The sequence below is a fragment of the Cetorhinus maximus genome, chromosome 13, assembly GCF_964194155.1.
Source record: "Cetorhinus maximus chromosome 13, sCetMax3.hap1.1, whole genome shotgun sequence".
Taxonomy (NCBI): domain Eukaryota; kingdom Metazoa; phylum Chordata; class Chondrichthyes; order Lamniformes; family Cetorhinidae; genus Cetorhinus; species Cetorhinus maximus.
This window is the reverse complement of record NC_135891.1, coordinates 91,264,715-91,336,803: the sequence shown is the minus strand read 5'-3', so window position 1 is coordinate 91,336,803 and position 72,089 is coordinate 91,264,715.

Genomic DNA, 72,089 nt, shown 5'->3' with positions numbered 1-72,089 from the left:
AATATTTGTCTGACTTTACCTGGTGCCTATAAGAGCATAAGATGTAAATACTGAAAAGTTTAATGGTGTTGTATCTGCCTCAAGAGGTCCTAATATAAACTTTGCATTGCTTTTATCATTCTTAATTCTTGAAATCCTTAGTTAACCATGGAATGGGCATCCTTCTATTTCTTGCCGTCTCAATGGAATATATCTTTGTTGAGAGTTATGAAATAGCTCCTTAAATGTCTGTTTATCTACTATCTTGCCTTTTTAAACTATTTTCCCTGTCCAAGGTAGCCAACCCTGTCTTCAAAGTAATTTATAATTGCCTTTATTTAAATTTAAGACACTGATTTCAGACCCAGGTTTCTCACCTTCAAACTGAATTTGAACTTATATCGTGCTATGATCACTCTTACCGAGATGGTCCTTTACTATGATGTGATGAATCACACATTACCAGGTCTGAGATAGCCTGTTGCCTGGTTGGTTTCAGAATGTATTGTTCCAAGAAACTGTCCAGAATACATTCAATGAGCTCATCTTCAATACTACCTTTACCAGTTTGATTTGTCTAACCTATATAAAGATTAAAAGTGCCCATGTATTATTGCATTATCTATCTTACAAACCCCTACTATTTCTTGATTTATACTCTGTCTTTCAGTGGAGCTACTGTTAGGGGACTGATAAACTTCTCCCACCAATGACTTCTTTCCTTTGCGGTTTCTTATTTCCATCCAAACTGATTCTACATTTTGATCTTCTGAGTCAAGATCATTTCTCACTATTTTAATGATCTCATCCTTTATTAACAGAGCTACCACTTTCTTTGCTTTTCTTCCCATCTTTCTGAAATATCAAATAGCCTTGAAAATTCAATTCCTCACCTTGGTCACTTTGCAACCACGTTTCTGTAATGGCTATCATATCAGACCCATTTATTTCTATTTGTGCTATCAATTCATCCATCTTGTTATGAATACTATGTGCATTCAGATCAAGAGTCTTTAATTCTGTCTTTTTACCTTTTTTTCCTACTCTGACTGTATTTGCTAGTGCACTTTTATGTTTGTGCACTCTGTCCTTCCTGTCACACTCTGGTTATCATTACCCATAACACTACCCTGTCCTATTGCCTTGACTTTCTCGTTAACTTTCTAAATCCATTCTTATGTGAACCCTCTCCTCCCCCAACAATTCAGCTTAAAGCTCCCTCTATAGCCCTAATTATGTGATTCATCAGGACACTGGTCCCAGCAAAATTCAAGTGAAGCCCACCCCAATGGAACAGTTCCCTCTTTCCCCAGTACTGGCTCCAGTGCTCCTTGAATCTAAACTGATTTCTCCTACACCAATCTTTGAGACACACATTCAACTCTCTGATCTTATTTACCTTATGCCAATTTGCTTGTGGCTCAGGTACCAATGCAGTGTTTATAACCTTTGTGGCTGTGCTTTTTAATTCACCCATAGCTGCTTATCCTCCTGAATAGAACCTCTTTCTTACTACTACCTATGTTGTTGATAGCCATGTGGACTATGATAACGGGATCCTTCCCCTTCCACTCCAAGTTCCTGTCCAGCTCTGATGTCCTTAACCCTGGCACCAGACAGGCTACACAGCCTTCAGATAAAAGCAAAATACTACGGATGCTGGAAATCTGAAAGAAAAACAGAAAATGCCTGAAAAACTCAGCAGGCCTGACAGCATCTGTGCAGAGTAAAACAGAGTTGACGTTTTGAATCCATATGACCCTTCTTCAGAGACCCTTCTTCCGAAGAAGGGTCATAAGGACTCGAAACATCAACTCTGTTTTTCTCTCCACAGATGCTGTCAGACCTGCTGAGTTATTCCAGCATTTTCTGTTCAACACAACCTTCAGGACTTGTGCTCCCAGCTGCAGAGAGCAATGAACAAGATGTTTTTTTTGAAACAACGATCCAGTAGTTTCATGTTCATCATTACTGATACCAACTTTTTGTTCCAGATTTATTTAATGCTAACTGGAGCACCATCAACACAACCATGAAGCTGCGACTCTACAACTCCACAGTGGTACCAACTGCAATCTATGCCAGCGAGACATGGAAGAAAACAGCAAAGATGTCACATAAATTGAAAGTCTTTCACCAGTGCTCCTGGGTATCACATGGAGAGACAGCATCACCAATAAAGAAGTGCTACAGAGGACTGGTCAGTGATGCCTATAGGATATCATGACAGAGAAGACGACTGAGGCTGGCAGGACACTTATAGAGTGGCAGTGGAATAGACACCATTAGATGGAAGAAGAAGATGGGGCCAGCCAAAGAAGACCTGACAAATGTTACAAGCACAGCTGATGTTAATGCTGAGTAAGCCAGGTCTCAGACTGAAATCCGTCCCAGCTGATCGTAATTTTTTTTCCTATATTGTAGCAACAAGGAGGAAAGCTACTAAACACAAAAGTTCATGCCCCTAGTGATAACTTTTAAAATTTGAAGAATTAAAATGTTTATTAAAAGAAAAGGAAAATGAATAAAACTTAAACACACACGATAAAAGATACAGTTAGAAAAAAATCTTACAAAATAACCCCCAAAATGCTTTATCAAAGGTACACAATAAAATGACCATTTTGACAACAGCCCTTATAGATTCTTAACCATAAAATCCTTTTTGCCTGCTCGCCAATTGTAAGGTTAAGACTTCCTTACTAATAGATTCCAGCATTTTCCCGCTGACGAATGTCAAGATTACTGGCCTGTAGTTCCCTGTTTTCGCTCTCTATCCCCTGCCTTTTCCTGAATAGTGATGTTACATTTGCTAACTTCCAATCTGCTGGGATCATTCTGAAATCTAGGGAATTTTGGAAAATCATAATCCAGTGCATCCACTATCACTGCAGCTACCTCTTTTAGAACTCTAAGATGTAGGTCATCAGGGGGGGATTTGACAGCTTTTAGTCCCTTGCGCTTCTTGAATACTGTTTCTCTGCTGATACTAATTACTTTAATTTCCTCGCTCATAGTAGTCCCTTGGTTACACTTGGATGAGCTTTTCATGGACAGCCTGGCCAGGTAGAGGCTATTTAGGTTCTGTTCATTTCTGCTTCCTCCTCTTCCTCCTCCTGAGCTTCTGTTGCTCCTCTTTTGATGTTCATTGTATGGATGATGGTAATGCCATTGAATGTTATGGGGAGATGGTGATTGCCTGGCACAAGTGTGGTGTGAATGTTACTCTTCCCTGTGCCTTTGCGCATCATAGAGCTCCGATGCAGTGCTATCCCACTAACTGCAGCATGGCTAGTCAAAGGCTGCTGACTTTCAGTGGAGAAGACAGCAGATGGTCTTGGAGGATGGCCTTGCAGTCCCACTAGAAGGATGGCTTCTAACTGCACCATCTCAGCATGGCAGCAGAGGTTTGGGCTGAATGGCTGAGAGACAACAACAAGGCAAAGTGGCAAGGGTGGGAGGGTGAATACCATCATCCTGGGAGGGCAGAAGTTATGTGCTCCATATTGTCACTGCCACTCCACCAGCAAGGCACCTCAACAATCCTAGTCATCTGTCAGAAGATAGATTGCTGGACTGCTGTGAAACTCGGCAAGCTGATTGAAAACTGACAACATGAAAAAAGAAACTGCCATTTGTCTTACCAACCTAACTCATTATTTATATCAAGGGAGTATTTCTAGGGTTCTTTTTCTCAGCTAAAGTCCAAATTGTAGTTTTAGATAAGCAAAATGCTCAAAAAGAACCTTCGATACCAGGAGATATTCCACCTCTACTTAAATCCTCCAGTTGATCTAAATTAATTACTTTTTTTGCTTTTTTTTAAACAAAATACAGGAGAAATATACTTAACATGTGGTGGGATTGAAATTATTATTCTGTGTATAGAACATATTTTTATTTTTCTTGGACCGTGGCTTTAAGATTGGACTGTGGCTTCAAAAACTACCATGGCTGCAGTTTAAAAGAGATGTTCACTGCAGCAGGAATAAAAAAATCTACAATGTTGCTGTCTCCTGGAACAGTGTGTGCTAAGTTGGACAGAATGGTGCTGGAAAGGAGACCTGATTTAAGAGGGAACTGCCTAGCAATGGCATTTTGATTGGCTCCTGCCCAAGTGGCCAGGTTCTGTGTGAGGATAGTGCAGTAGATCAGCTCCTAGCCTGAAAAGAGGAAAGACCTGAAACCTCATAGACTCGTATACATTTACAGCACAGAAAGAGGCCATTTGGCCATCGTGTCCGTGCCAGACAGCAAAGATCTGATTACATTAATCCCATTTTCCAGCACTTGGCCCACAGCCCTGGAGGCTATGGCAACGCAAGTGACTATCTAAATACTTCTTAAATGTTACGAGAGTTTCTGACTCAACCACCCTTTCAGCCAGTGAGTTCCAGACTCCCACCACCTTCTCCTCAACTCCCCTCTTAGCCTTCTGCCCCTTACCTTAAATCTATGCTCCCTGGTTATTGATCCCTCTACTAATGGAAAAAGTGCCTTCCTATCCACCTTATCTATGCCCCTTATAATCTTATACACCTCTATCAAGTCCCCTCTCAACCTTCACTGCTCCAAGGAAAACAACCCCAGCCTATCCAATCTATCCTCATAGCTCAGACCCTCCAGCCCAGGCAGCATCCTGGTAAATCTCCTCTGTTCCCTCTCCAGCGCAATCACATCATTCCTATAATGTGGTGACCAGAACTGCACACAGTACTCCAGTTGTGGCCTAATCAGCATTTTATACAATTCCAGCATAACCTTCCTGCTCTTGTAATCTACGCCTCAGTTAAAGGTAAGTATCCCATATGCCTTCTTAACCACCTTATCTCCCTGTCCTACTACCTTCTGGGATCTGTGGATATGTACATCAAGGTCCCTCTGATCTTCAGTGCTTTCCAGGGTCCTACCATTCATTGTGTAATCCCTTGCTTTGTTAGTCCTACCCAAGTGCATTACCTCATACTTTTCCAGACTGAATTCCATTTGCCACTGCTCTGCCCACCTGACCAGTCCATTAATATCCTCCTGCAGTTTACGGCTATCCTTCTCACAAATTTACCACCCTCCCAATTTTCTTGTCATCCGTGAACTTCCTGATCATGCCCCCTACATTCAAGTCCTAATCATTTATGTACACCACAAACAGCAAGGGCCCCTGCACTGAGCCCTGTGCAACCCCACTGGAAACAGACTTCCACTCACAGAAACGTCCCTCTACCATCACCCTCTCGTTCTTGCCCCTCAGCCAATTTTGGATCCAACGTGTCACTTTGCCTTGGATCCCAAGGGCTCTTATTTTCTTGACCAGTCTGCCATGAGGGACCTTATCAAAAGCCTTGCTAAAGTCCATGTAAACCACATAAAATGCATTACTCTCATCAACACTCCTAGTTATCTCCTCAAAAAAATTCGATCAAATTTGTCAAACATGATCTTCCCTTAACAAATCAATGCTCACTACCCCTGATTAATCCGTGTCTCTCCAAGTGCAGATATATTCTGTCCCTCAGAATTATTTCTAATAACAAAAACAGAATTACCTGGAAAAACTCAGCAGGTCTCTACATTGGAGAGACCAAACGCAAACTGGGCGACCGCTTTGCAGAACACCTGCGGTCTGTCCGCAAGAAAGACCCAAACCTCCCTGTTGCTTGCCATTTTAACACTCCACCCTGCTCTCTTGCCCACATGTCTGTCCTTGGCTTGCTGCATTGTTCCAGTGAAGCCCAACGCAAACTGGAGGAACAGCACCTCATCTTCCGACTAGGCACTTTACAGCCTTCTGGGCTGAATATTGAATTCAACAACTTTAGATCTTAAACTCCCCCTCCCCCCATCCCCACCCCGTTTCCTCCCCCTCCCTTTTGTTTTTTTCAATAATTTATATAGATTTTTCTTTTCCCACCTATTTCCATTATTTTTAAATCTACAACTAATACCTTGTCAGTCTTTCCACCCCACCCCCACTAGAGCTGTACCTTGAGTGTCCTGCCATCCATTCTTAATTAGCACTTTTCTTAGATAATATCACCACCTTCAACACCTCGTTGATCCTTTTGTCTGTGACATCTTTTGATTATCTGCTCCTATCACTGCTTGCTTGTCCCTACAATCACCCCACCCTCAACTTCTCTCCCCCCGCCCCCCACCTTAAACCAGCTTATATTTCACCCCTCTCCTAACTATACTTCAGTTCTGTTGAAGGGTCATGTGGACTCGAAACGTCGACTCTTTTCTTCTCCACCGATGCTGCCAGACCTGCTGAGTTTTTCCAGGTAATTCTGTTTTTGTTTTGGATTTCCAGCATCCGCAGTAGTTTTTTGTTTTTATTTCTAATAACTTCCCCACCCCCAAGGTTAGACTGACTGGCCTGTAATTTCCTTCCTCCCTTTTTTAATAATGGAACAACTTTAGCATTCCTCCAGTCCTCTGGCACCTCACCTGTGGCCAGAGAGGATTTGAAGATTACTGCCAGGGCCCCTGATATCTCTTCCCTTGCCTCCCTCAACAGCCTGGGATACATCTCATCCGGGCCTGCAGATTTATCCACTTTTAAGGCCGCTAAACCCGCGAGTACCTCCTCTCTCTCTATATTAATTTCCTCTAATATTTCACAGTCCTCCACCCTGATGTCTATACCTGTGTCATCCTTTTCCATTCTGAAGACTGAGGCAAAGTATGCATTAAGGACTGTACCCACGTCTTCTGGGTCCACACACAGATTACCTCTATGGTCCCTAATTGGCCCTACTCTTTCCCTAGTTATTCTCTTGCTCTTTGTATATTTAAAAAAATGCTTTGGGTTTTTCTTTATTCTACCCACCAATGCTTTCTCATGCACTCTCTTAGTTTTCCTAATTTCCTTTTAAGATTTCTCCGCTGCACTTTTTACACTCCTCTAGGGATTCCGCCATACTGAACCCACGGTATTTGCCATAAGCTTCTCTTTTTTCCTTAATCCTAACCTTTATGTCCCTTGACATCCAGGGTTCTCTGGACTTGGTCCCCCACTTTGGCTTTATGGGAACATATTTGCCCTGCACTCTCCTCCTTGAATGCTCTTACACAGTTTTATCTGCAAGTAGCTGCTCCCAGTCCACTTGAATTGGAAAGAGAAAAAAAAAAGCAAAACTCAAACTTGAAAAAGAAAAAGAAATTTAAAACCTTGAACTTGAAAAAGGGAAAGAAAGAGAAATGTGAAGACTTGAGCTTGAACTCCAGAGAAAGAAAGTTAGAAAGTAAGAAATGAAAGTTTCAAAGAGATAAGGAAATCAGACAGTATGAACCAGCTAAAGAAAAGTTTAAGTTACATGGAAAGAGGAGAGCAGTTCAGGAAGCTCTGGAAATGACAAAGCAAGGGGATTCTGCCAAATGTATTCCCTCAGAACCTACTAGAGTGGTGGATGTGGCTCAGAATAATCAAGTGGAGGTTATAGAGGTTTAATCTCTAAGGGAGAAGTATTCCCTTACTCCTCCAGCAAAGCAAGTAAAGCAATTAATATTTTGAGATACTGGGCAGTTCAGTCATTGATGGTGACTGATTAAACAATTTGTCTTCCAGAGGGTTTGATGAAATGTAAGGTATTAATTGGGGGTATTCATGTGATTTATGAACCTATTCCCTTGTACTGTTTAATGTTAATTTATGAAATGACTTAGTAAACAGAATTGTTACTATGAGAATTGTTCCTAGTTTACCTATTGAAAGGAGAAAATTTTATACTGGATAATGATTTGGCAAGTATGAAAGTATTACCATCTCCAAGAGTTTCAAGGGCCAACTGAGGTGAGAGAAACAGATTTTGGAGGAGGAACATTCTGGATTGTTTCCAGATTGCATGGTGACTAGAGTCCAAGCTAATGTGGCTAGACATGATGAAGTGGAATCAATTGAGAGAGACGATAATTCAGGTGTCCAGTTGGATAGGACTTTTTTGGGGGATTTGATTGAGGTTAATGACCCTGAAAATAATGAGACTGAACTATTCAGCTGAACTTCCTTGATTGGAGCCCAGCAGGCAGACCCTGGTTTGTGGGGATTGTCTCAGACGACGCAATCTGAGGAAGAATCAGAAAGGGTCCCTGAATGTTATTGTCTGAAAAATGACATGTTAATGAGGATGTACAGACTTCCTCAGTGGATGAGGACTGGACACTAGTCCACCAAAATGGCAGGTCATTTAGGAATAAGAAAGACTCAGTTAAGCACTTTTATTGGCCAGGGTTGCATGAAGATGTGGTTAAATTCTACAAGACATGTCAGATATGCCAACTTGTTGGGAAGCCCCATCCATCAATTAAACCAGCTTCATTGAACTCATTACCTGCTTTCGATGAACCATTTAGTAGTATTATAGTGGACTGTATAGGACCACTCCCCAAAATCAAAACAGGGAATCAATATATTTTAACCATTATGGATTTGTCAACCCAATTCCCAGAGATAATGCCTTTAAGAAAAATACTGCAAAGGTGGCAATCAAAGGATTAATTCAGTTTTTTGCCAAGTATGGGTTACCCAGAGAAGTTCAGGCTGATCAGGGATAAAATTTGATGTCATGAGTATTCCAGGATGCAATATGTAGCTTAGGACTAAAGCAGACTAAATGATCTGCATACCACCCACATCTCAGGGGGCATTGGAAAGATGTCATCAAAACTTTAAAGCAATGATTAGAGCTTTTTTGTCTTGAATGTCCCAAGGACTGGGAGAAGGGAATTTCATTTTTATTATTTGCCATGAGAGTTGTGCCTAATGAGTCAACTGGTTTCAGTCCCTTTGAGTTAATCCATGGACATGAAGTAAGGGTTCAACTTAAAGTCATTACAGAGAAAATTATGACGCAAGAAGAAGAAATTATTCTCTTAGAATACGTGTCCCAGTTTCGAGAAAGAATGCCAAAGACTTGGGCAGTAACCTGGGAACATCTTAAGGTTTCCCAACAAATAATGAAAAACTGAGCCGATAAGACAGCTGAAACTCGAACTTTTAAACCTGGGGATAAAATACTAGTTCTGTTACCTTTGCTGGGTAAACCACTGAAGGTTAGGTTTAGTGGACATTATTATGTTAAAAAGAGACTGAGTGTAATTAGTAATAATTAGTATCCCAGACAAAAGGAAACATCAACGGGTGTGTCATATAACTATGCTAAAACAATATTGTGACAGGGAGACTGGTCAACCAGTGAATGTATTCCAAGTAGTAAAGAAGGAAAGTGGTGATATATGAATGCATTTGAGGGTTCAAACAATGAGTCAGAGATTGAAAGTTATCAGAGTGAACCCCAGTAATGAAATTAGCCAATACGGAGGCATTAAAAATGTTGCATAGACTATTACACCATTTTCCAGAGAAATTTCAAGCTAATAAAGCCAAACTACTTAAAACGTATAAGTCATTGTGTATTGATAGACCAAGGTGAACGTCTTTAACTATGCATGACGCTGATGTGGGAAATGCTACATCGATCAAGCAAAGCTCTTACTAACTCAATCCCGGAAAATTGGCTCAAGTAAGAGAGGAAATTAAATATGCGCTGGACAATGATACCATTGAACCAAGGCAAAGTAGCTGGAGTTCTCCAGTTGTATTGGTGCCAAAACCAGATTGATCAGTTAGGTTTTGCATTGATTACAGGAAAACTAATGCTGTAACAAAAACTGACTTTTATCCAATTCCCTGACTTGAGGAATGCATTGATAGAGTTGGGAACTCAGGCTTTGTTAGCAAGTTTGATTTACTTAAAAGTTAAGGCAAGTTCCAGTAACAGATCAAGCCAAAGGAATCTCTGCTTTCATAACTCCAGGAGGCTTGTACCAATGTAAGGTTATGCCATTTGGAATGAAGAATGCACCAGTCACCTTTCAATGATTGACAAACCAATTGCTGAATTACACAAGTGTGTTTTGAATGTGATCTGTTGGTCTACAATAACACTTGGGAAGAACATGTGGAACACCTAAGTGCACTATTTGATAGACTACAAAAAACTGATTTGGTGATAAATTTGGCCAAAAGTGAGTTTGCCAAGGGCAAAGTCACCTATTTGGGATTTGTCATGGGGCAAGGTTGGGTGTTGCCCAGGAAAGCTAAAGTTAAAGCAATTATGGACTTTCTAATCCTGAAAACAAAACAGGAAATACTATGGTTCCTTGGAATTTGTGGGTTCTACTGTAAGTTTGTCCCAAATTTCAGTGTGATAGTCACTCCATTACCGAACTTGTTGAAGAAAAATATAAAATTTAACTAGACAGAGTCTTGTCAAACCGCCTTTGAGAGGTTGAAGGCCATCTTAATAAACAAACCTGTTTTGGCTGCTCTGAATTTCAATAAACCATTTAAAATAGTTACTGATGCCAGCAATGTAGGTGTGGAGCGATGTTGTTGCAAGAGGATGACACATGTATTGAGTGTCCAGTCTGTTACTTCTCATGAAAACTTAACACGTGAATAAAAACACTCCACAATTGAAAAGGAAACATTGGCCGGAATTTTCCAACCCCATTGGTGCAGGCATCATGGCAGGCGGCCGCATGTGGGGAACGTCATTTTAATACATTTGCAGTTAATCATAAGCCCTGCTCGCTGGAATCATTCCCTAATATCAAATTTATTGCCCACGTCGGCGTGACTTCAGAACACGATGCTTCATGACTGCCTTTAAAAAGCGTGCATCTGGTGACCTGAACTTTGAGGGGAACTCAGAGCTAAGTGCACACAACCTTGTGCAGCACTCGTGAACATCACCCATAGAACATCAAGGAAGAGGCACTGCGCTTTCACGGGGGCACAAGCAAATCCCTTTTTCCCAGCTGGCTTTCGGAGTGGTGTCGGGGCTTGGTCTCCATTGCGGGGTCAGGCTGGGGTGGGAGGTGCAAGGTAGCATAGACTGAAGGAAGTACTCAGGCACATACTGGGGGTGTGGATGGCAAGGCAGCACAAACTAAAGGAACAAACTAAAGGAAATACTCAAGCACATGTCAGAGGTGTGGGGGGCAAGGCAGCACAGACTGAAGGAAATACTCAAGCACATGCCAGGGGTTTTGGGGTGAGGAGAGGGTGAGGGAAGTGGCCACACACTTGGAAAAGCTTGTCAAAAATGAGCATTCTTCTGCAGCTGAGACCATTCAGCAGCAGAACCATTGACATCTTGGAGTTGAGCCTCTGAAGCTTTTCTGCTTACTCAAGCAATGCAAGAGCATGAAAGTGCCACCAAGAACTTTTCACACCCTGGGCTCAGGCTGCAAATTCATGTGCGTTTTAGGGGGCAGCAGAGTAGTTGGCCGACTGGGCAAGTTGTATAATCCCCTTGCGAAAGGTAGCCACGGCACAGTCACTGGTGGGGCTGCTCATAGCCCCTTGCAATGTCTTTATTAAGGTTTGGATCAGTATCCATTATGGCTCAAGCTAACAGTGCAGCATTGCAGGGTGGGTTAGGAGAAAGCCTGTGCCTGAGCTGAGAGCACAGCATCTAGTCCAGTGGCCGAAGCTGCTGTTGGTGGGTCAAGTGGAGTGGGGCGGAGGTGGGTGGGGTCTCGGAGAGCCAATGAGCGCACTACACACTGGCCATTCAAGTGGTGGCCAGCACACTCCTGCATACGTGAAGGGGCCTTCAGACTTAACGAAGAGAAGTTCTTAGTACACCTATGCTAACCTTTGTGTCACTCTTTGATTCTGCAGGAGGACAACACCAGGATCATGGAGCATGGTGATCTAGTGGTATGCCTCATGGCTTACAGAGACCAGAGAAGAAGAAGAAGAAAGCGGCAGAGGCGTCTGGCTTGGCAAAGGGAGGAGCACTTCCCTCAAGATGAAGGGGCAGCAGGGCCTGCTGCGCACATAGCTGAAGATCCACAGCAAGCCGTTGAATGTAGGCACCTCGCGAGGCAAAAGGTCTATAGGTAGCGCCTGTCATTCCTGAAGATGACCAAGAACCAGTGTCGCTGAAGACTGCGCATGTCTAGGGAACTGGTCAGTCACATATGCCACCAGCTGCAGGATTTGGCGCCATGTGGACTTGGAGGGCATCCACTGCCAGTGGCCGTGAAAGTGACCACGGTGCTCAATTTTTACACCAATGGCTGCTTCCAGGGATCCACAGGTGACATGTATGGGATCTCACAAGCCTCCATGCACAAGTGTATCCAGGAGGTCATAAACACCATCTTCACGAAAGCACAGAACTTTGTGCATTTTGCCCGGGATCAGGAAAGCCAGGAAACAAGAGCGTTGGGATTTGCACAGATCTCTGGTTTTCCACAGATGCAGGGTGCCATCGGCTGAACTCACATGGTGCTCAGATCTCCATGGCAATAAGTAGTCAACTACATCAACCACAATGGCTTCCACTCGCTGAATGTTCAGCTGGTTTGTGCCCACCACAAACACATCCTAAGTGTTTGCGCACAATTCCCAGGGAGTGTCCATGACTCCTACATTCTTAGCAGGTCTTAGATCCCTGACATCTGAGAGGCTGCAGGGTTGGGTCCTCAGGGACAAGTGCTACCCACAGAGGATGTGGCTGATGACACCTGTGCGGCAGCCTCAGAGAGCAGCAAAGAGAAGGTATAACGAGGATCATGCTGCCACCCGTACTTTGATGGAGCAAACAATAGGCATCTTGAAAATGTGGTTCTAGTGCCTCAACACTGCAATACAGTCCCCAGAGGATGTCATGCATCATCGTTGCTGGCAGCGTGTTCCACAGCCTGGCGCTGCAACGGGGGGAGGACCTGGCTGAGGAGGAGATGAAGGAGCTGCAAGTATCCTCTAGTGAGGAGGATGTTGAATGGGATGACGATGGTGAGGTCCTTGAAGGCAAGGATGCCAGTGATGAGCCATCGCATTGGCCAGATGAGGCAGGCATGCTCGGGAGGCCCTCGTGGCCGCAAGATTCGTGGAGGATGATGACGAGATGCAGCGACTACAGTCCTGACATCCTCACCTTGCACCTGTGAATATTTGACTCCTGTGTGTCTGATGGCAGTGCACATTCCATCATTGCTCAGGCTCATGTCATGGAGACGCATAGTTGCTAGATTCCAGGAGGATGATGACGACATGCAGTGAGGACACTCCATAGATCTTCACACAGCCTCTGTGAATGTCTGACTGCTCTCTGGCTGAGGGCAGCTCGCTTGCGCTCTGTGATCAGGGTCATATCACGAAGACACAGCCGTGATATTTTAAATGCACCTGATCCTTCTTCAGCCTTCAGCATCTGACCCCTTCAGGAGTACAGTGTCACCATTCACAGATGCTGAAAAGATGGGGGGCCAGCCACACTTCAAAGGTACTGAGAGCAAACAGGGAGAATGATGGAACTCTGTGATGCCTGCCCATGACATTCTGGCAGTAATGACAAGCATCATCGAGGTGCAGGCATCACTAATGTGTCCAGTGAGTGTGAAGCCAGACCATCACTGCACAGGGAAGAGGCCCTGGACTGAGACACCTGCCTTTGTCTTGTGCAGAAACCAAGGTTTCACTTCTGAGTGATACAAACGCTGCTCTTCATAACAAGGGGCCATATGCAAAGAGACATTCTTGGGAGTTTATTTACAATAGTGAACATTAAGTACAAGTGATTAACACCTGTGCCCAAGCTGTGCAACTATATTTTCTTAACCTTCCTAACCCTGCTTGGTCTTGGTTCTCCCCCGACATCCACAGTGGAGGTGGAGGCAGCCTGCTGACTGCTACACCCTGTCTGTGATGACCTTGGAAGGCCCCAGCCTGTTTTTGGGGTCCTGCATTGTGGTAGTGGCACCCTCCTCAGGCTGTGGAGCTGGAGCTGCTGGGGTCACAGGAAGAGGAGATTTGGATGGGCTGAACACTCCTGGAGTCAGTTGGGTGTATGGCTCCATGGCTGCACCTGCTGATCTTCCTCCCTGTGGGTACCCGAGGGCCCATGGCTGACTCCTTGAGGAAAACGGGAAACTGGAGTGAGATGGAGCTGCCCCCCACCCCTCTCGTGTTGACACTGTTGGAGGCCAACTATGGCATCAGCGATGGAGTTCAGCCTGCGCAGCAGTGCAGGACCAATGTCCTGGACAAAGGTCTCCATGGCAGCTGTCATCCTACCAGTGTTGGCCTTGGTGCATGCCAGCGTTATTACCTCAGAATGAAGGTGGATGGATTCCTCCAACGTCCCTTGCAATTTGAAGAGTGCAGCGGAAATCCCTTCCTGATGTTCCTGAGTTTGTCTTTGCAGCTCCAGCAACTGCAGAATGACCAAGTCCAAAGGCTCCTCATCTGACTCAGGCTCAGCAGGATTCTGGCCTCTACCAGCCTTCCGAGTGCTGGAAACCTGGGAAGTGCCTGCCAACACCTGCTGTGGATCAGACAGTGCGATGTGCTCACCAGATTGTGACCCTAAGGCTACTCTAGAACTAGGTCTCACTGAGGTGTGTGTCTCTACATTGGTGGAGGGTCTGGGTGAGCACAGTAATGGGTGTTCAATGAGGGTTTCATCAGATTCTTCCAAGGTGTCTTCGGGGCTTGAGTTGAGGACCTGGCTCATGGATCCCCTTGGCTGTTTCCCAGGTGTGCCTGCAAAAGCAAGGAGAGATAACTAGTACGTGGCAGGGATTGCGGAACAGGGGACTTTGTCACAGCATGGTTGTCTGATGGATGTTGCACTGCTGGATTCTCACTTGATTGAGTACTGCCGACTTCACCGTCAGCACAGGAACGGTTCAGATCATCGCTGGCCAGCTGGATGACTCTATTTTCAAAGTCTGTGAGGACCTTGATGTCAGGCGTTCCTCCATGAGTCATCACCTTTCCCTCTTGTTGTGTGTCAGCCTGTCCTGCATGAATATAGATGGAGAGAGTGTAAGCAGGATGCCTGCCAGGCCAGGTGAGAAGGATGCCTGGCATGTGTGGGTGGTGAGTGGTGCCATGGACAGGATGAGCAGGGCAGATGAAGGTGTGTGTGAGATTGAAAGGTGATATCCCTTGAACTGGCAGTGAGTGAGATCCCTGTGGATGTGTGATGGGTTTATGAGTATGTGAGTTGAGAGTGGTGAGAAAAGTGACTTACCCTGGTGGAAAGGAGGAGGTCACTCATCCTCTTTCTGCACTGGGTGGCTGTCCTATTTTGCAGGATGTTGGCACTGACCACTGTTGCCACCACCTCCCATGCTGGATTGGTAACCTTTCTCCCAGAGCAGGGATAGAGGACTTCACAGTGGGCCTCCACTGCGTCCAGTAGGCGCCAAGGGAGGTTCGCTAAATTTGAGGCCAGCATGTTTCCTCCCTTTGGCAGCCATGACTTTGCAGCAGCTTCTGATCCCTTGTGCTACCTCTGTGCATGGGCACCCTTTAAATATGGTGTCTCGATTACCGAAGGCCTGACGTGGCGGTGGGGTGGGTCAATCAGAGGCCACCCCGCCAGCAATCTAGTGTGTTTCTTGGGAATGCATTATTAATGAGGCAGGATGGGACAATACGATGCGAAAACCTGCCATTACGGCTGGCTGGTAGAACATCCTCTTTCCCGTCCACTACTGCACTTTGTGCAAACCTGGGACAATTCCACCCATTAAGTCTTGTCTTGCTCTTTCAACAATTTGAAGTGTTAGGTTGGAATAATCAAGGAGAGACATTAATTTACATTGATCATAATCCACTGGTGTTTTTGGAAAAGTTCCACATGAAGAATCTTCAGCTGTTTTAGCTCCAGCCTAAAAATTGAATATGTTGCTGGGAAAACATGTAAATGTGGATCCTCTGTTCAGAGTTTAAAGGAAGGGTGTAAGTGGAAAGGCAGGCTTTGAGTTATTACAGTTCTATGATGTTTAAACCCTGCTCATCCTACTTGTTACATTTACTTGCTTTTGCTTTGATTAAGCCCTTATAACTTTGTCAATACGATATGTGAAATTGTGAAATGATTACCTCTTCTGCATTTAATAACCTATTTGTTAAATTGTTTATGATGAAAAGTACTTGTAGTTTATGGGCTGCATTTTACTTGCCAGGCGTGGTTTCGGTGGAAGGGGTCACGCTGGTTAGGCCACAATTGGAGTACTGTGTGCAGTTCTGGTCACCACATTATAGGAAGGATGTGACTGCACTGGAGAGGGTGTAGTGGAGATTTACCAGGATGCTGCCTGGGCTGGAGGGCCTGAGCTATGAGGAAAGATTGGATAGGCTGGGGTTGTTTTCCTTGGAGCAGCAAAGGTTGAGAGGGAACCTAACAGAAGTGCATAATATTATGAGGGGCATAGATAGGGTGGATAGGAAGGCACTTATTCCATTAGTAGAGGGGTCAATAACCAAGGGGCATAGATTTAAAGTAAGAGGTAGGAGGTAAGAGGGGAGTTGAGGAGAAATTTTTTCACTCAGAGGGTGGTGGGAGTCTGGATCTCACTGCCTGAATAGGTGGTTGAATCAGAAACTCTCATAACATTTAAGAAGTATTTAGATATTCACTTGCATTGCCATAGCCTCCAGGACTATGGGCCAAGCGCTGGAAAATGGGATTAGTGTAGTCAGATCTTTGCTGGCCAGTGTGGACACAATGGGCTGAATGGCCTTCTTCTGTCCTGTAAACATCTATGAGTCCATGTAAAATATGAGGGATGGCAAACCCACCAACCCCTGACCTGTTCCCCATAATATGAAAGGTGGATGGGCACTAAAATTGTCAGCCTTCCCACCATTTTAAATTAAAAATTAATGGTCAATTGAGCTTATTACCAAGCCAATTGACCCAAATAATATGCTCCCCATGCCATAATACGGCTGGCATGGGCAGGCAGGCGGGAGTGTTTAGCAAACTGCTTAAAAGAAAGGAAGGAATGGGGGCCACATCCTTTGAGGTGGTGCCCTGTGTGCATCGCCCCACCCCCCAAAGATGATACCCAATTTTGTTCCTCCCTGCCTGACCTCCAAAACTCATCCCCCACCCCCACTCGTCTCCCTCTATAGACTCCCCTTTCCTTCCCCGTCCAAAACTCGAGACTTACCTAGGTCCAGAAGCCAAGGCTATCTTCATCCATGGGCCTGTTCGCAGTCCCAGTAGCACCCACTACTGACCTCTGGTGCTGCTGGGACTTAGGGGCAGAAATCCCGCTCTCACCTCGTTCATGCCGCCCATAGTGTGTTATTGCTGCTGGGCGGCCTTGTTTAACATGGGTCAGCTGGCATCCGACATTTCTTCCAGGGGACCAATGACTCCCCTGCTCCCCCACCACCAATAAAATTTAGTCCAAAGCTACTGTAAAGAAACCTTCACCACGATAAAGCTTTCTTTTTCCCAAGTGGAGAAGTGTGAGGGAATCTATTTTTAAAATTTAATTCGTATGTTTTTGAGCTTATCTCAAAATAGAAACTGAAAATGAAAAAGAAAGGAAACCAGAAAGGGTAAACACAGAAATGAAACCAAACTTCCCAGTCTCTAAGGAAATCAGGAGCAAGCTGAGGTTGGTAAATCCAAACTAAGCTTCGTTGAAGGATATAAAAGGACACAGATCAGTCCAAGCTGGGCAGTAGCAGTTGTTGACTCCACTGGAGCAGAACAGACAATCTGAAGAAGACTCAAGAAGGAGAGGCTAGATTCAGAAGCAAAGAATAAGCAAAGAGAATATGTTGCTGCAGCTGTTTTTGTTCCTTGAAAGTAACAATGGTGGACCTGTGCCATCCAGACTGAGTTGAGCAGGTTCGGCAGATGTATACCATTTGTGGTGAAGACCATGCCAGTGAAACTTGGGTTGGGGTTTGTGCATTGCTGTCGGCTAGGGATCAGGCTAGCTCCTAGAAGGTGGGGAGCTGAAACATCTTGTGAGGAAGACAGAGTTTGATAGACTTTGTGACTCACTGGGATCACTAAAATCTCAGTGGATTACTGAGCAAACTTATAAGATCTGACTTATTTGTATCTATCATTTAACATGCAATTTATTGTTTATATTCACCCATAATTTGCCTGTTAATTCATGTTTAACTCATATTAATTCTGGATGTCAGTGTATCAGATAGATAGTATTTATTGTTTGCTTTTCTGACACTTATATAGTAAAAATTCTTCTGTTTTAAACTGTGGAATCTTGTAGCTTCATTCCTTTAATAAATAATTGGAATTTTGTACTTCTTCTATTTAAAAATAGTTACTGGCCTCCGCCAAGATCATAACAAAATCCTTTGAATCAAGAGACATATTTATTTTAAACCTTTACTTATTTGAAACTCAGGAGCAAGGAAACATTTATTTTACTTCCATGAAATTGATATACAGAGGCCACCTCTGGTTGCAATGATGTTAGGAAATTAGATCTCAATTGATAAATATGTTGCCTAATATGGAACTGAGCCAAAATAACCAAGATGCTTTCAGACTTCATTTCACATCTGTACTGAATTAGGAGGATTGTGGTAGGGGTAATAAAACTGCTTAGCACCCCTAGGCTAGGAAGAAAAGAGGTCACCTACACTTTGTTTCTCATCATTGACCAGTAATTTCATTGGAATGTGGGAATGTTAGGCATTGGACAGGAACAATCTACATTGTTTTCCCTCCATGAAGTATCTAAACCCCCAGGTACCGGTTGTCCTAACTTCCAAAAGTCAGTGTCAGCTGCCTAAAGAAAAATATTGCTGTAATTGCAGAAAATGCTTTTCTTTTTAATTGGTGTACAAAAATAAAAAAATGATCCTGCTGTGTTTATACAGAAATATTCAAAAATTTAATCCAGATAGACAACAAATCAAATGACCTAACAGACCACCAGAATCCTTTGGAAGAGTCTTTATGGCCTGGAGATCTCAATTCTCCATTTCAAATTCTCAATTCTCAATTCAAACTGAATTGAGTTTGAATTTCAGTTTGAAAACATATGCTTTGACCATTGCAATAGAGTTTTATCTTCATTTGCAGGCTGTTGCAATTTATCTGACCACAAAGTCTCATTTTATATCTCAGAAGATGAGGTTTATGAAATATCAGGGCTATGTTGTCATCTCAAATGCAAAATTACATTGGCTACATGTATGCACTCAAGAGGTATTCAGTTCCAATATTATAAATTAGGATGAACTTGTCCATGGTTTCTCACAGACCTGAAAATTGTTTTATACAATAATAACTTGCATTTATATTGCATCTTTACTGTAGTAAAATGCCCCAAGATGCTTCACAGGAACATTATCAAGCAAAATTTGACATTGAGGCACATAAGGAAATATTAGGGCAGAAGAAAAAAGCCTGGTCAAAGAGCTTGTGTTAATGGAGTGTCTTAAAGGAGAAAAGAGATGTAGGGAGGCAGGGAGGTTTAGGGAGGGAATTCCAGAGCTTAGTGCCTCAGCACCTTACTGCCAACGGTGGAGCAGTTAAAATTGGGGATGTACAGTAACTTTAGTTCCTGGTAAGTAAAAGTATTACTTCACCAATTGACCACTAAGTTTTTTTATACTTATCACATGTTCCAGGCATAACTGCCACCATGAGAGTCTGTTATCAGTTAATGCATCATTATGTAATCTCACACTGCGAATGCGATTGCAACAATTGCCTATCTTGATTACCTCACTTAAATTTTAAAGATTATAACTGAGAGCATCTTGCAAGAAATAGATCCAGGATTTGTGATATTGAACTATTTAATTTTTATGTAATGACTTCAATAGATATAAGTAGTTTGAAATATATAGCAGGAATACTCAACAAAAGTGACCTTTTGTTTTACTTTGATAATGAAAAGATGTCTGTAACAATTGGCGGGATTTTCTGGTCCTGTCAGCGGCAGGTGTCATGGTGGGTGGGATGGGAAAATGTGGAGAATGGCCGAAAGTCAGTTTCCCACTGGCGTAAAAATATTTGGCAATTTTCCATTCCTGACTTTCATGGCAGGTTGAGTAGCATGCTGTGCCATGTCGGGAACTGTATTTGCATTGATTTGAATATCATGAGTACTCATTAAAAAAGCAGCTTGCCAGAATCATGCCCCCACTCCAGATCAAAAGGCCACACCAGTGGCAATTTAGACCAGCATGATTCGCAACCAGATATAAGTGACGTGCACCTGGCAAGCACCACTTCACTCATGACTTCGAGATATGTTTGCCTACCTTTCATCGTACTGTGCTTGCGGCTGCTCCGACTCTGTGCCAAGGCTATGCAGGCAAGACCAGCAGAAACTCAAGGGGGTGGAGGGGTCCAGAGCCAAGGCTTACCATGTGACACCAGCGTGAAGGCGGGGTTGGAGGTGGAAGGGGCTGGTGGGCAAAGGCTTGACTGGGGGCGGGGTGGGTTACTGAGATAAGACAGTGGCAAGGGAACGGGCTAGAGGACAAGGGCTTAACTGTGGGGGAAACGATTGGGGAAGAGAGTGTAGAGACACATGAGTTGGGGAAAAATTAATTGGGTCCAGAAAGCATAGACAATCCTGGGCAATAAGGCCATAGGTAATCAGGGCCACAAAGCATAGTCAGTCCTGTAGATCTGCACCACAATGTATAGGGCTGTGCTTGGCATGCCTTTCCTGGTCCCAGTCCAGGGAGGGGGAGGGCCTGTCTGTCCTACCCAGCATGGCGCACGGGCCGAGCTCAGTCCCTCACACATGTCAGTCCTGGGGATTGGTGGCTTGATACTGGTTCACAGATGACACAGTCACAGTCAGGAAAGGCATCTGCAGCCTGCAGGTGGGGAACAGGTAATGTAGAGGGGATGCTCAATGGTCCCATGCTGGGGTGGGGGGAATCTTTATAAGTTATAGTACAATAGGCCTCAAGATGGGGAGGGGTTGGGTGTACATGGGGCATCAGGACATCAACACCAAACGGTTCAGGGGGGAGGATAGAGATATCAATGACTATAACAATGGGACCAAGGATTAGAGGGGGAGAAAGGAGAGTGATAGGAGGGAGGGAAACCTGCACATGATGATCCTCCAGCACGATGGGAGGGATTTCGACATTCACTGGGAGCGGGATCGGGGGGCGGCGTGAGTGTTGGGTGTCAATGCTGGTCTGGCAGTAAAACCTTAGCACCACCATTTTTCAAGCTGATCCAATGATGCAGTTGAAGAGAACCTATGAAGAAAATTGCCAAGGGAGGGCTGTCAGGGCTTGTGGGAGGAGTCCACTACTGCAATTGTGTGCCAATTGAGGAGGAATGGTGAGGAAGGCACAGCTGAGACATGTTAGGAACAGTCAAATGGCAATTTAGGAGATGTGGCACCTTAACTCATGTTGCACATTCTTGCAAGAGTATAATGCCAACTGGGGCCATTGTAGGATTGGCTTTCATAGATCCTTTGTCCCTCTCATGGGAAATCCCTAGTGTCAGAAGGAACCAACTGAAAAGGGGCCATGGGCCAAAATACATATGCTTCATGGCCCTAGCAACTCTAAACCTTACAGCTGGTAGCTTAAATTTAAAAATTTAAATCTCATCAGTGCAAGTTGGGGCTGCTGTGTAATCCAAAGGATACAGTCTGACAATACCCTGACTGAGGCTTCTCTTGGCTGGCAGAACTCAGTCAGATCCAAACTCCTGTGCCAAAGCCCTGTCATGCCTGTGTCATTTGGGGGGTTGGGTGGTTGGGGGATGGTGGGTGCCCTACTGGTGATCCAGAAGGCTGTAATAGCGCTCCAAGGGACTAATTGGGGATGTAATGGCTGGGATGAAACTGAACCGTGGGCTCCAAGCTGACTCCCTGGGAGCGACTGGAAGGTGACCATTGCAGGCTTATGATCATTCATGTTTCTGTTCAATGTTTCCACAGACACAAGCATGAGTGCCTCATGGATGGAGCAGGCAACACTGCACTCACCCTGGCAATCAGGCAACTAAGAAGGAGAAGAAGAAGGGCACGTCATCACCAGGCTGGGCTAAGGGAAGAGCCATTTGAGAGGTTATGGACACCCTATTTAGCAAGGCGCACAATTGTGTCCAGTTCCCCCTTGTTGAAGCCAGCCAGGCTGCCAGAGCAGTGGGATTTGCAGTGATCTCCGGGTTCCCACGGGTGCAGAGTGCCATCGACTCATGTGGCTTTAAGAGCTGCCTGACAGCAGCCATGACAATTCATCAACAGGAAAGGGTTTCACTCTCTCAATGTACAACTGGTCTGCAGCCACCAAAGGCATATTATGCTGGTATGTAGGAGATACTCTGGAACCTCCTACAACTCGTACATCTTGAGTCACTCTCAGGTGCCACAGATTTTTGAGGGCCATCAGTGCATCCAGGGTTGGCTCCTAAATGACAAAGGCTACCCACAAAGAATGTGTTTTATGATGCCCATTTGGCGGCCACAAAGTGCTTAGGAGGAAAGGTATAACGCAGCTCATTTTTCAACATGCTCATTGATTGAGCAGACCATTGGCATCTTGAAGATGTATTTTTGATGTCTGGACAGGTCAGGCGGCAATCTCCAGTACTCTCCCCAGAGGGTCTCACACATCATGGTAGCTTGCTGTGCTCTACACAACCTCTCCAAAGGGGGGATGTCTTGCCAGAATGAGAGATGGAGAAGCTGCACCTCTCCTCCAATGAGAAAGATGTCGAGAGGCCTGAGCTCAGTGAGGGTGAGGAAGCTGAAGCTCCAGAGGAAGAGGTTAAAACATGGGCCAGACAAGGCAGGCCTACACGTGACATGCTTATAGCCACCAGGTTCAAGGAGGATGATGACGAATAGCTCATACGAGCCTCTTTGACCAGTGCCTTCCATACTGGGTCCACCTTACCACCTTTGTTGCGATCCTCATCATCCCAGCACAGCACATCCATCTCTGAATGAGGAATTACAATCTTGGGTCATGATGTCCTCATCCTTGGAAGGTGCAGCAGCCTCTGGAGTATGTGGCCTTTCTGTTATGGGATAATAACTGCAACAGGGCGTTTTGTGAGCAGAGTTGAGATGGTGCAGCTTTTTCACGCATCTCGCCAATATTCCACTGCCTACTGCAGCCTTCAAGAGACAGAAGCAGCACTGCAATCCTCAGTGCTCTCATGGCAGTATGCCTACAGTCTGACAAGGTGACTCAAGGAGGACAATCATCATTCAGTGGTTCTCGCCTTCATGTGTGAGGACGATTCTGAATCTGCACTGCGGTTGCCGCACAGGCAATCATTCATGAAAGACAAGTGTTCAGGCCTCATCATCATACTCAGTCCCCAGCATTAGATATAGCTCCAGGATGCTGTCATCTGTAACTCTCTGTAATGGATGCGAGGCTGCACTTCAGCTCACCTTTCAATGGACCGCGAAAGCTTCAGGAGCAGCATAGTCTGATGACTGTCAAGCACTCATGACCATGCCTCTGTTTGGAGAATTTCTTGTGCTGCCTAGCTGTGGCATTTGTGGGACCAAAATGCTGACACTCCACTAGGCCTAAGGGACTCAAATCATTGATAATAAAGAGCACAACAAATGAATTGGAGCCTCGCTCTGATCCCATTTGAAGCCTCCATATTTTCATTCCAACAGTCTGGCAGGTGCACATGGAAACCAGGCACACTGATCCAATTGTAAGTTCCACATTACCATGTCGATTGTCCATCTCAGAGCTGGCAGAAGGTTAATGGGTTAAGGTGCTAGCTAGACCTTCTGGCTCAGCACTGCATCCTCCCATGTTCAAGTCAGGCATCTGGGGCCTCTGCAAACAACACCTACGTTGCACAGTTTTAACTATCTGGCAGGAATCGCAAGGTTCAACATGTGTCAGTGAGGTTCATTGCTCTAAATCATGGAGGTGCGAAGTTGGGGACTAATGATGGGGTGATGTTCAGAGGTACATGTGGACATGAGGTAACGCTGCAGGCAGACAAGAGGCCAAGTTTGGGTTCATGTGTAAAGCACACTCAAGACTGAGGGAAAATACATGGAGGCCAATGAAAGATGCATCGACTCCATATGCTTCACTATTCAATTCTGTAAGATCCACACTGAGCACTCTGCAACGCAGAAGCATCGGGGGCTAAAAGCAGCCTCCAGGTTCTAAACTCATGAGGCAACATTATATGAACTTGATCCTCTGAAGCAGGCCTCAGAGATGCCTTGGCTAACCACAACTTTCTTAGAGGTAGACGCTTCACTCATGTCGATATTGCACAGAGAACGGTCAGGCACTGTAATGAGATGGTTCTGGACACTATCGAGCTGAGGCAGATGATGGGACATCTGGGAGGAGGGGGTGGGTGCATCTGTGACACTGGACTGACCACAGAGCATATCATCAAATAGAAGGGGCATGTACAACACACGAAGTGGAATGAGTCAAAATCTATTTGTATTTGTGCACATTATATACAGATTGTGGACACCTGTGCTATCTTTGTGCTCCTGATATCTCTTAATTTTCCATACCTACAGCTGCGTCCTGGCACATCCCCGACATCCACAGCAGAGTTGGAGGCAGCCTGCTGACTGCTATGCCCTGCTGTCTGTGATGACTTTGGTGGTCATCCTCTGGAGGGCTGAGGCCTATAGGGCCCTAGCCTGCTTTGGGTGTACTGCTGTAAGCCAGCTGCACCCTCCTTGGCCTGTGGAGCTGTAGCTGATGGGGGTTACAGGCAGTGGGGACTGGGATCGGCTGGACACTCTCTGCATCAGGTGGATGGCCTTAGGTTGTCCAGCTGACGGTCCTCCTCCCTATGAGTGCCTGAGGGCCCCTGCCTGACTCCTTGAGGAGAAGGGGCACCTGGAGTGAGTTGAGATTCCCTGTCCCCATCTCACCTAGCCACTGATGAATCCCAACTCTGCCTAGAACGATGGAATGCAGGTCCTGGCACATATCAGGTGCAATGTCCTGGACAAAGGACTCCATGACGGTGGCCATCCTACCAGTGTTGACCTCGGTGCGCTGGCATGTCAGCGCTATGACATCAGACTGAACACGGATGGACTGCAATGGCATTACCATTGCTGAATCCCCCACCATCAACATCCTGGGGGTTGCCATGACAAGAAACTGAACTGGACTAGCCATATAAATACCGTGACCACAAGAGTAGGTCAGAGGCGAGGAATCCTGCAGCGGTTAACTCACCTCCTGACTCCCTAAAACCTGTCCACCATCTACAAGGCAAAAGTTAGGAGTGTAATGGAATGCTCTCCACATGTGTGGATGAGTGCAGCTCCAACAACACTCAAGAAGCTTGATACCATACAGAGCAAAACAGTCCACTTGATTGGCACCCCATCCACAAACATTCACTCACTCCACCACCGATGCACAGTGGCAGCAGTGTATACCATCTACAAGATATACTGCCGGAACTCACCAAGCCTCCTTAGACAGCACCTCCCAAACACATGACCACTACCATCTAGAAGGACAAGGGCAGCAGGCACATGAGAACGTCACCACCTGGAAGTTTCCCTCCAAGCCACTCACCATCCTGACTTGGAAATATATTGTCATTCCTTCACTTTTGCTGGGTCAAAATCCTGGAACTCCTTCCCTAACAGCACTGTGGGTATACCTACATCACATGGACTGCAGCTCTTCAAGAAGGCAGCTCACCACCACCTTCTCAAGGGCAATTAGGGATGGGCAATAAATGCTGGCTAGCCAGTGGCACCCACACCCCATGAATGAATTAAAAAAACTCCATTGTCTGTTACAATCTGGTGACGGCATCTGACAACCCTGCCTGATGTTCCTATGTCTCTCTTTGCAGCTGTGACTTCTGTGTGAGGGCCGAGTCCAGAGGTTTGTCTTTGACTCAGACTCTGCAGGAGCCTGACCTCCAGCAGTCCCCTAAGTGCCGGTGCCCTTGGATGTCCCTGCTTCCGCCTGCTGTGGACCCGAGTCTATGCTGTACTCACCAGATTGTGACCCCGAGCCTGCTCTACAGCTAGGTTCCACCAAGGTGTGTCTCTCTGTGCTGGGTGAACGTTGTGACAGGTCTTCTTCCAGTGTGTCATCAGGATTCTCATCCGAGGTGGTATGGGGACTGGGGCTGATGGGCTGGCTGCCAGTGGGCCTCTTCCTTTTCCTGCTGGTGCCAGTCAAAGAGAGGAGATAATTAGTGATTGGCTGCATAGTCAATAACATTACAAAGCACTCACAGTTTTGGCAGGTGACCGATGAGCTGTTGATGGGTCCTTACTGGCTTGGGTGATGCTGGTCTCACCCTCAGTGAAGGCATGGTCCCAGTCCTCACCAGCCAGCTCTGCTGCACGTTCTTCATACTGTGTGAGAGTCCTGAGCTCAGGCAACCCCCTCTGGTCTGGGATCTCTCCCTTTTGTTGTGGGCAATCTTCTCTTGCATAAAGACAAATGGACAGACTAGGCAGATGATAAGAATGCCTGCATTCTTTGGGTGCTGAACGGACCAGTGTAAGGGCTGAGGACATGAGTTGCACAGGGTGTGAGAAGAGATGAAGATGTCAAAGTGTGTGTTAGAGAGTCAGTGGTAATGTCCCTTGTGATGGTAGTGTGCGAGACCCCTGTGTGCTGCAACCCTGCACATGCCTGATGGGCTTGTGAGAGTGTGAGTTGAGAGTGAGGAGGTGATTTGTCCTGGCGGAGTGGAGATCATTCATCCTCTTCCTGCACTGGATGGCGGTCCTCCTCTGAGGAGTGTTGACGCTCACCACCCTGGCGACCTCCTCCCAAGCTGGTGTAGTGAGGTTGTTGGATCTCCTTCTGCCATCACGGGGATAAAGGATGTCCCGGCATGCCTCCACAGCGTCCAGAGGTGCACCCAGTGCATTGTCACTGAACTTGGGGGCAGTTGGCTTCTTTCCTCTCAGTGTCATCACTCACCATGACCAGCGCTCAGCTGTAGAGAGTGAATGATGTGCACGTGTGCGGTTTAAATATGGCACCCAGTAGGGTGATCAGATGACGTCATGGCGGGCGGAGGAATCCCAACTCACCCTGCCAGGAGATACAACGTCCTTCATGTTCATGCATATATAATTAGCTGAAAAGCAGACGATCTGGCGTGGCAACCTGACATGCTGGCCAGTGAGAAATGCGCCATTTTTCGCCCTGAGATTTTCTGTGAAACGCACTAAGTGTGTTAATGGGCATAAAATTGGTGCTCCGCCTGCCGGCCGCAATGGTGGATTTTCGCCCTGTATCGTGCACTTCAGACTGCAAAAAGTATTCATCCATGGGAACACGCTGTTTCGCTGGCAGGCGACATCTGATTCGTCCACCCTGCCATGACCTCAGCGCTCCCTAACTCCAGGCGCCCCTGCACAGCATTCACACTCTATATAGCTTAGGGTGCTTCCAGTGAAGGCATGGCTTCCAAAGGCAGAAAGCATGCTGCCCAAATTCAGTGACACCACACTGGTGCGCCTGTTGGACTCAGTCGAGGACCGCCATGGTGTTCTCTACTCTGCTTTGGCTGCAGGACTTCCACCAAGGTGATCAGTCTGGCTTTGGAGGTGGTTGCACCAGTGGTCAGTGCAAATGCCCTGCAGAAGAGGTCAGCCACTCAGTGCAGGAAGAAGCTGAACAATCTCCTTCGTTCTGCCAGGGTAAGTCAACCTTCTCATCAGTCTCAACTCATACTCACAAGCCCATCACACGTTCACAAGGATCTCACTCGCTGCCACCTCAAGAGACATCACCACTCACTCTCACACATCCTGACATCTCCATCTGGCTTCATCTTCTCTGGAGTTTGCATCCTAATCCTGTACAGGGCTCCATTCAGCCCCCACACATGCCAAGCGCCTTAACTGCCTTCGCGTGTGCCTTGCTCACACTCTTTCCATCTGTCTTCATGCAGGACAAGCTAGCATACAATAATAAGAGGTCCCAAAGCATTGGCGGGGGGGGGGGCAGCGCTGTGGAGCTCCCGAGATCAAGGTTTGCATGGACTTCAAGAACAGAGCCATAAAGCTGGCTGGAGAGGGTGTAGACCATGCCTGTGCTAACAGTGAGCTTGGCAGCGCACACCCAAGTGAGGATCCTGCACTGCAACATCCATCAGACAACCAAGCTGTGAGTGATTGCTCCTGTTTCAGAGTCATCTGTCATGCATTAATTGTCTCTCCTTTCTTTTGTAGACAGCACTGGGAAGCTGCCAAGGGCATCCACGAGCCAGGCCCTCAACTCCAGCACCAACGATACCTCGGATAAGGAACATGAGGACAGCACCTTTGAAGGCCCATCACAGCGTTGATCTACAACTTCCACCAGCACAGAGATACACACCTCGGTGGCACCTAGTTCTAGATTAGCCTCGAGGTCACAATCTGGTGAGAACAGCGCACCATCTGGTCCACGGCAGACAAAGGTACTGACATCACACTTCGCTGGCACTTGGAGGACTGCTGGAGGTTACGATTCTTCTGAGTCTAAGTCCAATAACGAGCCTTTGGACTGGGTCCTAAATTAGTTGCTGGAGTTGCAAATACAAGCCTGGGAACATCAGAAAGGGATGTCAGCTGCATTTCTCAGATTGCAACACATGATAGAGTAGGCCATCCGCCTTCATTCTGAGGTGATAACGCCGGCATGCCAACGCTCCGAGGTCCACACTGGTAGGATGGTGGCCGCCATGGAGACCTTGGCCCAGGACATTGGTCCTGTACTGCTGCAGAAGCTGCATTCCATCACTGTAGCCATTGCTGGCATCCATCAGTGTCAATGCGAGAGAGCTGCGAGGTACCTCAATCTCCCTCCAGCTGCCTCTTCTCCTCAAGAATTCAGCCCGGGGCCCTTGGGCATCCATAGGGAGAATCCCCAGCAGCTCGACACCCCGGGGTCATCCACCCAGGTTACTCCAGGAGTGTCCGGCCAATCCAAATCCCCTCTTTCTGTGACACCATCAGCTCCAGCTCCTCCAGGCTGAGGAATGCCTCATAGCAGGGCACCCAAAGCAGGCTGGGACCTTCCAGGTCTTGGTCCTCCAGAGGACGCCGGCCCAGGTCATCACAGATGACAGGCCGTTGTAGTCAGCAAACTACCTCCACCTCCACGGTACACATCAGGGAAGCACCAAGATGGCCCAGCGGGTAAAGAAAGTGAAAAAGATGTAGTTGCACAACGATGGCAAAGGTGTTAAACACATATATATAATGCTCACAAATGTAAGTAGGCTCCCAATCATTTCATATCTCCTCTTGTCTATGCCTCCTTCTTATGATGAGCTGTGTTACTGTCAATCATGTGTGATACCTTGGTTCTTGCACCAACTTATGGCAATGGTCTCTATCATGGATCTCTCTTCTGTGCAGTGTGCTGCCATCACACCACAGTGAGTGGTCTGTTTCAACATAATTCTCCATAACAGTAATGCTTGCACTTCCATGTTAAGTGTGCTTGTGGAACAAACCTTGTTCCATGCCTCATAGGGTCCCTTCATGTGCATTCTTGGCTTTGTATGATTGAAGCAGATGTGTGCACTTATCTCGTCTGCGCTGGAAAGGGGCGACGCAGTGGATGAAGAAGATGTAGACGCAGTTGCTCCGGCTGCACACAATGAATCTAGCTGTGAGTCCGAGGATGAGCACGCACAGGAGAACGCTGAGGAGGTAGATGCTGACCCGGGCATATGCCAGGGAGCCAGGGACACCTGGGAGGCTTTAATCCTAAGAACCTTCTGCTAGCCCACCACAGATGGACCTCCAACACACGCCAGGGCTGCAGGCTCCATACTTGATTACTGAGTGCTAAATCTGCCTGGATAGGAACATTAGCTAAGGCCCTTGTCAATAAAGCTCATTGTCAAACAACTCACTCATAACATCATGGGTTCCCGTCCACCTGCAGAACCCTGAGCCATGGTTACATATCAAAATTTAATGAGATTACAAAATTAACTTCAGAAACAAAAAAAAGTGTTGCACATCACACCATCTTAATGTACTAATATGGGGTAACATAAAAGCACCAGTGAGAAACCCGTGATGTGCCTAATGTGCCTTAGATTTACGCTTATGGGTGCTACGTCTAGGTGCTGTCCCCTCGCTGGCTCTGGCATCTGAGACAGCCTGCTCACTGTGCTGTCTTGTTGGCCTTGATGACCTTGGCGGCTGTCCTCTGGCCCATGGAGCTTTAAATGACCCCGCCTGGGAGAGGCCAGTTCCACAGCTGGCATCTCCCCAGTCGCCGCAGCCTCATTAGATGCCATGGTCACTGGCAGAGGGGCGGAGGGGCAGCTGCCCTTATCTGGAGCGCCCTGAGAGGAGCCCACAGAGACGACAAGCAGCTGCTGCGCCAATGTGGGATCGCTTCAGATCTCCCTGCTCACCGTAGATGGATGGGCACCGAGCTGGGATACTTGGTGCCCAAACCATCTCCCACACTGGCACTGACCAGCTGAGGTCAATGCCACTGTGAGGGCTTGCAGGTCCGAATGCAACCCCAGGAGGCCCTGATTGTTCTCCTGGAGGAGCCTCTCCACAGGAGTCACCACTCTCTCCATTGAGGAAGCATGGCGCTCGGCCATGAGGCTCATTGCATTGGTGATCCTCCATGTGGACTCCTCCAGCATGGGCACCACACCACTCATTGCCTCATGTATCTCCGCCAGATCCTCCCACATACCTTGCTGCACTTTCAGTGTTTGCTGCCTCACGGACAACTCCAGAGGCACATCATCAGCCACCGACCAAGCATATGCCTGGTCCCTAGCAGTCCTCTGACTGCCGGCGCCCTGGGCACTCTCTGTCTCCGCCCGCACCTCAAGCGAGTGTGAAGTGCCCTCACTGCTGTGCCCCGGAACACTAGCCGAAGTTCTAATTCCCACCGAGGTGCTAGTATCTGTGCTGGTGCCTGCCTGGCAGAGATGGTGTGATGCTGATGAGTTGATATGTTCTGGGTCCTCAGGTGTGAGAGGTGGCATCTCTGCCTCCTCCTCCCGGCCCTGCTCCGGTGATGCTGAAAGGAAGAACAAGGACATTTGATTAGTCAAAGTGGAGACAATGGCAATTTGCATGCCTGTCCCCCAGATCATTATGCACTCATCCTTCCATAATCATCGGTCAACCCATGTTGCAAATCTCAATTAGTGAGCATACAGCAGTGCCATGGCTGCTGGGACATACATGGTGACCTAGTGTTCAGCAAACATACCTCCCCGTGGCACCCCAGCCTCACCACCACCAGTAGACCTGGGCGCATGGCGCCTCTCCAGATCCATGGCCTGTTGTTCAGAAGGAGGGTCAAGATGACCAGCTGGGCCTGGCCTCCACCAGTCCGCATCTGCTCGGCAGAATTGTGTGCAGCCTTCTCCTGAACAGGAGAGAAGAGCATTGATTATTCCAGCCTGAACCTCAATTCCCATCGCATCCCTGCCAACCCAACCAGGGTGACATTGCAGGGCTCTAGTTCTTCATTGCCCTGCAGCTGCCGCACACAAAGAAGCCAGGGCTGACCCTACCCCCCTTGCCCAAATGCTGCCTTCATCACATTTGGCAGCACAAGGTGTAACCTTGCAAAGCAAGGAGGTACAAGCACGTGGAACGCAAATGCCAGCAGATGGATTGGTACCCTGCCATCTGGAAGCTCCCCTCCCAGCATGTTAGCACCCTGACTTTGACATGCTTCACAGTTCCAGCACTATGCCTAGGGGCAGATCCTTGCGTTTCCCCCCCCATTCTATACTTTGGGTGTCAGTGTCACACATGCTGCGGATGCAGAACCCATCTCAGCACAGCCCTCTCAGGATCAACTAGGCATGGGAATATCTGCTGGCCCACCTAGTGAAGGAAACATGCCATGAAGGATTCAATGCTGTAACTGCACTCAGAGTTGTTGGGGTGGTGGAGGGATGCTTTGGGGGAAAGGCTGACGGCTGCATTAAGTGACCTCAGCCAACATGGTACTCACCCTTCATAGCGCAGGAGGTTGTTGAATCTTTTGCGGCACTGGACCCATGTGCATCGCGCCACATCATGGGAGCTCACACTCTCTGCCACCTCCTCCCACACACGTTTGGTCAGGTGGGGAGGCCTCCGCCTCACGTCCCTCGGAAGCAGGGCCTCCTGCCGTCCTTCCACCTCCTCCAGGAGGGTAGCTAGGCACTCATCTGAAAACCGAGGGGCACACTGCCCCACTACCTACCTCCAGCCTGGCCTGCCCCGCTGCCCTACCCTCCGGCCTGGCCTGCTCTGCTGGCCTATCCTTTGGACTTACCTGCTCACCAGAAGCCCTCTGGTGAGCCATTCTACCGGCCATTGTGAGCAGCCTTGCAAAGGCTGCCAGGCCTTCTTTTAAGCAAGCCGCCGGGTCGCCATTGGACCTGGCGGTCAGTGCACTCCTGCTGCCGCCCACCCACTCCCGCTATCCTCGGGAGTCGAGAAATACACTGAGATGTGTGCACTGAATTCAGAAATACTAAGACCACCAAGACCTTTAGAGATTTTAAAAATTAAAATGCCTGTGTAAAATGGCAGCACGGACCCGATAGCGGGTGGCGATCAGGTCCGCAACCGCCTGTTGCCACTTGGATCGCCGGACACGGGGAAAATTCTCCCCTTGGAATTCCACTGTTTAGGGTATTGTATTAACTTGCTGAGTTTGTTTTAAATCTAAAATCTATTCTGGACCGTTGCCTTAAAGGGAGTGTAACTGGGAGTCAGGTTAATTAGGAATTTTAGGGGTTATTATCATAGCAAGTAATTTGTAGTGTTATGTATGTTCTTGAAATCTTTAATATTTTGTTAATAAATATTTTAATTTAATTTTTAAAATCTCTAAAGGTCTTGGTGGTCTTAGTATTTCTGAATTCAGTGCACACATCTCGTGATAAATACAAATTGCAAAACCGTTGTGATAGTGCGACCAAGTTTCCCTCATGGATTTGGTCTGCCTGGCACACATCATCTGCCATGTCAGAACAAATTGGGGGCTCTTTGCAGGATATTTGAAATTCCTTGATTTGGTTTGGAGTTGGTGAATCTTAAGGTTATGAGTACGAGAAGCATGTTGAATTCAGGAGTTGGTGTGAGGGATTTTAAAGTTGTGAGGCTGCAAAAATGGCTGTATCCATGACTAAAACTTCTTTGGAAGTAGAAGATATAACTCTGATTGGGTCATAAAAAGGATCTAAGGGTAAGTTAACAGAATTGGCAGATAAATTGCAGTTGAGTTTACCTGTAGGGGCAAAGAAAGCAGACATAGTTGAAGTGATAGTATAGCATTTGAAGTTGGAAGTGATAACTGATACTAGTGAGTCACAGCTGGAGGTTATGAGGCTTCAGCTACAAATGAAGAAGCTTGAATTTGAACAAACAATGGAAATGAAAAAAAACTTGAACTAGAGGCAGCAGAAAAATAAAGGGCAGAGAAAGAGAAAGGAAGAGGGTATTTCAAAGAGAAATGAAAATGCGAAAATCCGACCTCCAGAAGGAAAAATTAGCAATGGAGGAGAGGGAAAAGGAAAGAGAAAGAGAATACCGGCTTAAAAAGCTGGACTTTAAAAAAAGGCCTCAGATGCTGAGGAAGGTTTTGATGATGTAAAAATCTTCAACCTAAAATCCAGTGGGGAAATGTTTAAATTTGTGCAAGCTCTTCTGAAGTTCGAAGAAAGGGGCATAGAGGCATTCTTTATTTCATTTGAGAAGATAGCTAAGCAGGTGAAATGGCCGCAAGAAAACTGGACATTGCTTTTACAGTCTAGGTTAGTGGGTAGAGCTCATGAGGTTTATGCTTTACTGAGAAGAAAGGTCGGTGGATTATGATGCGGTAAAAAAGGCTATTTTGAGTGCATATGAGTTTGTTCCTGAGGCGTGCAAGCAGAAATATTGAAATATAAAGAAACAACCTGGGCAAACTTATACTGAGTTTGAGAGAGTAAAACAAAGTAATTTTGACCAGTGGATGTAGGCATTAAAGGTAGAGACAACATATGCAGCTCTTAGAGAAGTAATTCTTTTGGAAGAATTTAAAGATTCAATTCCTTTGGTGGTGAGAACTGATGTGGAGGAACAGAGGGTTAAAATGGTAAGACAAGCAGTAGAGATAGCTGATGATTATGAGTTAGTTCATAGATCTAAACCTTTAATTCGCCACTCTTTTAAATCAGAGAAGGATAGAAAGTGGGAAGGTGAAAGGAAGGTAGGTAGTCAGGGAAGAGAAGGAGTAGTTGGAAATTCCCAGGAAGTTCTTTCTCAGACTAAAAAGGAAAGAGCTGTGGGTAGAGGTGATACTCAAAAATTGAGGTGTTTTCATTGTAATAAAGTTGGGCACATAAAGTCAATGTGCTGGAAATTACAGGGAGTATCTGTTGCAACAATTGGAATGCAGAAAAGTTCTGGAAGTAAAAGTACTGTGGGTTCTGGGGATCAGGCACAGGATAAACAGTGGTTTGTGTACAGGTAAAGCAGGAAAAATCAGTGACAGGTAAAGAAGTGGGAATCCATTCACAATTTACCCAAGGGAGTTCTGAAGAGCAGGTTATAGAAATGTTTAAAGATCTTGTATGTGAAGAAGTTTTTCCATGTGTACAGGGTGGAGCAGGTAAAGATATTAAAATTTTAAGAGACACAAGGGCTTGTCAATCCTCAATGTTATGGGATAGTGATATTTGTTGTTCAGAGGGAGTATTGTGGGAACAGGTGACAATAAATGGTGTGCATGAAGGTGCTAAACCTATTCCATTGTGGAAGGTAAGTTTAAAGAGTAAGTGGAGAACAGGTGAAGTGATTGTTGGAGTAATGGAAAAATTGCCCACTGTAGGGGTTCAATATATTTTAGGTAGTGATATAGCTGGGTCACAGATGTGGGTGATGCCTATAGTAGTTGAGCAGCCTGTAGTGGTGCTTTCAACAGAGGTGTTGCAGAAAGAGCATCCTGGGTTGTTTCCAGATTGTGTAGTATTGAGATCACAAGATCACAGGTTGAAACAGGAAGAAGAGGAAGTTAAAAGGCAGGGAAAAGATGTTGAAGTTCAATTAGCTGATACTATCTTTGATAAGATTGTTCAGGAAGATAGAATGGAAGAGAATGATGCTGAAGTGTTTAGCTCAAGGAAGTTGGTAGAGCTACAACAAAAAGATCCAGAATAAAGCAGTTATATCAGACAGCTTACTCAGAAACAGAGGCAGAATGTATTCCAGAATGTTATCACCTTAAGGATAATGTGTTAATGAGGAACTGGCGACTGTATCAAGATTCAGCAGATGAAGAATGGATGGAAGTGCATCAGATTGTTATACCATCTGGATATAGAAATGAGATACTGAGAGTAGCTCATGAAATCCCAATAGGGCAACAGTTAGGAATTAGAAAGACACAGGCAAAAATACAAAAACATTTTTATTGGCCTGGATTTCATGGAAATGTAGTCATGATACACATGTCAGGTGATAGGGAAACCACAAGCAGTGATTAAGCCAGCACCTTCAATTCCAATTCAAGCATTTGAGGAACCTTTCACTAGGGTCATGATTGATTGTGTAGGAGCCCTCCTTAAGTCTAAAAGTGGAAATCAGTATACTTGCTGACAATAATGGATATGTCTACAAGGTTTCCAGAAGTAATACCTTTGCAAAATATTACAGCAAACAGAATTGTGAAAGAGTTGACTAAATTTTTTACAAGGTATAGTTTTTCAAAAGAAATACAACCAGATCAGGGTTCAAATTTCATGTCACAGCCGTTTAAGGAAGTAATGAACAGTTTGGGGATAAAACAGTTTAAGTCAACAACTTACCACCTTGAATCACAAGGGGCTTTGGAAAGATGGCATCAAACTTTAAAAACCATGATGAGGGCTTATAGTTAAGACTATCCACGGGATTGGGAAGGGGAATTCCATTCTTGTTATTTGCTATTAGGGATGCTCCTAATGCATTGACTGGATTTAGTCCTTTTGAATTAGTCTGTGGTCATGAGGTAAGGGGACCACTAAAGTTAATTCATGAGAAATTGATGGGTCAAAATTCAGAACCTACTTTCCTGGATTATGTGACAAACTTCAGAGAAAGATTGAACAGAACATGTAACTTAGCTAGGGAACATTTAAAGATATCACGGCAAGTGATGAAAATGAAGGAGGACAGGAGAGCCATAACTCATAGTTTTGTTGCTGGGGGAAAAGTGTTAGATTTATTAGCAGTACTGGGTGAATCATTAAAGGCAAGATATAGTGGGCCTTACAGAATTGAAAAGAAACTGAGTGAAGTGAATTATTTAATAAATACTCCAGATATAAGAAAGATGCAGAGGGTGTGTCAAGTAAATATGCTTTAAAAGTACTTTGACAGGGAAGAGGAGGTATTAGTGGTGGTAGATAAAGAGAAAGAGGTAGAAATGAAGGATTCTGAAATTGATTTTCCTCTAATCAGATTGGATAATGAGGGGATACTTAAAATTTTAAATGCAATATTGAGTTACCTTCCAGACAAGTGATAAAGTGATTTGGAGAAGCTCTTGCAGTCACACATAGCTATTTGTGGGAATAAGCTAGGGATGACTAATTTAGCTACACATGATGTAAGTGTAGGAGATTCATTTTCAATAAGGCAACATCCTTATAGATTAGATTCAGCAAAGTTATCACAAGTACAGAAAGAAATTGAATTCATGCTTCAAAATGACATAGTTGAGTCTAGTTGCAGTAACTGGAGTTCACCTATTGTAATGGTACCAAAACCAGATGGAACACAAAGACTGTGTGAATGCAGTGACAAAAGCGGATTCATATCCTATACCACAGTTGGAAGATTTCATTGAGAAAGTGGGACAATCAAAGTTTATCACAAAGATTGACTTGCTGGGAGGATGTTGGCAAGTACTGTTATTGGAGAGAGCAAAGGAGATATCGGTTTTTGTGATACCAGATGGACTATATCAGTTTGAAGTCAAGCCATTTGATATGAAAAATGCACCAGCAACATTTCAAAGACTGACAAACAAAGTAACTTCAGGACTGAACAATTGTCCTGTTTATATTGATGACTTGATAGTTTTCAGTCAAACATGGAAGGAGCATTTACAACATCTGGAAGAATTATTTACTCGACTACAAGAAGCTAATTTGGTGATGAACTTTGCAAAAAGCGAATTTGCAAAAGCACAAGTTACATATTTAGGCTATACCATTGAACATGGTAAGGTGGCTCCGAGAGATGTGAAAGTAAAAGCCATCGTGGATTTCCCCGTGCATACAACAAGACGAGAAGTTTTGAGATATCTGGGCAACAGTGGGTTTTACCGGAAATTTGTACCAAATTTTAGCAATGTGGTTGCTCAATTGACTGAACTATTAAAAAAGAACAAGAAGTTTCAATGGACATAGGAATGTCAGAAGGCATGTGACAGTTCAAAAACTGTAATGACTGTGACACCAATTTTGACAGTACCTAATTATGCCAATAAATTTAAGTTGGCTGTTGATGCAAGTGATACAAGTATTGGGGCTGTATTGTTGCAAGAAGATGAAACTGGAATTGAGAAACTGATAGGGCATTTTTCACAAAAACTGAATGTACAACAGATAAAATATTCAACAATCGAAAAGGAGACTCTAGGTCTGCTGTTAGCGTTGTAGCATTTTGAGGTTTATGTTGCAAACAATTGGTCAGAAACAATTGTTTATACAGACCACAATCTTTTAAAATTTCTGGACAGATTTTGAGACCAAAGTGCAAGGCTGCTCAGATAGAGTTTATTAGTGCAACCATTAAATCTACAGATTATACATGTGGCTGGACGAGAAAATCTATGTGTAGATGCATTGTTGAGAGCTTAAAGTTCAAAGGGAAATTGGACATTTAAAACCTGGACAGTGGACTGAAATGACTCTGTTGATACAAAGGATTTGTATATATATTATGTTAATGCATGCATCTAATAATGTAATAGTTTGGCTGTATAGATGTAGTTAGTGTAAAATGGGTTAAGAAAATGAAACTGTCTTTTAAAATTATGACAGTTCATTTTCTCATTAGGATGGAGGTGTGATGAAAGTATATTAATTTTCATAATATTTTTCTGGTTTATTGTGAAATAGGTTTATGGGGGTAAGTATAGTTGGGTCTGTGTGTGATTTAATTACATTTTGTAGTCAAGTAGACTGCATGTTTGAAATCACCAAAATAAGCTAGTGCTTGACATGCTGAGTAAACATAGATGCTGGCTTAGCATGTAAGGTGTGAAGGGAATTTGAATTTTTAGATAAATAAAGGGATATTTGGATTTCAAATGGATTTTAGTCTGTTTACAAACTTGCCAGATAAGCAAGGCTAAGGAATGTGTTTATTTTTACAAAGTTTACTGACAATATATAGTGGTAACATGGAAGTTTTAATATTATGAGGAAGATACAGTTTCAAAGGCATATGGAACATTAGAATTTACATATTAAAAGAGAGAAACAGATATAAAGGAGCAGGGTCTCGTCACAAAATTGGTAGACAATACTGTGCGCCCCATTGCCTTGACACTTCAAGAGGTTACTGATGCTACTTCCAAATGGTGATTTCTGGCAGCCAAAAAAGCAAGCAAGCTATGGAATTGCACATTGTTGCTTCAGACAATGTGGAGGGGAGCAATGGGATAGGAGTAAGTATGTGATGAAGCAGAACAGTGCTCCTCATTAGCAATGACGCGTGCCCTTGAAGGCTTCATGTTCTCTGATCATCTTGGACTTCGCAAAGGCCAGGGCTGGCCATGAGGGCACACTGGCTTTGTGTAAGAGGAGACATCTCAAGATCAGGCAGCCAAGTGTCTGACCTTGTCATGCTCAGGTGCTCCGCCTCCATATTAGGGTTAAGATAAATGCAGCTCAGGATCGCTAACTTAAACTGTAGGATGTCAGTGTCATTTCAGGGAGTGTACCACAGCCGACTGAGTCATCTCTAAGTGCAGTCACAGCAGCAGTATTTCATCAGCTGCCTTGTCCCAAGTGTTATGTTTCTGACTCAGCATCGATGTGACACTTTGTGCGTGTCTGCGTTCATTCCCATGGATCTCCTTGAGGCGCCTTGCCAGATTGAAAGCATGCAGCCATTATCCCACTGAGGATCATGCAAGTGCCCCTGCATTTTGTAGGGTGCTGTTGCAACTGGGATGCTGGATGGACATATGAAGAGGCAGCACTTTCTGATGTTTGATGCCGGCAAGCCCTCCTCCAGATACCACCTCATCTCAGCACGGACACATGCCTTCGAGGCCTGCTCACCCTTAAAAAGCATCAGGGCAACATGAGCATGCTGTGCAATGATGTCATCTGGAAGTTCATGGGTGAAATTAGAGGAGTAGCAATGCTGGTGGTCATGCTGACCCATGATGGAGGAGAGTTGTCCAGGAGGATCCTTAGTGCATCTCGTCATCCTCCTCCTGGAATGTGCTGACAATGAGGGCCTTACGAACACATCGGCCTATCTGACCCATGCAGCCGCCTCTTTGTCTGCATCCTCGGGTTCCAATACCTCATCACCATCATCCCCTTCGAGGCCCTTCTCATTGGAGGAGACGCGCAGCTCCTCCATCTCGTCATCTGCCAAGTCTTTCCCCCTTTGCAGCGCCAGGTTGTATAGCATGCAGCAAGCTATGACGATGCATGAGACCCTCTGGGGAGTGTGCTGGAGCACTCTGCCAGATCTGTCCAGGCATCAGAATTGCATTTTCAGGATCTTATGGTGTATTCCATCAATGTCTGGGTTGCAGCATGAACCTTGCCACACCTTCTCTCAGCAAGAGTCTGATGCCGCTGCACAGGCATCATCAGCCACGTCCTTTGCGGGTAACCCTTGACCCTGAGGAGCCAACCCTGCATCCTGTGTGGGCCTTCAAAGATGTTAAGGATCTGAGGCCTACTCAAGATGAATGAGCCATGGAGTCTTCCTGGGTTTCTGGTGCAAACATGCATGATAAGTTTGTTAAGTTCGCACACCAGCTGCACATTGAGCGAGCAGTAGCCTTTCCAGTGACATACTGGACTGCCTGTTTCCAGGGAGCTTTTATAGCCACATGAGTGCAGTGGGTGGACATTTGGGAGATCCCACAGAAGTCCCCAGTGAAGCCCTGGAAGGAACCACTGGCATGGAAGTTGAATGCAGCTGTTACTTTCATAGTCACTGGCAATGGATGCCCTCCAAGTCCCTGTGGCACCAAATCCTGCAGAATGTGGCAAAAGTGAGTCACCAGATCCCTTGACATGCGGAGGCATCTGAGACACTGGTTCTTGCTTGTCATGTGACATCTATACACCCTTGGTCTAGCGAGGCACCTACGAATGACGACTCTCTGAGGATCATCCTCTGCATTAGCAGAAGGACCTGCTGCCCTTGGACTTGAGGGTTGTGCTCCTCTATTTGGCGAGCCAGGCGCCTCTGTCGCATTATTCTCATTCTTCTCTCCTGCCTTTAAGCAATAATGCAGGCAGTGGTAATACCAGGCTCCATCTTTCTGATGGTCTCCTCACTGCAGTATTAATGAGAAACACGCAAGAGTCAGCACTTGTTTCCAAAGGTCCACTTTCTGTCAAGGGATCGTCTGTGATTGCGGGCTCAAGACCTTTTTACGCATGCCGGAGAGTATTGGCCCCTGAAATGATGCCCAGTGTGGGCTACGCATGAACGTTCACCACAACTGCCTCCGCGCCACTCCCCACCCGATCCCCCAGCCCACATGATCGACTGCCGACAGCTTTGTCCAGGCGTCTGGATGTTCTGCTGTCAGCCCAAGCGCTACGATCATCATTACCTGCATTCCAAGACTGTGCTGTTTTGACTAAACATGAGGGTGAATATTCAGTGACTGCATGAGATTCATTTAGGGGGGCCAGAGGCTTCTCCTCTGTGAGTGGTGCATGGCCACATTTCCAAGGGGGTTCTCAAGCTTGCCCAGTCATCCAATAGTTCTTCAGTTCCGTAATACTCTGGTGAATTTGAAGGCTGCGAACAAGGGGTTAAAACTAGGGGAACAACCATTGCCATTTTGAGGGATCAGTGTTGCATGAATGGGCCTCATTGCTTCACTTTCCTGACTTCCTGCATGACAATTGAACAGCTGCTAACCTGTCTCAGCTGTGGCTTTGTCCTCATTTTGGAACTATCATTTCAGTCGGGTGGCCCTTTAGTGCCCCCCCACACCCCAGTCATGTTTCTCAGTGCAACCTTCCCCGCTCATTCCCCCTTGTCCTGCAGCCCCTTCCCTCCCCTCAGTCCTGCCTGGCCCCTTCCACAATGAAGCCATTGCCCTGGAGCACAGTAAAAGCCAGCCCAGCCTTAACCCTGGTGTGGTGGCTATAGAGACTTGTCTGTAAGACCCCCCTAAAACCACTGTGGTGCAGCCTGCGAAGCCTGCCATTGACCCCTTCAAGTGCTGCACGATGCAAGAATGCATCGGAGTCTCGAACAAAGTGCAGGTTGCCAGATGCATGTCATCTAAATCCTTGTGAAACATGTTGTTCTAATTGCATGCCGACTTGGGCTCTTAATCCAGCGTGGAGGGCTGATTCTGGCGAGCAGGCATCATAATGAGATGCTGATTTATGCTAATGACATTCACGCGGCCTGCCATTGACGGCTGAAGTGCACAATCACTTCCTCATTTTATATCATCATAAAATTGGTTTTGGGCCTTCTCCAGAGATTTAGCTATCGTGCCCGCTATGACGCCCGCCGCGATTAGGAGCAGAATATCCTGAACTTAGTTTCCGGAGTGGAAAATTCTGCTGATATTTTCGAATAGATTTAGATTGCAACTTTAATATCGCTCCAAAATGACTTCCGCTTCATACTGGCAAAGATTCAATCTAACTCTGGAATCAGATAGAGAGCTGCCTCCAGGGGCAGAGATGTGAACCCCCTAACAACTATGGTTTAATTGGTAGCACTCTTGCCTCTGAGTAGGAAAGTTGTGGATTCACATCCCACTCCGAGGCTTGAGTACAAAAAAATCTGTGCTGACACTCAACTGCAGTTCTAAAGGAGTGCTGTACTATTGGAGGCCATCTTTTGGAAGAGACATGAAGCCAAGATCCCACTTGTCCTCTCAGGTATATATAAAAGATGCCATGGCATTATTTCAGAGTGGGAGAGTTATCCCTGGTGACCTGGCCAATATTTATCCCCCATTCAACATCACAAAAAAATTATCTGGTCATTATCATATTGCTATTTGTGGGAGTTTGCTTTGTGCAAATTGGCATTTCTTACATTATAAATGACTACACTTAAAAGTACATCATCGGTTATAAAGCATTGTGGGACATTCTGTAGGTGTGAAAGGTGCTGTATAAATGCAAGTCTTTCTTTTCTTTCTAGAAGAGTCACTCATATTACATGGGTTTGGACACAGCATAACTCTAGTACAATGTCAAACCTTGGTATTTTAGGAGCTTATCTAGAATGTTCTAAGTCTATCCATACTGTCAACAAATGTAAAATTTAACAGCTGGGATATGAGCTCTACACATAGGCTCAAAATAAAATGGTATTTATCCCAGAGTATTGAGAGAGGGTAGGAAGGAGATTTGTGATTCACTAAAAACAGTTATGAGTCAATGGACACTGGGGATATACCAATAGATTGGAAACAATAATGTAAGACCTAAATTTTAAAAAGATGACAAATCAGCCACATGCAACCACAGACCCATTAGTCTTACTCCATTCCATGTAAAGAAATTGAATTACTTATCAGCAGTAAACTTGATGATTACCTGCACAATAGTAACCTAGTAAACAGCAGTAAGCATGGATTCAGAAGGTGAAGATACTGCACTGATTAATCTTTTTGCTTATGTGCAAAAATAGTAAAAATGCATCATGTGATAACATGCCCACATGTGCCATTTAAGGCTGGGGTCTGGGATATTTGCCGAATATGAAAATCCTTGATGAATTGGTGCAATAATTATTTTATACTATGCACCAAAGCTACTGTATAGATGTGATTTGCCAGTCAGTGATAACCTATGGAGAAGCCTTTATCTTCCTCATTCAAATTGTAATATTGAAAATATTTATAGTATTACCTCCAAGTGGATTGTGGTAAGCCCCATGATATGGAGTACCTTGGTGTCTAAAAGACTTCTGATAAAGTCCCACACTACTAATTTTAAGCACAACGTGTGAGAATTCTGGGTAAATTCTGGAATAGGGTAGAAAACAACAAGACTCTTCTGATGAAGAGTCATACGGACTCGAAACTTCAACTGTATTCCTCTCCACATATGCTGTCAGACCTGCTGAGTTTTTCCACCTATTTTTGTTTTTGTTTCAGATTTCCAGCATCCGCAGTATTTTGCTTTAATTTATTATAGAAAACAACAAGAACTGATTAGACGAGTTATGTCAGATTGGGGGACATACTGAGCAGGATTTCTCAAGGTTGGGTGATTGCACCACCACTGCTTCTAATTTACACAAATTACCTGGATACAGAAAGTCAATGCAAAGAAGTCAAATTTACAGATGACATTAAACTAGGAGTGGCATTTGAATAGGAATAGGCAGTTCATAAATTACAATATGAGTTACAGGATATGTAAATAGGCAAAAATGCTGACAAATGTAAAGTGCTGTGCATAGGAAAGGTAAATAGATGACACATGTATTCCATGAATAGTTACTGTGGAGGCTGGAGATCTGAAATAAAAACAGAAAGTGCTGGAACAGCTCAGCACGTCTGGTAGTATCTGTGGAGAGAAAAACAAGATTTAAAGTGTCACCGATATGATTTCTGAGTAAATCACAGTATCACAGAATTATTACGGTGCAGAAGGAGGCTATTTGGCTCATCGTGTCTGCACTGGCTCTCCGAATGAGCATTGTGATTCAGTGCCATTCTCCAGTCTTTTCCCCATAACCCTGCACATTGTTTTATTTAACTAATCTAATGCCCTCCTGAATGCCACGATTGAACCTGCCTCCACCACACTTCCAGGCAGTGCATTCCAGACCTGAACCACTCGCTGTGTGAAAAGACAGGAGAAATTTGAGCTTTTCAATTTAGAAAAGAGAGGTCTAAGAAATCATTTCATAGATGGGTATAAGATTATTAAAATTTAGAACCGGGGGCATAGTTTCAAATGAGTAAAATGTAATTTCAGGACTTATATCAGAAAATTCTTCCTCACGCAATGAGTGATCAACATTTAGAATTGATAACCAGATAGAATAGAACCAACAAGAGGGAAAAACATACTTGACCTCATTCTCACCAACCTGCCTGCTACAGATGCATCTATCTATGACAGTACCAGTAGGAGTGACCACCGCACAGTCATTGTGGAGATGAAGTCTCACCTTCACACTGACGATACCCTCCATCGTGTTGTGTGGCACTACCACTGTGCTAAAAGGGATAGATTTCGAACAGATCTAGCAACTCAAGACTGGGGCATCCATGAGGCATGTGGGCCATCAGCAGCAGCAGAATTGTACTTGAACATAATCTGTAACCTCATGGCCTGGCATATCCCCCACGCTACCACTACCATCAAACCAGGGGATCAACACTGGTTCAATGAAGAGTGCAGGAGGGCATGCCAGGAGCAGCACCAGGCAAACCTTAAAATGAGGTGTCAACCTGGTGAAGCTATGACACAGGACTACTTGCATGCCAAACAGCATAAGCAGAAAGTGGTAGGCAGGGCTAAGCAATCCCACAACTAAAGAATCAGATATAAGCTCTGCAGTTCCGCCATATCCATTTGTGAATGGTGGTGGACAATGGTGGTGGACAGGAGGAGGCTCCACAAATATCCCCATCCTCAATGAGGGGGAGCCCAGCACATCAGTGCAAAAGATAAGGCTGAGGCATTTGCTAAAACCTTCAGCCAGAAGTGTCGAGTGGATGATCCATCTTGGCCTCTTCTGGAGGTTCCCAGCATCATAGATGCCAGTCTCCAGCCAATTCGATTCACTCCACGTGATATTAAGAAACTGCTGAAGGCACTGGATACTGCAAAGGCTGTGGGCCTGGACAATATTCTGGCAATAGTACTGAAGACTTATGCTCCAGAACTTGCTGCACCCCTAGCCAAGATGTCCCAATACAGCTACAACACTGGCATCTACCTGGCTATGTGGAAAATTGGCCAGGTATGTCCTGTACACAAAAAGCAGGACAAATCCAACCCGGCCAATTACCGCCCTATCAGTCTACTCTCCATCATCAGTAAAGTAATGGAAGGGGTCATCAATTGTGCTATCAAGCGGCGCTTGCTTAACAATAACCTGCTCACTGATGCCGAGTTTGGGTTCCACCAGGGCCACTCAGCACCTGACCTCATTACAGCCTTGGTTCAAACATGGACAAAAGAGCTGAACTCCAGAGGTGAGGCGAAAGTGACTGCCCTTGACATCAAGATTGCATTTGATAGAGTGTGCCATCTAGTAGCCCTAGAAAAACTGGAGTCAATGGGAATCAGGGGAAAGCTCTCCGCTGGTTGGAGTCACACCTAGCATAAAGGGAGATGGTTGAGGTCGTTGGGGGGTCAGTCTTCTCAGATCCAGGACATCACTGCAGGAGTTCCTCAGGGTAGTGTCCTCGGCCCAACCATTTTCAGCTCCTTCATCAATGACCTTCCTTCCATCATAAGGTCAGAAGCGGGGATGTTCGCTGATGACCATTCGCGACTTCTCAGATACTGAAGCAGTCCATGTCCAAATGCAGCAAGACCTGGACAATATCCAGGCTTGGGCTGACAAGTGGCAAGTAACATTTGCACCACACAAGTGTCAGGCAATGACCATCTCCAACAAGAGAGAATCCTACCTTCACCCCTTGATGTTAAATGGCATTACCATCACTGAATTTCCCCCACTGTCAACATCCTGGAGGTTACCATTGACCAGAAACTGAACTGGAATAGCCATATAAATACTGTGGCTACAACAGCATGTCAGAGGCTAGGAATTGTGCAATGAGTACCCACCTCCTGACTCCCCAAAGTCTGTCCACCATCTCCAAGGCACAAGTCAGGAGTGTGATGGAATACTCCCCACTTGCATGGATGAGTGCAGCTCCCACAACACTCAAGAAACTTGACACCGTTCAGGACAAACCAGCCCGCTTGATTGGCACCACAACCACATAGCTGCAGTGTGTACCATCTACAAGTTGCACTGCAGGAATTCACCAAGGCTCCTTTGACAGCACCTTCCAAACCCACGACCACTACCATCTAGAAGGACAAGGGCAGCATATGGATGGGAACACCACCACCTGGAAATTCCCCTCCAAGCCACTCACCATGCTGACTTGGAAACGTATCACCATTCCTTCACTGTCGCTGGGTCAAGATCCTGGAACTCCCTTCCTAACAGCACTGTGGGTGTACCTACACCACATGGACAGCAGCGGTTCAAAAAGGCAGTTCACCACCACCTTCTCAAGGGCAACTAAGGATGAGCAATAAAAATGCTGGCCCAGGCAGCCAAAGCCACATCTCATGAATGAATAAAAAAGACTAGGGGAGGCAAAAAATCCTGAAATCACATAAGAAACAGTTGAATACTACAATGGAGGGATGTTAGGATCTCTCTGAATGCATGAATTAAAATAGGCTGAATGGCATTCCTCACTCATAACTAGCTGGTGAACTTATGACATAGAACTGGGCAATATAAACAAGGTAAAAACAAAAAACTGTGGATGCTGGAAATCCGAAACAAAAACAGAATTACCTGGAAAAACTCAGCAGGTCTGGCAGCATCGGCGGAGAAGAAAAGAGTTGACGTTTCGAGCTCTTATGACCCTTCAACAGAACTGAGTAATATTAGGAGAGGGGTGAAATATAAGCTGGTTTAAGGTGGGGGGGCGGTGGGGGGGGTTGGGGGGAGAGAAGTTGTGGCGGGGGGGGAGGGGTGGTGGTTGTAGGGACAAGCAAGCAGTGGTAATAGGAGCAGACAATCAAAGATGTCACAGACAAAGGAACAAAGAGATGTTGAAAGTGGTGATATTATCTATCACCTTCAACACCTCTTTGTTCCTTTGTCTGTGACATCTTTTGATTATCTGCTCCTATCACTGCTTGCTTGTCCCTACAACCACCCCCACCCTCCAGTCGGGCCCACATACAAAATAGAGGTAGACAACTAGTTAATCTCATTTAATGATGTTAGTTGAGGGATAAACAACCAGCTCTGTTTAGACTAGTGCAATTGGATCTTCTATAAGCACTTGAACAGGGAGATGGTGTCTCAATTTAATGGGCGGGATTTTCTGGTCCTACCATAGGTGCAGGGGGCGGGCACCAGAAAATCCCAGCCAATGTCTTAACTGATTGCTTTTTTCCAGTTGATATTTATCCCTTAATGGCAAGTGATGGCATGGATATGTGATTGGAAGCTCATCTCGAGGTCAGATATGACACCAAGGTTGCAAGCTGTCCAGTTCAGCCTCAGTCAGTTGCCAGGGAGAGGGATGGAATCAATAGCTAAGGAACGGAATTTGTGGCATGGACCAAAGACAATGGCCTTGGTCTTCCCAATATTTACTAGGAGGAAATTTCTGCTTATCCAGTATTGGATGTCAGACAAGCAGTCCCATAATTTAGCAATAATGGAGGAGTTGAGAGAGATAGTGGTGAATTATAGCTAGGCTTCATCAGTATTCATACAAACACTAACACTATGGGCAGAACTTTATCGATTGGGTGGACAGCCCAACATTGGGAGTAAATGCGTGTTGCCAGAATGCATAGGTGGCCGGTGGGACTTCCCTTTGAGTTTTACGGGAGGCAGCTAAATTTAGTGGCTGCCGTCCTACCCCAAGATCCACCCAAAAAACAGTCCCCAGATACTGTACAGCTTTCAGCTGAGGAAAACCAGCCTCCACCTTTCCAGGGACAATTAATTTCTGCCTGCAGCAGTTAACACTGCAGAGCCTCAAAAAACTGTTTTAGTCATCAACTAGCACCAAACTTCGCTTTGAAAATTAAACTGACTGAAATACCTCCTTACTTTGCCTGCCCCAAGAGCTGCCAGCCTAATCAGAGGTCCAGCAGCCCAGTAGTGCCACCAGGAATGGTAGCCACTGCTGGACACTTGCTGCCTTCAGCTGGTAGGGAAAAAAAAATCATTAAAAAATTGAAGGGCTGGGTGCTGAAGGGGAAATCCATCTAGGGAAATCGTTGGGACTGCAGGGGCTGTCTTCTCTGCCTGCGGCCCCCTCCTTCCTTCATAATACCTTCTAACCTGGGCTGTCACTGGGAGGCCGCTGCCAGTTAGCTGGCGGCTTCCTCACTTGGCAGGGGGTTAATCTGCCATTGGCAGAATGCCAACGGCACAGTAAAATTGCTCTTAACAGGGCTTTTTGTTACAAAATTAGGTTTGTAAGGTTATGATGTAAAGGGACTGTGGCAGTAGCTTGTTTGCTAACAGTGGATAGGCTGCAAGTCTCCAAAATCCCAGAAAAGTGTTGAGAATGTTGGGTTGTAAACAATTGTGCTTTAAACTGTCTATTTACTTCCAAGATAAAAGAGAGTATCCTTGAGGTCTCAAGGATAGTTAATAAGCATTTCTCCCTGGATATGAGGTTCAGGTGATTCATATTGCCATGGAGATGGGCTCTGAGAGGGGAAAGGTCTAAGATATCTCTGAAAACTCACAGACAAAGTTAGTCTGCCAGGATCTGGGAGATAGAGGGCTGTTAGAGGCCGAATGTTTCTGTGGTTCAACGTACGGGTGGGAGCTCGTGCTCAGATTGGAAAGACCAAACTTGTGAGTAATTAAACTGAGGCCAGAAGATTTGCCTAGCTTTAGCTAGAGGGATAAGTCTCCAGGAAAACTCACACCATGAAAGACAGTTCTGGAATTAAAAGTTTCCAGGCTGAGTAAAGGAAAGATTGGAAGTGAACCTTCTGAAGGCAAGAATCCTTTTGGACTGGTTCTGGGAGAATGAATGTCTACTTAAAGGACAGTGTAACATATACATGATGGTAGGATTTTGACAGTTGTGTTAAAAGTTCTGTCCTATTGTTTAAAGTATAAGTTGCCTACAAAAATAGTACATTTGGTCTGTTTGTTACAGTAATATCTTAAAATGTGAAATCTTGTCATGTCATCTGTTTAGCTATTAACTAGAAGGTCGAATTTCTTTTTAAAAGTTAGCGGTCTCTACGGCGATTATAATCTTTTACATATATTAGGCGTCTGGTTCCACTGCTGGTAAAATTCTCCAACAGTGGGACATAGTCGGGTAAGTGATCCGACATGGCTTCCCGCAATTTTACAGGTCCAAACGTGCCTCCTTCCCCACCTCCTGAAGGTTGGTAAAATTCAGCCCTATGTTTTTGGATGATGTGGCCAAAGGGCAGCATGTAGAACAGAAATAAAAGTAGATAATTCACCTAGTATCCTGGCTAATATTTCTTCTCAACCACACCATCAAAAAAAATGGATGCTCATATGTTTGTGAGACCTTGCAGTGTTGTCATATTTGCCTACATGACAACAGTGTATACACTTCAAAATTGTTCATTGGCTGCGAAATGCTTATTTTACACCTTGAAGATGTGAAAGATGCTATATTAATGCAAGCTCCTTCTTTCTTAAAATATATGTGGTTAGTTAATATTGAGTGTCAGCTTTTGTGTTATTATTGTTCCTTTATATAGTGCAAATGATATTCACTGCTCTTTTGTTTTGCAACAGATGCTCCTGAGTACAGAATACACAAGCATATTCTTTGGGTATCTTCTTCCCAGAACATCACATCCATATACCTATTAAATTCAACTAATGTAGCTTTAAAGAACCCCCAGCTCTGCAGCTGCAATGGATTTCCCGTGTACATCAGTGCACCCTAACATCCACCCAAAAAACAATCCTCAGATACTGTAGAGCTTTCAGCTGAGGAAAACCAGCCTCCACCTCTCCAGGGACAATTAATTTCTGCCAGCATCAGTTAACACTTCATAGTCTCAAAAAGCTGTTTTAGTCATAAACTAGCACCAAACTTTGCTTTGAAAATTAAACTGACTGAAATACCTCCTTACTTTGTCCATGAGGTTTTTTTTAAACCTCAGAAACATAAATATTTGTATTATTGTCAAGTTTTAGGTGGATTTTCTATATTCCTTCCAATTTGGCAAATTTGAATAGTAACAAAAATATATTAATGACTAATAAAACAATACTGAGAAAAAATAGGAAATTAGGAACAGGATGCGCAGTTAAACTTCAGAGTCCAGAATAATGAGCTTAAAAATTCTCATTCTGAAAGTAATGAACCTTGAGGTAGGCCCCAGAGGTCAACTGTCCATACATAATATAAATGTAAATCATTTCCTTTTAGAACCGATTCTATCCCTTAAAAGGGAATGTAGTAGATTTATTCCCAAGTATAGTATACATAGCTGGCTTCAAGATTTCTTTTAGATTTCTCAGGGAATTTCATTCCAAGGGATAAGAAAGGAAGGTAATAGAGACAAAGCTAATAAAAAAAACTGAGTACAAAAGTAAAAATAAATAAAATATAACAAATGAAAATTAAACCTTTCAAGTAGCTAATAACTTAAAAAAGGCAGAAAATGGAGAACAGTACAGTAACTCAATATGTTGATGCGCTAATGTCCTAAGCAATAGAGTTGTAGAATGCCTAGTTCCTCATACTAGAAAGTCCCAGTGTCAACATTGTGATTGGGCTCAAGTTTTCTCCCTGGGAGGAAAAACAAATGTTTGAATCCCTGGTCAATCTTGCACACAGAATAAATCTTGGAGTAAAATGTGATGTTTTTGTTTCCCAAATATTTGTTTCAAAAAGTGCAACATAAACAAAAAAAATGGCATTTACTTATGATGAAAAATATGACTGCAGCTCCTTTGGGGCAACAGTGGACAATGTACCACTTAGTGATACTGAGCCTTACAAACCCTGGTCTGTGCTAACTTGACTATCCAAGACAGGGTGACAGTTGTTTTCAACATCTCCCGGATTGGAGAAGAAATGTCAGCCAGGATTTCCAAACTGGCTATTATTATCGCTGGAAACAGTATTTGTGTAGATGTCCATTATAGCTGTGACACATTGTTTAAAAAAAAAACTGTTGTCACTAATTGTTCAAATCACGTATGAATTATGTCAGTAGAATGAGGTATTTGAGGGCTGGTGTTGTCTATGGAACCATAACCAACTGGAGTGGTTACTTTTAAAGTGGTGTGGGGTGACAGAAAAGAGAAAGATTGGGTGGAATTTTCCATTTTGGAGGCTAAGTGCGATAGTGGGTGGGTTTTATGGCGCATTTCCTGCTGGGCGGCGTGGGGGAAATAGCACCCAATTTCATGCTTTGAAGCTAATTAATTATGCATCGGTGAGTAGCTCTCTGAATCACATGACTGAGTGGGAACTGATTCATCCATCCCACTGTTACCTAATGGGGTAGAAGGTAGAAACACCACCCGAACACACACATTCACTCTCTTCAGTCCAGTTATGTGGAGGAAACGTCTCGGTATGGCTGCATCCAAGAAAAAAGCTGCACCAAGTTTCAGCAATGACTCCCTTGAGGCCCTCATCCATGGATTCCGACAGCACTGGGATGTCCTCTACCCAAGGGAGGGCTCCAGGGGGGACCACCAACCTCACCTCACCAGCTAGGAGGCGGTAGCAAGGGAGGTCAGCTCGTTGGGCACCCGCCCAAGAAACGCCATGCTGTGTAGGAAGAGGATGAATGATCTTTTGCATTTCACTAGGGTAAGTCAACCTTCATCTCACCCTAATCTTACACTCTCATAATGGCATCATGCACTCAAAGGGTTACACTGCTCAGGGATCTCGTATATTAGCGGGGGACACATCAGCACTGATTATCTCACGGACGCTTTTAAATCACCAAAATCTAATCTATCATGTTGCACAACCCCATGGCCAGCAAAAACCCTATCCACGAGACCCTTATTGCCCCCTTTGCGACCACCCCAGACATTGCTTACCTCCCTGCACTGGGACCCCTGTCACTTACCTGTCCTCCGGGTCCCGGGACTTAGTTCCAGGCACCCCACTTTAATGCCTCTTCTGGCCACTGCAGCGCTGTACCTGGAGGGACTGGATAGCTGGTGTGCAATCATCAGAAGCACATCATGCATGTTTGTGCCAGGTATCCTGCGAGTTCCCATGACTCATACATCTTGAGTCACTCCAAGGTGCCTCACGTATTCAAAGGGCCACAGCGATTACAGGGCTGGCTTCTTGGAGATAAGAGGTACCTGCTCAAACAATTCCGCCATCCTGAAAATTCAGGCCCAAATCTGGGAACCCGAGGAAAATGACCCAGGGCGGGGAGGGTAGTGAAGGGCTGGGGGTTCATGTGCGGGGTGATTAGGGTTCCAGGACGGAGATCTGGGGTGGGGGGAGGGAGGTCCGGAGGTCACTAGGTCTGTGGGGTGGGCGGTGTGGGGGAGGGCAGCCCCAGTCAGAAAGGTGCTTCTGATAGAGGTGGCCCCCCCACCCCCTTCCCGCTCCAGATCTAACTTGGGTTAATTTCGGGCTTCGCCCATGGAGCTTCAATCCTCCCACCAGCCTAAAAATTAAGGCTGGCCTGGAAATGGCCCTTAATTAGGCCTCAACTCGGGCAAGGGTGGGATTTCCGACCAAGACCCTGCCCACCCCAGTATAAAATTGCTGTGAGTTTGGGCGGGTGGCAACCTGGAGGGAATCCTGTCCCTACAATTTCATACTCACCCCCTCCCCCATCTAAAATCCCATCATGGGTGGGGGGACATAAAATTTAAGCCTAAGAAACTTTGATATCACTTCTGTGTCACAAGTGTTCAATCACAGTTTATATTATGCACCTTTGTAAATACATTTGCCGTTCATGAGAATGGTCTTGCATTTGAATGCGTCATGCATATGCAAACATGTGCCCTCTTATTGCGAGGGTGAGCCATGCTCCCACTTAGTGTTCGCTTCCCTTTGTGAGCCTCACATTCATGTGACGTGTAATTGAGTCATGATAGTTACTCTACCCTTGTGTTATGTCAGGGAGATGTGTCAAACTCTTTACTGGAAGTATCTGCAAAACGTGTTACTAACTTATACTCCTTACAAGACAACATGGAGTTAGGCATGCTCAGTAGCCTTGGAGCATTTTCTGTAATTGTTTCTCAAAATGAGAGGGCTGCCTTCATTGGTAGTGCCAAAGCATGATGGTCTCTCCAACTATGCACGTATCTCAGTGTCTGCTAAAAGTTTCTCATTAAGATGATGACGACTGCATCAAGTCCTTTGACACAGCATTTGCACTGTTGTACCGACTTTCACTTCCCAGAGTGCACAGACACAGGGTTTGCTACTGACCTTTCTAAAGATTAGGGGCTGGTGAATCATGAGGGTTATAGGTGCAAGTCCAAATGCTGAACTTGCTCTCAGTGTCACTGATTCTAAAGGCCTTTCAGTGCATTGGCATGGTACTAAGGGACAGTAAAAATGTGGCCGTATTTGGTTGCCTGCACTTTACTCCTCCTGGAATCTTGTGGCTATCAGCGTGGCATAGGCATTTCTTCACATCATGATTCTTTGATGGCATCCTCATGTGAAAGCTGACCCTCATCTTCCAATTTGATTTCCTGCCCTTGTCATTCTTCATCGTTCAAGGAGCCTCCTCCATGTCTCCCTCTGGCAAGGGAGCCCTCTTTAAAGTGCCTGGTTGTGAAGGGCGCAACAGACCATGATCATGTAGGACACCTTCTGTGGAGAGTACTGCAGAGCCCCATCTGAGCTGTCCAAACATTGGAAGCGCATCTTCAGGGTGTCAATGGTCTGCTCAATGATGGAGCGTGTTGACCTATGCGCCGCGTTATATCTCTCCTCCAAGGCACTCAGAGAAAGGTGAAGGAGTATCATGAGCCATCAATTGAGCATGTACCCCTTACCTCCAATGTTATGATCCCAGCTTAGGTTACCCCTGGACAAACCTGATCCCAGAATGGAACCCAGCTTGATAGATCCTTACTTTTACTTGTTTGTTTAGATTCGTGGAGAGTAGCTACTGATAACAGTCACAGGAGTCAGCTGATGAAATTTTAACAAAAGAATAAAACATTTATTAAACAAGAAAAGATGAACTATATTACAATACTCCTTCACATACAACTATACCTTTATAGATATATACGGATTTGTAAGGATAACACACGTTACAAAAGCTATCTTATACTCTAATTTAAGTACACAGTCCATGCACCAATAGGCACCCTGTGGTCAGGCACACCACTCTGAAACCAAGTGACAGATGCCACCTCAACCAGATGCTATGGATCTCTCCTCAACTCCCCCCAGACGCTTGTCACATCATGAGCCAACCGGTCTCACTACACTGTCTTTCACACGAGGGTTTCCAATCTCCACTCACCACCCTCCAAGACCTCGCCTTGGAATCTTTTCCTAAACCGACACTTTCTCTCAGACACCTTCCACAAGGGTTCACCTCCAAGGTTTCGAACTATCCTTCTGATGTTCCTCTTCCCTGGGTCACCACATGCATTCAAGCTGTCTTCCACACACACTCTCTCACCGACTCAGCCGTCAACAGTACCATTGCTTCACATGCCCATAGCAGAGAGTTACAGACCTTCAGTTGTCTCTTTGGACCTTCTTGCCTCTTGCAAACTGTTCTCGCTTTAAATCTGCTTTCAGCAGCTTTTGTCTCTTTAAATCTGAAGCTTGGAGCCTTTCTCTCTACCCCTCACTCTTAACTTCATTAACAGGACCTTTTCCAGGTTCCTGTCCTTCCCTTGACTAGAAGGTCTGCTTTGGACTTTCCCCTGTTCTACTCCCCTGTTTTGGGGGTCTTTTCTTTAGTTTGGGACTGGATATATGTCTCCTTTGCTCCAGTTGCTCTCTGGCAGCTACTTTTAAAACCAACTATAAGACCATGACCGAGTATGGAACATCGTGGCTGAAAAGGGGGATCGATTTATATGCCAGGTTAACTTATACACCGTGATCTACAGTGATTTATTTTTTTGGTGAAAAGCAAGACTATATTGATAAAATGTGATATATATATGCATTTCAGAAAATGTTTGACAAAATAGCACATTATGAAAATCAAGGCAATGGTTTTAAATGAAATGAAGTGTGCCACATGGATAAGGGGTTGCCATAAGGACAAAAGCAAAGTGTAGGGGTAAGCAGATGTTTGGATTGGTGGGCTGTGGATAGTAGTATGCCTCTGGAATTTGTATAGGGGCCTCTTTTCTTTCCACTTATATAAATGATTTTGGCATTGACACAAGAGGAGGAATTATATTAAAATGTGCTAATGATACAAAACGAAGGGCATAGCTAACTGTGAAGAAGAATGTAAGAGTGTTCAGATGGATACAGATTGGTGGGCTGGGCAGACAGGTGGCAGATGCAGTTCAATGCATTAGTACATTTTGGGGGGGAATTGAACAATGAAAGGAATTTTTTACTAAATGATAAGACTTTTAACAGAATGGAAGAAGAGAGATCTAATGATGCAGATGTATAAAGGTAGAGACACAGGAAGGCACAGAATAAAATCAACTGAGATGCTGGTTTTCACGTGTAGGGTATTGATCATAAAAGCAAGGAAATTATATTCAATTTGTGTGAGACATTAGTTAGACAGTTAGGGTATCACACAGAGTTCTGGCCATTTAATTCTAAGAAGGACATTAGAGTCATGGAGAGTGAAGTTTGATCAGAATGATATCAGAAATGAGAGATTAGAATTCTGAAAAAAACATAAATAATGATTAAAGGTTTCTTCCAATGTAAAAAGAAAATAAGGGGTCATGAAATTTGAATGAAATTGTTTCAAGCAACTAGCAAATTGTCATAGACTGATAATTTTCACTAAAAAAATGAAGACGGATGTTGTTAAAAAAATCACACAAGCTATTGGAACTGGAATGCTTTATCATGCAACTAAGACAGAGATGATGATCTAATTTAAAAAGGAACTGGATAATACTTAAAAAAGAATAAGATAAAGGATACAGCAAGGGGCGAGGAAATATGATTTAAGTGGGCAGTTTCAATTGAAAAGATAGCATCAGGGGGACCTAATAGCATGTTTCTATGATAGTGATGTGATTACACTGAATCTAGCTTGTAGTGGTTACAATAATTAATGGTTTACAATCTACAAATGATAAAATGCCATGTACCATGGGCTGGATTATACTGAGGGTGAACTTCCTGCACACCAGTGTAAATTTCGGGGACAAGCCTGCCTCCACACATGGCCAGCACACCCCACTTTAATTTTCTGGGTGACGGCCCTTTTATTAGTATGAGGCAGGGCTTGCCTCTATCTCCAGGAAGGAGTCCTGCTTCATAGAACTGCTGGCCAATTGGATGTGTCACGCCAGGATTGGTGGCCACTGCTTGAAAGAGATTTGAAAGACTATTGAAAGAGATCCAGGAGGAATAGAAACCATGGATGCCCCCAAACCCGGCTAAGCCCGGGATCTCGCTGGGGCTAGGTTGGCAGGCACTGGCGAGTGGAGTAGGGAGGCATGCTTGACTGGGCAGGGGAGGGAAGGTGGACACTGGGAGGCAAAACTATGTGTGTGGTGGGAGGTCCTCTGATTGGCACAGGAAGGAGGCACCCACCTATTCACTGATCAGCAGCCCGCAGGGTGAAGTGAGCTGGGTTACACATTGGACTCAGGCTTCTCCAGCTGTCCATTAAATCAGGGCGATGGCAGGATGAGGACTTTAATTGGGCATTAATTGCACACTTTAAGGACCTCGACTGGGCCACAGGTGGGTGGCCCAGCTGACACCTCTGGCATCGCCTCCCTGCTGCCCGTAAAATCGTGGCGGTGGGCGGGCCGGCAACGGACATGCTGCTGATGGCACAGCACCCTAATTTACAGGTACACCAACCTGTTTTCCCGCCCGTGGGTGGCTCGTAAATTTCAGCCCCATGTTACTGTGATATAAGAGTAGATTGTGATATCTAAACTCTATGATAATCACATAGTCTTTGTCCCAGAATTGTATTTCCAGATTTAATCATGATAGTTGAACAGAAAAGGGTTTAGAGATAACTGTAGGAAGGTTTTATCATTTAAGGAAAGAAAATATATTACCAGGAAAGTTTATCAGAATTAATAAGATTAAGAACTAGTAAGAATAATAGATAACTTTTTAAAACATAATTATAGTAACAATTTATATTGCATGTTCCTACTGGCAGTTAACCACTGGAACTGGAGTTTTATCTACATTTACAGACAGTTATCTAACCACAAAACTACAATTTGCAAATCAGAGGAGAAGGCTTACAAAATGCCTTACAAGATAGCACTTAGGTGATTTCATCATATTACATGAAGATATTATAACGTCTAGAAGGATTTGGCAGGTCATTTGTCTGCAATAAAATCAACCTAATCAACCTAACTTAATCATAGGGACCACTTGTCTGTGAGATTAATTTTTAAGTAATTGTTTTGGTGACTATACATAGAAACATATTACTGCATTTACAGCAGATTCTTGCCTCTTTGGATATTGTGCTAATTATCTGCGTTTTTTATTTACTGCAATAATCTATTGTTCACAGTCACTTTGTGATTCTGCTTCATGATAACTTGTTTACGAAGGCAAATAACATGTCCTAGTAACAATCAACTGACTCCACTATCACATATAAATTCATTACCTTTTTAACTGACAGTTGCAGAGAGAAGTGGCATGAATAACGATACTGTATCTCATTCCAGTTAGTTTATTTGTTTTAATTCAATTATCTGTTTGAAATTCATTCCAAATATTCATTTAGATATGACAGCATCTGCGGAGAGGAACACAGTTAACATTTCGAGTCCGTATGACTCTTCAACAGAACTAAGGAAAAATGGAAAAGAGGTGAAATATAAGCTGGTTTAAGGGGGGTGGGACAAGTAGAGCTGGATAGAAGGCCAGTGGAGATAACCAAAAGATGTCATAGACAAAAGGATAAAGAGGTGTTGAAGCTGGTGATATTATCTAAGGAATGTGATAATAAAGGTACAGATAGCCCTAGTGGGGGTGGGGTGTGGGGAAGGGATCGAAATAGGCTAAAAGGCAAAGATAAAACAATGGATGGAAATACATTTAAAAATAATGGAAATAGGTGGGAAAAGAAAAATCTATATAAATTATTGGAAAAAAGGGAGGATCGGAAAGGGGGTGGGGATGGAGGAGAAAGTTCATGATCTAAAATTGTTGAACTTAACATTCAGTCCGGAAGGCTGTAAAGTGCCTAGTCGGAAGATGAGGTGCTGTTCCTCCAGTGTGCGTTGAGCTTCACTGGAACAATGCAGCAGGCCAAGGACAGACATGTGGGCATGAGAGCAGGGTGGAGTGTTGAAATGGCAAGCGACAGGGAGGTCTGGGTCATGCTTGCGGACAGACCGAAGGTGTTCCGCAAAGCGGTCACCCAGTCTGCGTTTGGTCTCTCCAATGTAGAGGAAACCGCATTGGGAGCAGTGAATGCAGTGGACTAAATTGAGGGAAGTGCAAGTGAAATGCTGCTTCACTTGAAAGAAGTGTTTGGGCCCTTGGACGGTGAGGAGAGGGGAAGTAAAGGGTCAGGTGTTGCACCTTCTGCAGTTGCATGGGAAGGTGCCGTGGGAGGGGGTTGAGGTGTAGGGGGTGATGGAGGAGTGGACCAGGGTGTCCCGGAGGGAATGATCCCTGCGGAATACCGCCGGGGGGGGGGGGTGAAGGGAAGATGTGTTTGGTGGTGGCATCATGCTGGAGTTGGCGGAAATGGCGGAGGATGATCCTTTGAATGCAGAGGCTGGTGGGGTGATAAGTGAGGACAAGGGGGACCCTATCATGGTTCTGAGAGGGAGAGGAAGGTGTGAGGACGGTTGCGCGGGAGATGGGCTGGACACGCTTCAGGGTCCTGTCAACCACCGTGGGTGGAAATCCTCGGTTAAGGAAGGAAGAAAGATATGTCAGAGGAACTGTTTTTGAAAGTGGCATCATCAGAACAGATGCGACGGAGGCGAAGAAACTGAGAAAATGGGATGGACTCCTTACAGGAAGTGGGGTGTGAGGAGTTGTAGTCGAGGTAGCTGTGGGAGTCGGTAGGCTTGAAATGAATATTGGTGGACAGTCTATCACCAGAAATTGAGACAGAGATGTCAAGGAAGGAAAGGGAAGTGTCAGAGATGGACCATGTGAAAATGATGGAGGGGTGGAAATTGGAAGCAAAATTAATAAATTTTTCCAGGTCCAGATGAGAGCATGAAGCAGCACCGAAGCAATCATCGAAGTACCAGAGAAATCCCCACCCCCTTTCCGATCCCCCCTTTTTTCCAATAATTTATATAAATTTTTCTTTTCCCACCTATTTCCATTATTTTTAAATGTATTTCCATCCATTATTTTATCTTTGCCTTTCAGCTTATTTCGATCCCTTCCCCACACCCCACCCCCCTAGGGCTATCTGTACCTTTATTATCACATTCCTTAGATAATATCACCAGCTTCAACACCTCTTTATCCTTTTGTCTATGACATCTTTTGGTTATCTCCACCTATCACTGGCCCTCTATCCAGTTCTACTTGTCCCACCCCCTTAAACCAGCTTATATTTCACCTCTTTTCTATTTTTCCTTAGTTCTGTTGAAGAGTCATACGGACTTGAAACATTAACTGTGTTCCTCTCCGCAGATGCTGTCAGACCTGCTGAGTTTTTCCAGGTATTTTTGTTTTTGTTTTGGATTTCCAGCATCCGCGGTTTTTTGCTTTTATTCATTTAAATATGTTTATCTAATTTATCAGCATGTTCTTGATAAACCTGCTTCATGTTTGTGACACTGTGCATTATAAACTGTTGTTCCAGATCATGCGATGTGAAAGTCTTTGAAACAATCATACCAAGGATTTGTGGGAGAAACCTAAACAAATAATAGTGATTAAACACCATTTGCCAGATTTTGCAGTGGCAGGCCATCTCATGGTATCTGCCATTAGTAATGTTGCAGAGGGAAATAGGGCATCTGAGGCCTGAATGAACAGGGCAAGCAATTTTGTATCTCATTACCTATCAGACTGAAGGATTGGGACATAAACAGTGCAAGGGCAGAGAAGGAAGAGTGAATTAGAGTGGGTTAATTCTGTGTCAAATGAGGTATGTAAAGAGAAATAAAGAGAAGGAAGGAAGAATTAGCTTAAGAGAAAGAGAGACAGAAAGGAATAGTTAAAAAACGTTAATTTAATTTTTTTAAAAACTCCAACAACAATTAATACCAGAAGGAATGAGGCTTCATGCTTGTAAACAAAAAGACTGATATTTATGTAGCACTTTTCAAGACCACAGCATGTCCCAAAATACTTTACAACCAATTAAGTAATTTTGAAGCGTAGTCACTAATGCAATGTAGAAAACGTGACAGTCAATTTGCACACAACAAGCTCCCATAAACAGTAATGTGATAATGACCAGATAATCTGTTTTTGTGATGTTGATTATGGGATAAATATTGACCAGGACAATAACATCCCCTGCTCTTCTTAAAAATGGTTCTGTGGGATCTTTTACGTCTACATAAGAGGGTAGGCAGAGCCTCGGTTTAAAGCGTCATCTGAAAGACAGCACCTCTGCCAATATAGCACTCCTTCAGTACTGCATTAGATTGTCAGCTTTTTGATTTTTGTGCTTAAGTCTTGGAGTGAGATTTAAACCTACAACTGCCTAATTCAGAGGCAAGAATGCTACCAACTGAGCCATAGCTGGAGAATAGTTAACTTTTAATGCCTGAGAGGTTGATTGGCAGTAATTAATACTTATCACATTTTTAAAGGGTACTAACACTTCAAATAACTAGGCTTAACTTTCTATGTGGAGGTTACTTTATATCTACCATGCAAATACAGCAACTTCATGCAATTAAAAGCAATTCAGTGATGAGGCAGGCACAATGGTGCTATTTTTGTGAAGTTAATGGCAGAGTGCTAACCGGACATCTATCCCTCACATGAAATTGCTGTACCATTTGCACATAAATAACAGTAGGTGCCATTAGTCTCACCTTATTTTGACAGCAAATTCCGAAACCATTATAGCTTCCTTTCATCTTCACTTTTGCAATAATTTATTTAACAGTGTTGTAATAGTATAGCCAAGTAATAAATATGTTGTGGAATTTTTGTTTGATTACTTTTGTGGGTCAGGAAGAAATAATGCAGCATGTTCCCTCGTGTGATTAAATAAGTAGTGTGGAGGTCATGATAGGGTACATTATAAAAAAATAAAGTGCTGCAGATGCTGGAAATCTGAAATAAAAACAGAAAATGCTGGAAATACTCAGCATTCTGACAGCATCTGGGGAGAGAAAAAAAGAGTTACTGTTTCAGGTCGATTACTCTTCATTGTAGAGTTAGCAGGAGAGGGTTAATGTTTCAGGTTTAATAAGGCTTCTGCAAAATGTCATGTTATTTAAATAAAAGCAAAATGCTGCAGATGCTGGAAATCTGAAATAAAAACAGAAAATGCTGGAAAAACTCAGCAGGTCTGGCAGCATCTGTGGAGAGAGAAACAGAGTTAACATTTCAAGTACCAAATGACTTTTCTTCAGAACTGAAAAGAGGTAGGAATGTGATGGATTTTATACTGTGGAAGAGGTGGAGCAATATAGAAGGTCAGGGATAGGCGGGAGCTCAGAAGAAATTTGACAAAGATGTCATGGACACAAGACAAAGGGAGTGCTAATGATAGACAAAAACAAAAATTGCTGGAAAAACTCAGCAAGTCTGACAGCATCTGTGGAGAGAAAGACAGAGTTAACGTTTCGAGTCCGAATGACTTTTCTTCAGTGCTCATGATAGTGTTAATGACTAAGGGAGGTGCTAATAGTGGCCTAAAGGTCAGATGGCAGAATGTATTAATAGCAGAACAAGGGTCAGTGCTCTCTGAAACCAAAACATAAGAACAAGTTACAGGCTGGCCCTGTGGGGGGAGGGGTGTTGGGGAAAAAAGAAACATTTTTTTTAAATGATCAAAATGGAGGATAGAGCTCATGGTTTAAAGTTGTAGAACTCAATGTTAAGTCCAGAAGGCTGTAAAATGCCTAATTGGAAGATGAGGTGCTGTTTGAGTTGGGCTTCACTGGAGCATTGCAGCAGGCCAAGGACGGATATGTGAGCATGAGAGCAAGATGGTGAATTGAAATGGCAAGCCGACAGGAAGGTCAGGGTCTTGCTTGCGACTGAGCGAAGGTGTTCTGCAAAGCAATGACCCAGTCTGTGGTTAGTCTCCCCGATGATATTTAACCCCATCTTGCCATAAATGTTGTCTATTCTGTTCAGATTTCCATATTTTTGTTTTTACAATAAAGGTAGATAAAACAAAGTTTGGAGATCTCAAACAGCTTGATTTCATATTTAGATAGCACAGAGCTCTGCTTTATTTTTGTGCTGCCTGCATCATTGATGCATGTTAAAACAACATTTCAAAATAGACTAATTGGTTCAGTAATTTGAAATTTAGCACTTCACATCTAAGAAATGGGTTCAGATACTGCTGATGGAATGAAATTCTTCTGTTTCTACTGGCTATAGAGTTACATGAAATAGCTTCAACCTAATATGTTCCCCATAATTGGTAGAAAATTGGAAGTCAATCTCAGAGAAGTCACAAGGATGTCTGAAAAGCAAACCATATAAATGCTATTAGCATTGTTCTGAAGACCTGTTCAATCATCTTATCATGTATGCCAAGGTAGGAAACCCCACCCTAATTGAGGTGCATAGAGCATGACCTGTATCCTTGCCTCCACACGTTGTAAAAGTATCTCCAAATTATTTAATTTTTTACCACTATAAAGCAAGTCCTTTGCTGTCTTTTCTGTCCTTTCCTTTTGCATTAAAGCAGCTTCTTCTGACATTGCTCTTCCTCCTAACAATTCTTTCTATCTACTGGAACAGCGGTGAGTTTTGAATCTTTGAAATGCTGATGACATTATTCCGCTTGCTACAGGAGTTGATGGATCGTCTTGACCAAGTTAACCAGAAACACAGTCTCTTGATCAATGTTGACAAGAGAAAGGTGATGGGGATGGGTGGAAAGACCTAAAAGATTTTGATCAACAGTTCAGCTTGAACAGTTTGATACCTGCCGCTATCTTGGGTCATTCATTACGCAAGATGCAGAGTCTACGAAAGAAATTCGAGCTAAAATTATCAAGGGTCATGGCATTGTGAACTTAGTTAAAAGCTACACATCTTGATTAAAATGAAAACTTGTCTTTTGAAAGCCATTGTGTGGCCAATGACAATGTATAGCTGTGAAAGCTGGATCATCAGGAAGAGCAATGAGTCTCAAATAAGAGCACTTGAAATGAAATGAATCAAATGGACGGTCAAGTGGACAAATAGATGGGTGCTTGAGAAAGCTGGTGTTAAGAGGAACTTGTCTGAGGCAGTGACATCAGGGAAGCTCACATATTTGGACATGTGATGCAAGCAGAGTGGGGTATTTGGGAAAAAGGGGTAATGCTGGGCAAAACACCTGGGAAACGTGCACAAGGAAGACCCAAGATAGCATAGTTGGGTAATATCAAAACGTGGACTTGCCTCTCTATGGGAGAGGCAGTGAGGGCAGTGAAGAATAGAAAGCAGTGGAGAAAGATTGTTCATAGTGCAGTCAACCCTCAGAATGAGGATGGATGAAAGACAAGGCAGGACAAGACTTGAACAGCATTTTACTTATTCCTGTAATCATATAATCTGTAGACAACAAGCAGACACGTAGATATGATTAAACACCCCTTTGTCAAGTCAATAATTGAACTTCTTGCAGGAGGAGACTGCTCATGATAAGAGGCAGACAACTGAACAGGAGGACCACCCTCAAACTCCAACCTCTGACACGTATCAAGATGTTCAAGACAGAGAATTGAATTAGCAGGAAATGACTGCATGTGTCAGAAAATTTATAGTGCTAGGTTGGGTCCTACCTGCAGTTGTGTTGTCTTAGCTCAAGCTTATGAAGATTACTGAATATCGCCATCACAAATTTGTTGAGCAAGCACTAGCTTAGGAGTAGAGTGCAACAGTTAGACTGTAGAAGGAAATACTGGGATGATAAATAGTGATGAAAAACAAATCCAGGGAAATAAAACTACAGCTTTTCATCTGCATTATATCAAGGGTGCTTCTATAATGTTATTGCATATTGCAATATCAGGTGAGAAAAATGATCTGCTTGACAGTTGGTAAGCAACAGGTCCATGGAGATATCCTGTTTCTTTCAAGTTTATTAAATATTACATAAATTTAACTAATTGAATTATCAAAGGAACAGGTAACTTCCAATCAGTGACGCTATTCATTCAGATTTGCCTCCTTCTTTAACTTAATTACCTTTTTTTGCTTACTTTACCTCATCCCTTCCAATGTACATATACATGTTTTTATCCTATATTGCTATCCTGCCACGATGGTTCGTTCTTAACAAGCAGAATGAGATGTAATGAGCTCCAGAGATACCAGCGATGATGCTTAAAAAATCTATTGATAAGTTAATTTTATATCAAAGGATTAGAAGCCCAGCATTTTACTGCTGGGAATACCTGATAATCCCAGAATAGTTTTCACTTAATAAAAATATAGGGCGGAATCGTCCCAGATTTGCACTAAGTGCAGTAGCAGGCAGGTAAAATGATGTTTTACCCACCAGCCACAATGGCGGCTTCTCATTCCATATCATCCCAAACCTGCCGCATTAATTATGCATTTCTAGGAAACACGCCGTTTCCATGGTGGGCGGGCTCTGATTCGTCCGCCAAGCTGTCACGTCACCGCTTCATCACGCCGGGCACCACATTTAAAGTACATCTGCATGCACACCTCTCAGTGCCTGCAGCCCAGGACTGCTGCAAATAAGACATGGCCCCGAAAGCCAAGAAGACTGCAATCCCGAGGTTTATTGATACCACCGTGATGTCCTCTAACCCCGCTCTGGCTGCAGGAGGGGCGATAGCAGTGGTGATCAGTGCCAATGCTGCACTGAAGAGGTTGGCCATCCAATGCAGATGGAGGATGAATGATCTCATCTGTGCAGCCAGGGTAAGGCAACAATCTTATCACTCTAAACTCACACACTCAAGCCCATCACACATTCACTGGCATCTCACTCACTGCCAGCTCAAGGGACATCACCAGTCACTCTTTCACACACACACCCTCACATCTCCATCTGGCCTCATTTGCTCTGAAGACTGCCTCCTTAGCCCTCACCATCTGATGACTGTGAATGCTGCCTGAAGCAAGATAGGCAAACAAACCTCGAAGTCCCGAGCAAAGTGCGGCTCACCAGGTGCACGTCACTTACGTGCAGTTGTGAAACACATCGGCGTGGCAGACGATCCAGCGTGTGGGGATGAGTGTGGCAGGCTGGCCTTATAAATATATGCAGAAGTATTACAATGAGGTTCCCGAAGTCTGATGTCGGGAAATGCAGCCCGCCATCGACGGGTTGAGCAGATGATCGCAAACTGGTTTCACGACAGCATGAAACCAATTTTTGGTCTTCTCGTCATATTGTCCACCCACGCCGCCGAGCACGGCCAACGCCAGCGGGCATGGACGATTCTGCCCATAGGCTTTGACATGTAATATGATCAACCTGAAAATAATGTTCAATTGTCATGCTGCACTACTAATTTACATATTTCTTTTATAAACATAATGCAGCAGATGATTGTCATTCGATAATAGTGATAAAGCATCAGGAGATTATGTTATCTAAGGTTTTTTCCTTTGATTAATTGTGAACTTTGATAAAATCATGATTGATAATTAGGAAAGGACTTATGGCTTGCCTTAATTAATCATTTGCCACAAAGAAACTTATATTTTGAGGGCAATTCAGCAATATCATGATTAACAATATGACTCGGTAATTTTTATGATTATATCTACATTTGCTAATGTGACACTATTAGCAGCTAACCACAGTGCCCAGGCCTTTATCAGAATTTATAGGCAGTTATCTCTTATCTAACCACCAAACATTTTGCATATCCAATGATAAAATTTATGAAATATCAGTGATATCTTTTGATCCAAACACCAGAGGCTATGTCATCATCCTTGGTAGACCTTTTATAATGTTTACCAGTTCCATGCAAATTCTTTGTAAATAAGAAAATGAATTCCTAAGGTTAATGTTTGGATGAATTAGTCTTACATTTTAGTTTTGGTATCACATTTATTGCATTTGCAAAAGACCTTGTCATCTATATTGTTTTTTTATATTTACCACGTAACCTGCTCTTAACTGTCATCTGCGATTTCAGTAATCAGGTAATATTTTTGTCGTAATATGTTATTAAACGCATCAACAAATCTCATTTCCACTTTAAAGTCATAAACCTTGGCAAATGAAACTTACAAGAAATGACTCGGTAATTTGGAAATTTTATGTACTTAAGGCCATAGAGTCATGAAATCACAATTAATGGCGCAGAAGGAGACTACTTGGCCCACTGAGTCCATGCCAGTTCCCGGGGAGCAATCCAGTTAGTTCCACTTCTCCATTTGATCCTCATAGTTTTGCAGGTTTATTCCTTCAAGTGCCATTCAATTCCCTTTTGAAATCATTCATTGTTTCTGCTTCCATCACCCTTGTGAGCAGCGAGTCCCAGGTCATTACCAATTGCTGTGTAAAAAGTTCTTCCTTACATTTTCCTTGCATCTCTTGCCCAAAATTTTAAATCTGTGCCCCCTAGTCCTTGTACAATCAGCTAATGGAAAGAGTTTTTTTTTCTTGTCTACCTTATCTAAGCCTGTCATAATCATGGACACCTTTATCAAATTTCCCCTCAGTCTCCTTTACTCCAACAAGAACAAAGCTTTCCAACCTAACCTTGTAACTAAAATCCCCCATTCCTGGAACCATTCTGGTAAAACTCCTCTGCACCCTCTTGAAATCTTCACATCTTTCATAAAATGTGGTGACTTGAACTGGATGTAGTACTCTAGTTGGGGTCTAACCAGAGCTTTATAAAGGTTCAGAAGTTATGCCTGCTTTTGTACTCAATGGCCAGGATTTTCTGCACCTGATCGAGATGGGCATGTTTGGTGGCAAGATCGAAGAATCTTGCGAGAAGGCCCTACCTGTCTTTCCCGGCAACGTAAATCCAGGACACAGCTGTCCCATCACCCCCCACAATCAGGCGGGCTGTGTTTCCCGCCGTTGAACATCGGGAATTTAATTTTAATAAATTTACGTTTCACTATGGTGGTCACTCGCCAGAATCATACCCCCAAGTCAAATTTAAATCCCACAATAGTGTGATTTCATAACGGTGTGATTTACAACTGCCTTTAAAAGGCGTGCACCTGGCGACCTCAACTGCGAGGGGAATTCAGAGCTGAGTGCGCAGAACTTTGCACAGTGCTCACGATGACCCCAGCAGCTCCGCGGATTTAGAGGAGTCACAGGTAAGCTCTCCACAGCGGCTTCCTCGTGGCTGGCTTGTGGTGCCGGGGCAAGGGTGACAGTGCAAGGAGGGAAGGGGGAGAAGGCAACTGCGGGGCAAGGGCGACGGGGCAAGGGTGGAGGGGGAGAAGGCAACCTCAGGGCAAGGGCAACAGTGCAAGGAGGGAAGGGGGAGAAGGTAACTGCGGGGCAAGGGTGACAGTGCAAGGAGGGAAGGGGGAGAAGGCAACCTCAGGGCAAGGACAACAGTGCAAGAGGAGAAGGGGGAGAAGGCAACCGCGGGGCAAGAGCAATAATGCTGGGGGAGTCATGGTAGCACTGACTGAAGTTCAAGCACAAACACGCATGAGGGGTGGGGCCGGAGGTAGAAAACGGCTGCACTAATGGCAAAACATGTCAAAGATGAGCACTCCGCTGCAGCTGAGAGCGTTTAGCTTGAGCTCAATTGACATGTTTGGAGTCAGCCTAGTCAAGCAATTGTGCCCACTCAACCAGCACTAATTCCTCACAGTGCCAGTGATTGCTCCTCTACAGTCAACATCTCACGCGCAGTTCAAACTCAAATGAGTGCAATGGTGCTGCAGAACCGTTGCACGACTGGGCAAGCCTGATGATCCTGTTGGGAAAGGTGGCCATCAAACACTGATGCACTCCTAGTCCCTTGCATTATGTTTCAGTTGACATTGAAAAGTCACTCTCATGGTACAAGGAAACCAGAAAGCCTTGGAGTCCAGTTAGGAAAATGCCTGCACCTGAGATGAGAGTTCAGGATGCAGTCAAGTGGCTGAAGCCACCGCTATCGGTTATGTGGTGTGGGCATGGTGAGCCATCATGCGCATTATACGCTAGGCATTCGTGTGATGGCCTGGACTCTCCAGCACGCGTTAAGGACCCTTGAGAGGCAGCTGCAGGCGATGATTTGACCAAGAATGGTCCTTAGGAGACAATTGTGACCCTTGCATCTCTTTGATACTGCAGTGAGGAGACCATCAGGAACATGGAATCTGGTGATCTCGCTGTCTGCCTGATTGCTTATAGGTAGGAGAGAAGGAGAAGAATGCAATGGAGGCATCTGGCTTGCCAAAGGGAGGAGCAGAACGCTGAAGACCAATCGGTGCAACGGCCTCCTTCGCATACAAAGAATGAACCCCACAGGGCCGTCATTCATAGGCATATCGCTAGACTAAGGGTCTACAGATGGCGCATGTGCTACCTGCAGATGAGAACCAGGTGCCTGTGCATGTCAAGGGGACTGGTCATGCACATATGCCACCTGCAGGATTTGGCACCACAGGGATTCGGAGGGCATCCACTGCCAATGGCAGTTAAATTTACCGCCGTGCACAATATCTCACAAATGTGTCCGGGAGGATACGGGCACCCTTTTTGCTAAGGCACACAACTTTGTCAATTTTGACAAGGATCAGGCAAGCCAGGAAGCAAGATGCTGGTATTTGCTGAGATTTTCAGATCCCCACAGGTCCTGGGTGCCATCAATCGCACCATGTCTCTCTTAAATTTCCCTGGCAACAAGCAGTCCAGTATGTGAACCGCAAAGGCTTCCACCCACTCACTGTTCAGCTGGTCTGTGACCAGAACAAATGGATTATGCAGGTGTGTACAACATACGCTGGAAGTGTCCAAGAGTCATGCATTCTCAGCAGGTCTCAGATCCCTGAAATCTTCCAGAGACCAGATAGGATGCAGGATTGGCTCCTTGCGGACAAGGACTAACCACAAAGGATGTGGCTGATGACACTCGTGAGGTGGCCTCGGACTTCTGGTGAGACAAGGTATAACCAGGCTCATGCCGCAACCCAGAGTTTGGTTGAGCACGCCATTGGCATCCTGAAGATGAGGTCCCGAGATCAGTACACTCCCCAGGGGGTGTCACGCATCATAGTGGCTTGCTGCGTGCTATACAGCCTGGTGATGCAAAGCGGGGAGGACCTGGATGATGAGGAGATACAAGAGCTGCACATTTCCTCTGGTGAGGCGGAAGTCAAAGAGGATAAGTCTGATGAGGTCCTGGAAGGCGAGGATGTAGGCGGTAACACCATTGCACTGGCCAGAGGAGGCAGGCCCCAGAAGTTAAAAACAGTTTGGTCCTGTACACTTATTTCCCAGTTTTTACTGGTGTTCCATTTTAAGGTTTACAAGACCAGTTGGGATCAGTACTCTTATTTCCCAGTTTTTACTGTTTTTACCTTCTGGAGCATAGTCATGAGGCTCTCATTGCCACGAGATTCCAGGAGGATGATGACGGGATACAATGAGGACACTCCTGAGATCTTCACATTGCACCTGGGAACGTCTGACACCTGTCCGGCTGAGGGCAGCGCCCATACATTCTGTGAAGAGGCTCATTTCATCGAGATGCTGCTGAGAAACAGCGGCCACATGGTCTTTAAGACAACTTGATCCTTTGGTAGGCTTCATCACCCGTTCCCTTCAGCACCACACCTTCGCCTGTCAGGAATGGTGTCAAGGTGGGGGGGTGGGGCAGCCCGCCTCAAAGGTGCAGATAGCACACAGAGAACATCATGGAACCCAGTGACGCTTGGGTATGAGATTCTTGCAGCAAATACAAGCCACATGGAGGTGCACGCATCACTCATCTGGACAGTGACTTTGAAGCCGGACAATCACTGTGCTCAAAAGGTTACACTCTGCACAGGGGAGATGCCCTGGACTGTGACAGTAGCCTTCGTTTTGTGCAGGAAGCAAATTTTCACATCTGATTGATACGAACACTGCTCAACATAACAAGGAACCATAGACAAGGAGACATTCTTGGGAGTTTATTTATAATGGTCAACATTAAGTACAAGTGATTAACATCTGTGCCCACTTGTGCAACTAAATCTTCTTGACCTTCCTAACCCTGTTGCTACGTCTTGGTGCTCCTCCAACAACCACAGAGGAGTTGGAGGTGGCCTGCTGACTGCTATGCCCTGTTGTCTGTGATGACCTTGGCAGGTGTCCTCTGGCAGGCCGAGACCTGGAGAGCTCTGGTCTGCTTTCTGGGTCCAGCTGTGTGGCAGCAGCATCCTCCTTGGCCTGTGGAGCTGGAGCTGCTGATGTCACAGGAAGAGGGGATTTGGATGGGCTGGACTCTCCCGAAGTCACCTGGGTGGATGGCCCCAGGGTGCGCACCTGCTGATCCTCCTCCCTATGGGTGCCCGAGGGCACCCGACTGACTCCCTGAGAGGAAGGTGTAGCTGGAGTGAGCTCAAGATGCCCTGTCCCCCCCTCACGTTGACACTGATGGATACCTGCAAGTGCCTCAGCAATGGAGTACAGCTGCTGCAGCAATGCAGGACCAATGTCCTGGTCCAAGGTCTCCATGGTGGCCACAATTCTACCAGTGTTGACCTTGGTGTGTTGGTACATCAGTGATATCTCCTCAGAGTGAAGGCAGACAGATTCCTCCATCGTGCCTTGCAATCTGAGGGGTGAAGCGAACATCCCTACCCGATATTCCCGAGCTTGCCTTTGCAGCTCCAGCAACTGAGGTATAACTGAGTCCAGAGGCTCATTATCCAATTCAGACTATGTAGATTTCTGGCCTCCAGCGGTCCCCCAAGTCCCTGCCTCAGCCAGTTGTGGATCAGACAGTGCAATACACTCACCAGATTGTGACCCTAGACTACTCTAGAAATAGGTCCCACCAAGGTGTGTGTCTCTGTGCTGGTGGAGGGCGTGATGAGTCTTCAATGTTGGTGTCTAAGGATTCCTCTTCTGTGGTGTCCTCGGGGCTGGAGTTGAGGATCTGGCTTGTGGACCCCCTCGGCTGCTTCCCAGATGTGCCTGTGAAAGCAAGGAGAGATAATTAGTGCATGGCAGGGGACAGTGGAACAGGGTCCTCACTCACAGCATGGTTGTCTGATGGGTGTTGCACTGTTGAATCCTCACTTGGTTGAGTGCCACCAACCTCAGTCAGCACAGGAACTTTCCAGATTGTTGCCGGCCAGCAGGATTGCTCTATTTTCAAAGTCTAAGAGGACCTTAATGTTAGACATTCCTCCACCAGTCTGAGACATCTCCCTTTTGTTGTGTGCCAGCTTGTCCTTCATGAATACAGATGGAGAGGATGCTTGGCATTGTGGGTGCTGACTGGTGCTATGGATGGGATGAGGACATGATCCGAAGGGCAGATGAAGGTCTGTGTGGGAGAGTGAATGGCAATGTCCCTTGAATTGGTAGTGAGTGAGATCTTTGTGGATGTGTGATGGGTTTGTGAGTGTGCGAGTTGAGAGTGATGAGAAGAGTGGCTTACCCTGGTGGAACAGAGGAGATCATTCATCCTCTTTCAACACTGGGTGGCTGTCCTCTTTTGTAGGGCGTTGGTGCTGACCACTGCCTCCCATGCTGGATTGGTGGCCTTGCTTGCTGGTCTTTGCCCAGAGCGGAGGTAGAGGACATCGTGGCGGGCCTCCACGTCCAGTAAGCGCTTGAGGGAGGCATTGCTAAATTTGGGGGCAGTATCTTTCCTCCCTTTGGCAGCCATGACTTTCCAGCAGCTTTCCCTTATAGAGTGCTAGCTTTGTGCAGGGGTGGTCTTTAAACATGGCACCTGGGTTACTGAAGCCCTGAGGCCATGGCGGGGTGGGTGAATCAGAGGCTGCCCCGCCAGCGATCCGATGTGAAACCCACGCCTCTGCATTTTTTCAATAAAATGCCGCACGATATGGCGGAAAAAGCCTCATTGTCGTAAGTGAGCCGAATGCTGATTTCCTCGCCCGATATTGGACTTTGCTGATTTCTGGGACGATTATGCCCAACGCCTCTATTTATGAAGCCCAAGGTCATATATGCTTTGCTAGCCACCCTCTTAATATGTCCTACCACCTTCAAAGA